The following is a 64,924-nucleotide window of genomic DNA, read 5'->3' as shown; positions in this document are numbered from 1 at the left end:
CAAGCAGGTCTCCTTCCCCGCGGTTTGCTGGCTGGCTCCGGGACCGAGAGAGCAAACCGCGGCGTTCCCGGTTTGCTCTCTCGGTCCCGGAACCCCGAGCAAGCAGGTCTCCTTCCCCGCGGGTGCTGGCTGGCTCCGGGACCGAGAGAGCAAACCGCGGCGTTCCCGGTTTGCTCTCTCGGTCCCGGAACCCGAGCAAGCAGGTCTTCCCTTCCCCGCGTTTGCTGCTGGTGGCTCCGGGACCGAGAGAGCAAACCGCGGCGTTCCCGGTTTGCTCTCTCGGTCCCGGAACCCCGAGCAAGCAGGTCTCCTTCCCCGCGGTTTGCTGGCTGGCTCCGGGACCGAGAGAGCAAACCGGGAAAGGAAACCAGCTTGATTACCAGAGCTTCCTCCTTCCACGGAGGTCAAGAAAAGCGCTGGTGAGTGTCTACATTGCATTACCAGCGCTGGATCACCAGCGCTGGATCCTCTACACCCGAGACAAAACGGGAGTACGGCCAGCGCTGCAAACAGGGAGTTGCAGCGCTGGTGATGCCCTGCAGATGTGGACACTCTCAAAGTTGCAGCGCTGTAACTCCCTCACCAGCGCTGCAACTTTCTGATGTAGACAAGCCCCTAGTGTGTCTTTCTTACTGCTCACATAAAATAGACTGCCAAGTATTGGGTGGTGCAATTCAACAAAATCAACTTTAAAAAAAACACTGCACTCTGATTAAAAATGAGCACTGTATACTTTAGATACAATAAATGACTTGAGAACTGGCTGCCAGATCTCAAAGTAGTTATCAGTAGGGATTTATCATTGAATGGATGTTTCTCTAATGAGGTTGCTATAGGGATCAGGGCTAGGTCAGATGCTATGCAGTAGCTTGTTAGTGATCTGGAAGTAAATACAAAATCACTGACAGGGAGCAGAGAAGAATAGCGTTCGGGGGGGAGGAGGGTGTTAGGCAGAGTGCTGATCAAGAAGACCAAAGGAGTCTAGTAGTGTGGAGATGAGAGAGGAATGGAGTAGAGTGAAAAGATGGTGGAGCAGAAGTTACAGTTCAACCAAGTATGAGTGAATGGGCAAAGGGAAGAGGGTGGGGGTGGAAATGACAATGATAAAAGGACAAAGGGCAGCGTTCAAGAGGCTGCAGTGCTGGCATGATGCTTTTGATCAGGTGGGTACTAGATTGTGACTTCTGGGTCACACCCTGCCTTGTAACAGACTCCTTCCTCTCTCAGGACTATCTTAAAATACTGATACTTTGAGCAGTGGGCCCCTGTGCAGCAAGCCAGGAAGACTGAACAGATTCCAGATGCATGCAGCCATAGCTACCAAGTTTTTGGCCACTCCATGCAGATCAAGCAAGCTATAGGTGCTGACTGAGTGCTCTGGGGCTGGAGCACCCACAGGGAAAAATTAGTGGGTGCTCTGCACCCACTGGCAGCCAAGCTCCCTGCCCTACCTCACTTCTGCCTCCTCCCCTGAGCACACACTCTGCTCCTCTGCCTACCTCCCAGTGCTTGCTGCCACCACACAGCTGTAGCAAGCTGAGGGAAGAGGAGGGGAACTGAGAGCTCAGTGGTTTGAGCATAGGCCTGCTAAACACAGGGTTGAGAAGTCAGTCCTTGAGGAGGCATTTAGGGATTGGGGGCAAAAATCTGTCTGGGGATTGGTCCTGCTTTGAGCAGAGGGTTGGACTAGATAACCTCCTGAGGTCCCTCCGAACAAGCACATGGTGCACTCAAGGGAGGAAGTAGGGAAGGGGTGGAGTTGGAGCAGAAAGGGGCAAGCACCCACCACCACCAGAAGTCTGCACCTGTGAAGCAAGCTAGTTTGCATAGAATTAAGCTTTACCCTTTACAAAGGCATTGGATTTAGTGCAGGTGAAAGGCATCAGCCTATTTGACCTCTAGCAAGTAAAGAGTACCTGCAACATGGTCCGTCCCCCCCCCACAGATGTGTAGTATCCTCTGAAACGGGGAGGGGGTAAGAAAGACTAGGTCAAATAAAGTGTGTGTGAATAGGCAGGCAGTCACTACAAGGCTGGATAGGAGTAGAGTAGAGCCCTAGAGACAATGAGCTGTGAAATTAGTTGGTGGACATCCTCCAGCAGAAAATCTACCTAGATACATAAACATACAAGTCCCAGGAAGATGGCATGAGGGTCAGAGCACCTCCCCTGGGGTAGTCTTCCTCCTCCTGGGTTGAGGAACTGCCCATTTTGCCTTTGCCATGATGGCATTCAGGAGGCCTCTGGACCTACCTAGGCTTCAAAGGGGGAGACTGTTCAGATTTTGGAAGAGGAAGAATTGACTTGCCAGTCCCAGATACAGCCAGGCTGGGGAGTCTGAACTGCACACAGATTAATCAAGTCTTATTTACCAGCAGGGCAAGTCCTCACCAACCTCACTGCCCTGCCAGCCTGCATCTAGGGAACACATCCCCTGGAAGAGTGTGGTACCACAGGCCCTGCTCTGCTGAGTTGGCCAAGTTGTGCAGACATGGGAGCTGGGACTAGGACAAAAGTCTTCTGAGGTGCTATTGGCCAGCCATTGGTTAGGAACAGCTTCTAATCCTTGCTGAGTTAGGCTACATTCCGATAGTGACAGGCTTTGTGGCTTACCAGCAACATACTGAACAACAGCTCTTGCTCCCATGATGCCCTCAAGAATGACACTTGCTTTCTAGCTTCTGCCAAGTTCTCCCCTTTTTGGAGCATGCCCAAGCAGAGTCTCCCACACTGGCAAACTCACCCTGCTCTGGCTCCTGCAAACTCTACCAGGGAGTGCTCCACGCTGTTCTGAATGGGACAGCTCCCTTAAACAAGCCCAATGTCAACACGACAGCCAACTTCACTTCTAAAGACATTGTGCACGAGCAAAGTTTTCAATAATTACAATGATTTCAGGATCCTATTACATTCTTTTAACATGGTTTGTTTTAATATTGTAGTCAAACCTCTCAGAGGTAGGAAGTGCTAAAAATAAAGTTCTCCTATGCAGACATCTGCCCTCTTGTGCATATGCATTCTATGATCACATACTCTTCCCCACACAGGTGATCAGCAAGGTTTTCACCCAGGCACTTCCACTCCACAGATGTCTTCCCATCCTGCTGAAGGAGCAACTGTAACTAAAAGTGGACAATTATCCACTGACACTCAGCCCCTAGAGGGAGACACAAGTCACTCTTTTCTAGTGGTTTTACATGCCCAGCCATAGGTGAGGAGGCAAGAGTGGCTAGTTTATAAGCTTGATGCTGCCATTTCTCAGCTTCTCTAGCATCAAAGGAACACAGGCCCCAATGCTGCTAGATGAAGCATGGAGGGGAGATATGGAGTCTATCAAATTTGAAGTAAATTAGCAGGTTTCTGGATTTTGACACAAAAGAAGCCCAATTTGAAAAATTACGTGCTTTACATTGTAGCAAAAACACAAATGGAAGAAATGAATCCAATAAACAATTGTCAAACCAATTAAGAGGAGCAAAGGTGTTTTTTGTTTTTAAATAAAATGGAAGAGACTGTAGTCCTTTCCCTCTAATGATCAATGGACAAAAGGAGAGCTTTTCCACTAACACTGTTAGGGACAAACAATTCACAAACCATGTTTTAATTTAGCTAGATCAAAGCTAGCTTGAGTAACAACAGAGTGACACCATGGCAGCATAGGCTAGCCCTGCTCAGCCGGACCTGGCTCTGGGTACATACTGCTACCTGCAAAGCTGCTAAATTATATGAGTAGCTATACCAGCCAGTTCCCTGTGTGTAGGCAAAGCTTATGTTTACCAGTGCATGAAGGTACAGTGGACAATGGTCAGCTATTCCTCCCCCTACACCACTCAACACCTCCCAGAAGAGAACTTGATTCCCACATGCCTCTGTGACCATTAGGCTCTAGCCACCCAAGAGAAGAACAGTAAGTTTAAGCCCCCAAAATGAGCAAGTTGAACCAACTGATATAGTACAACAGTATGCAAAGTGTTTTGAGGAAGGTCTTTTATGAAAGCTTGTAATGTTCTGAATAGGCTGGTCATTACAAGATATGCATGCAGACTGTGGTTATGGATCTAGGTATAAGTAGATCTAGAAAGTCAGGCTTATTTCAACCACCTCCCAGCAGCAAGGGGCACATTGCAAGCCAGGTATTTACATGAAACTAGCTCCAACTAACATTGTTCAGCACAGGAAGAGATAAGTAAGGGCCATAGGAGTTAATGGAAAGGCATTGAGTATCCCAGCTCGAGTTAAGAAGTTTCCACTCTGAACATGGATCATCATGATCTAAAAAAAGGCCTTTCAAAAGCAGGCTTGCATTTGAGGTTTTTTTTTTAATCCAGAATTTGAGGTAGGAGGCTGCCAGTGACTGCTGGATTCCTCCTATGGGTAAAGGGCATGCTAGGAAATAGTTTTAAGGAAATGGACAACTTATTAGAAAAAGGGATTTTATTTAAACTTGAAAGTGTAAAGCCTGAAATAGCATCTTTATTGTCATTTTCTGTGTAACTTGGCTATGTTTGCTTTCCCTTACTTGTGTCTTTGAAGCTGTGGTTTTTCTGTTAAACAAACTTTGTTTTTACCCCAAGCAGTTCTCCGGTGTGCAAACACTGTGGAGTGTGTGCGCCAAAGTGAACTGAGAACATGGGGGCTGGTTTCACACCTTTGGGGTAATGAACCAGATGGGAAAAGTCCAAGTGGCTAGTAGTTAAGAACTTGGGGTGCAGATCTGGGGAGGCCCAGGACTGAAGGGCTGCTGGTGTCACCCTGGAAAGAGTAACTAGGCTGATGGATGCCAGGGTGAGCTCTTATGCCTGTGGGCTGGCTACTGGTGTCAGGGCTTCACATCCCAAGGGCCCTGCAGTTACAGAGTAAGCCATAAAAGAACCCCTTACCAGTGTGGGTAAACCCCCACACATCATAACCTACTCAAAGAAAGAAAGGAGCAGCCCTGTTGCAGACCTCAGGCAGCAAGTGGCACTTCCATACTTGCTCTTCCTAGCCCTACAGTGGGATTCAAACCCTCTCTTCCCCCACAAAAACAAAAAAAACATGCACGTTAAGAAATTCTCAAGTTTGTGTCCAGGAACATGCAAGTCAGACTGAACACCAGACCTGGAGATCCTTATCTGATAATACCTTATCTCTGGCCTCCATACGTTGAAGTCTTGGGGCTCCTTCACAACCAATTTCAGCTGCCATCATGGCATATAGGGCTCCATACGTTTTAAGTCAGATGAGATAGGCTTACTTGGCGCTGAGGGAAGGTTGCTTTATTAAGGCACTAGAATGTCTTCCAGAGGTTTCACAACCCTGACCTGTTTCTGACACCTCCAAACTAAAAGACTCGTTGCACTGAATTATAGCACACGACAGTGGAAGCTTTCAATTATTCTTCCTAGCGGCAAGTGACAGAGCTTTTCCAAAGCACTGTCACTTTGTTGAGGGCAGCAGCAGATGATTCTTTTGTTAAGGTATCACACCTGACCTTGCTGCACCCAGCAACTAACTTCACTAACAAGAATGGGGGCTAGGGTAATTTAGGGTTGTATATTTTAGACTATCCATGGAGCAATGCTCCTTTTCAACAAATATGTATACATCTAAATAAGCCAGAGAATATCAACCTCCTTTTCTTTAATATGCCGTTTTAAAAGTGGGCAATACCAAAAGGCGCACTGTCGTTTATCATAAAGAGGAAACAAATATGGCACACTATTTACACTTACTAAATCTGTTTAATTAGCAGTAGCCAAGTAATGCATTTAAATATTAGCTATAGGTTGCTTGCCTGAAGTTGTCTGCAAATTGCTGACAGGGAGGCAGAAAAAAAAACCTGTAGGGATTTAAGACTATATGCAAGTTTCTTGTGCCCATTATGTCCAGTGTTAATGGAAATGAAATCACATCTTACTAGTATGTAGCAGAGCTTTACATAGCTCAGCGCTACTGTGCCCTTCAGCGTCCATAAGGTTTTACATATGACGGATTAGTTTGGAAAGTCTGTTTGAAGTTCAGCTCCAAGGTTTGGCTTTTATGTTGCTCTAGGAGACCAGAGAGCCATAAGAGAGTGACATTATGATAAAGGTATTACAAGATCCCAGATGAACTGAAGTATCATCTCCAGGTTAGTTTTTAGAAGTCTGCAGGGAAAGGGGTCCTAAGTTACCATTCTAACAGGCAGAATTTTCAGAGCAGACATGTCTTACTCAAAAGACTTTACACAGTATTATACACAAAAACAGCTCCCCTGGAATACAAAATTGATATTTCAACATTCAAAATGTTTATGACTGGTTTGTATATTAAATGACACTTGGTCCCGACTTGAGAAAATTCTGAGATTGTCTGGAATGTAACAATGAACATTACCACCATTTGTTTTTGTTTCATGTGCCCAAAACACTTAAACATTTCAAAAAAATCAAGTTGCCTCACCTGTTCAGAAGCATGTCTCAGAAAAAACCAGCAACTGCTTCCAACTGTCTGCTCTCAGTGTTGTCAGTTATTTGATATATTTTGAGTGTTTCATAGAAGACTAAAACCCATCTCCTATAAGCTGTTTTCATCCCATCTTTCCACTTCTCTATGGCACTTTCAACACATAGATTAGTAATTATTCATAGCACCTTGGCTCAAGCCCTAAGATATCAGGCAACATTCCAGGCTGCTGAGCCTAGGACAATGCAGAACTACCCAAAAAGCTGGCTACTGCACTTACACATGCAAGGACAGCAGATTATATTAAATGCAAAGCATAGGCCACAATGCAGCTCAACCAAAAGACTTCACAGTTGCTTCTGCTGTATGAAGGTCTTTTCATACTTCTAACTATTTGGTTATTAGACCATTCTTTTAGAGATTATATGCTGCGTCAGCTACAGCATGGGTTTGCCAACACATTGAAAACAAATTATACTTTGCATTGAAGCAAAAGTCAATCAGGCTTAGAGTAATCAAATCAATATCGCTTTACAATCTATAATTGTATCGAATGGATAAAAATACTAGTATTACATTTAAGTCTTATATTGTTACAAAATCTCAGTCTTGAATTACTTTATTATAGGAGAAGTTATAGAAAGGCACAGAGCAGAGGTAGGATAGACTTTTAAACAAAATGAATTCTGAAAGGAGAATGAGCATCTACTCATTAAGAAGTGCAAATAAGACTAAACTCCCTTCCCTCCTCCTCAGAATAATTAAAAAAAACTTACACAAGTTGAAAGAATTGCTGAGTAACAACTGTACAGGCACTTCAAGTGATACAGTTACGGCCTTGATGATCCAAGAAGTCGTCTTTTATTCATCTACCCTGATATTCCTGAATTGCTGCTATACCTTATGTAGGACCAAACTACCCCCTCTCCCCAACCCCAGTCCTGCCCTGCCGTCAGATTTAAAGCTTTACTTTATTTGGTGAAAAGGAGTAGGGCAGAAGGGCAAGACTGGTTCCTTGAGCTGTTCTTTGAAGCCATTGCATTACAAAGTGTCTGGCAAGTCAGACAACAGAAAAAGCAAAAATTTAAAATGGACTCCCAGACAATGCTGCACAGTCTGTTGAGCTGTGTTAGAATGTCTTGAGGTAAAGTCAGGTTCTTTCTGGTTCAGTCTTGCTGCTCATAATAGCTCATTGGGATAATAGTAGGCTCTGTCCCAAGTTAGCACAAAGCTTTCTACTGAAGCACATGACAGTCTTTGGCAATTTAAGGCTACTGCAGCATCTCAGTAATTTTATGTTTTTGGTGTTTGGAATGTAAAGTGTCTAAGCCTATACTGTAAAGCTCCAGTTGGCAACGGTATAGGAGCTTTGGTGTTGCGTGGCACTTCTAGGGAGACCAGTTAGTTTTCGAATTTGGCGTAAGGGTTCTCTTCCTTAAACAAGCCTGAAAAGAAAAAAGCTCCAGTCAGAGTAATACACTTCAGGATTGGAAGGGGAGGGGGGGGAGAAGAGTAGACAAGTTGAGTGCACTCTGATCTTAGAAATAAATCAAGCGTTTCTTCACTCAGTACCAAGTCTGCTTTTAGTCACTTCTGCAAGTGTTATGACTCAGTACAGTTTCCCTCCCATCTTTACAGGCTTAGAGCCCCCAAAGATATTTAGAAGCCTAACTCCCATTGATTTCAATGGAAATTGGGTGTGCAAATACCTCTGAGGCTCTGAGCATGACTGTATGGGCTTGATTTTCAAAAGGGACCCAATTATTTGCACTGCAAATGCTGTCATTTAGTTATACAATTGCGCTCGCAAATCAGGTAGACACTGAAGTGGTAGCACTTACACCCAAAACAATGGACACTGCATTTAAGAATTTCTGCCCTGCAAGTCTAACAGAACCCTATTCCACACTAAGATGTTTGCATAAAGCAGTGGCAAGTTTCTCCTTAAAACAAAAAAGAGAAAGGTCAGTCATGTATAGGCTCTTTCCTCTTTGAAGGATGTTTAAGAAAACTGGAAGTCCAAGCATAGGGCTGATCAAAGTGTTTTTTGGTAAAGGTTGAAATTAAAGGAAAAAGTGTGTTCTGAATGAGAGGTCTGGCTAAATGAAATCTGCAGTAATTCTCCTCACCCCACTTTCCTGAAAGATGCAAAAGGAAAAGCCTGCACACAAGCTCTGCATTGTTTCCTTCCAGCTGTCTATGAAAGGTTGTCACCAGCTCTACCACAGCCCCTTCCGAAAGGCTGAGATCAGGCTGCTGTGCCAACAAGGCTCCTTTCTCCAAAGCAGCCAGCACCAGCTCCCCACCATCCCTACTCATAGAAAGACAGAGTGCACGGATCACTGAGTGTAACAGGAGAGAGCTGCTCACATCTTGGAAGTTGTGCAGTAGGGCTTTGGACCAGGCCAGAGCACGAAGACAGCATAGATTTCCTCATGGCAACAGCTACTGGCTAAGCAGAGCCTTCCGGTTCCTCTTCTTCCTCAAAAGCACAAGGCCCAGCAGCCCCATCAACTCTTTCCTCACTCCACAAGAGGAATGGGGACAGCAGGCAAGAGGACTTTGTAGAAGACAGTTTAAGTCCTCAGATCCACAGAGTTCATCCTCTACAGCAGCCAACATCAGCTACAAGTAAGGGCAAGTCAAGGCTTTCCAGCCTTCTCTCTGTGGCTGCACTAAGAGGGACCCACCCAGGACCCAGTGGCTTTCCCTGCCCACCCCACCCCAGAAGGGTGCAGCTTGAACATCAGGCTGTGAAGGCAACTCTGAAACATGGACTCAAGGTATTTGTTTACCCTGCTGCCATTGGCTGCTGCTCCCTCAACTGTCCAACCTCACTCTCTCAGATTATGGCCCTCACCCTTCTCTCACCTCCTTTCACCCACTCCAGGATCTATTCCCTCACTTCAGCCCCAAGGAACCCCTCCAAGGAAGGAAGGAATAAGGGTTTACAGACACACGGCACAAGAGAATGAAAGGGATGAGAACCTGATGTCACCTGCTCCCTTTGGGCCAGGCTGTGAGCCACATACTCTCACATAAGCATTCTGCCTGGAGTCAATCAGCTGAAATCTCAGTATCTGCTAAACCCACTGCACACCTCACACAGTGGCCAAAGATGACCACTGAATAAATTCCCCACATGCAGCCAGTTCCCCCCAACAGCCCCCAACCTCACTGCACCTGAGGTGATGAATATGACCCTACAGGATTATTGTGGAGTAAGGTGCCACTTCTTGAAGAAAGAGTATCTGGCCCATTGGCTGGACAGGTTGTATCCTTTGGCTTGTATTATTTTTAATCATACATCCTGCCCATAATCTCAGAGATTCCGCCTCACCTTTGTTTTGGTGGATTTTAGTTAAACCCCAGGAAAGCAGAAAAAGCAACACACAGAACAAGCTGACCTGCATTCCCATCTGGCACTGTGGAAGGGCTGTGTCTGAAGTGTTCACTGTAACAGCATTGTTTTCAGTGTCTATTTGTGGCTTTCTTCTGCCTTTATTAAGTTTAAGTGAAATCTCATGAAAAATAATGATTTGATTTAACGTAATGAACAGGTGACTATTAAGCTGCATGACTTATTATGCATTTCTGCCCCCTTCCTACTCACTCGTAGGTCACCCAAACAGGTGGTACTGGGTGTCAGACCAAATACAAACTAGACACTAAAGTAATTGTTGTGTTCCTCCCTAAAATGCAACTAATCATTTGGTGGTAGGGAAGACAATGGTTGGTCTTAGTCTTCCCCACTAGTCAGGCAGTCAATGTTTTGTTTATAGCAAGTAAGTAGTTTAGTGCAATACACAGATTTGAAGAATCACTTGAAAAAGAAAGTCATTTGTGAACTTATGAATTTTTACCATATTTTTTCCGGATTTCATCATGTCGAGATTTCATCTCAGCTCTCCTACAAAAAAAATTAAATAAGATACTTTTTTTTAAAAGTGTAAGCTACTTAAGTTATCCGTCTCTTCCTATACTTTTTCCTCCAAAGTACCCGTTTCTGGAGCCAACATACATAGGGTTAGATGGTTACCAGTCTGCATACAGATTGTGTTTCCCTGCCCCCTAAAGGCCTTCATGAGGAAAAAAACGCATCAAATGCAGCAACCCAGGACTCAAGAGGAAACCTATCAGAAATAGTTACAGTACAAACAACAGATTATGAAAAACTGTCAAAGGAACTAAGTATGCAGTGTTGTTGCAGCCATTGGTCCCAGGAATTAGGAAGACAAGGTGGGTGAGGTAGTATCTTTTATTGGACCAACTTCTGTTTGTGAGACAGATCTGTGTAAGCTCAAAAGGTTCTCTCACAAACAGAAGTTAGTCCAATAAAAGTTATTACCTCATCTACCTTGTCTCTCTAAAAGGAATTAACAGTTTCACATTCCAATGAGTTAGTATGTCAAGTCAATGTTTTCAAATTTTCTCAGGTTTATGTATCTTGACAACATCCTTTTAATTTAATTTAACAAGTTTAACCAGTCACTTATGGAAACGGTAGTCTCCAGAGATGCTTGATAATATTACATTAAGATTAAAGCATTAGCCAGAAGAACAGGGCCTCACTAATGAAATTTACACACAAAATACACAGAATTTTTTTAATCCAGTTTTTAATCCAGTTGCATAGATTGCTGGTTGGAAGTAAAGTCATATGTCCCTTTGAGACCTGGCACTGGGAAGAATTTTTAGGTTCTCCAATGGCTAAGTACTCCCACTGCTGTCACCAAAGAAGCCCCTCATTTTATGTCCGTGGGGGTGTTGAGATTGAGTCTGGATGGGGATACCTAGGACTGTTTGTGATGGTACATTACCAACTACGCCATGTTATTAGGAGACTGGTAAATATACAGTAGATAAATATTTTACAATTTGAACAAGACTGAACTATAGCATCCTATTTCTCCAATATCAAGACAGAGGTATGATTGATCTGTTTACAGAAAGTTATTTTAAGCAGAAGATGATCCATTTCTGCCTTCCCCATCCCATTACCTCACATTGGGTACTCACCTCTCTTCTTGCCGTACTCTCCTCTGTTCCCTCTCTCTGGAAGCTCTTTCATCGTCTTTGTCTGGCCTGACAGGAATAATAGAGACTGTCTTAAACAACCATCAACAGGCTCTGTTTGGCATTCACCAGGGTTTGGGCATCTAATTAAGTTTTGTAAATTTCTAAAAGTGCTGTACAGTAGGGATTAGACTTTCAGATACTTGCTTTTTGCTCTTCTTTTTTCTGCAACAGCAGTAGCAGCAGATGCAGAGAGCAACAAGGACCACTCCTCCTACCACACACATTGTGATGATCAAGGCTTCGAAGTTCACTGAGAGTCAAACAAAACATTTATAAGTACAAAAGCATAGGAAGATGTTAAGAAAGTGAATTACAATCTTGAGGCCTTCGAGTTATGACACAGAAGCCATTGTTTTCTGGAAGCTTAGTTGCATTTAAAAGTCAGAAATATTAGCTTGACTCATTTATTTCAATTTTTTTTTGTTTGTTTTCTCCTGTAGAAAGCAGTACAGATATTACAGTCAACTACAATCATCCCAAGCTGGAAGGCTACCAGAGTACAGGGATGTTATACAATTAACTGATACATAACTTAGGGTTGCCAACCCTCCAGGATTGTCCTGGCATCTCCAGGAATTAAAAGATTAATCTTTAACTAAAGATTAAATTAGCCAACGAAACCTCCAGGAATACAGCCAACCAAAACTGGCAACCCTAGCCTAACTGTACACTGTAGATCAGGGGTTGGCAACCTTTCAGAAGTGGTGTGCCGAATCTTCATTTATTCACTCTAATTTAAGGTTTTGTGAGCCAGTAACAGATTTTAACATTTTTAGAAGATCTCTTTCTAGACGTCTATAATATATAACTAAATTGTAGTATATGTAAACCACCACCTTCTGTGGCTAGCACTGTTACCAATTCTTGAGCTGAGATAGACAGAACCCCCTCCCCCCATACAGATTTAATTTCTCAGAACTAAAATTAATAGAGCTACCTTCAGTAAAATGGAGAGTGATCATCTCTATATAGATTCCTATTCTTGGAGAGGCAAGAGGAAGGGAGAGGTGGCAATTAAAAAGAAAAGAAAGGCAAAGATTTCAAGTTTTGCCCACCAATCGGGCTGGAAATCTCAGGAATTTAACCAACCCCTTCAAAAACCCAGGAAGTCACTTTGTCCCCCTCCCAGTTTGGATTTCTCATCTCCTCTGCACCCTTATTTCTGCTGTCCTTTCCCCTAGTCTAGTCACTGCCTACATCCTGGTTTTTTGACAAGGCCTCTAATCTCCCCATTTCCTCACCTTTCTCCTACTACAGTCATCACATAGCAGCAATAGCAAACTGGCTGTGGAAGATTGCAGGTGTTCCCCTCACTTGTCAGTCAATGTTAATCCTGCAGTTGGCCAGTGTCAAGATTCCTTCCCCACTCTGAATTCTAGGGTACAGATGTAGGGACCTGCATGAGAACCTCTAAGCTTAATTACCAGATTAGATCTGGTTTTACTGCCACCACCCAAATCCTTTAAGAGTTATTTGGGAAACTCAGTCTGGGGGGAAGGTAGACAATCTCCCTCCCAGTAGCCTTGAGAGACTTCTCCACCAAGTTCCTGGTGAATACAGATCCAAACCCTTGGATCTTAAAACAAGGAGAAATTAACCATTCCCCCCCCCCAAATTCCTGGTGACTGCAGATCCCAGCCCCTTGGATCTTAAATCAAGAAAAAAAAATCAATCAGGTTCTTAAAAAGAGGGCTTACAATTAAAGAAAGAAAGGTAAAAATCATCTCTGTAAAATCAGGATGGAAAATAACTTTACAGGGGAATCAGATTCATAGAGCCCAGAGGAACCCCCTCTAGCCTTAGGTTCAAAGTTACAGCAAACAGAGGTAAATCCTCCTAGCAAAAGGAACATTTACAAGTTGAGAAAACAAAGATAAAACTAACACACCTTGCCTGGCTGTTACTTACAAGTTTGAAATATGAGAGACTGGTTCAGAAAGATTTGGAGAAGATGGATTGGATGTCTGGTCCCCTTAGTCCCAAGAGCGAACAACCCCAAAAAGAAAGAGCACACAAACAAAAGCCTTCTCCCCACCAAGGTTTGAAAGTATCTTGACCCTTATTAGTCCTTTCGGTCAGGTGTCAGCCAGGTTACCTGAACTTCTTAACCCTTTACAGGTAAAAGGATTTTGGTGTGTCTGGCCAGGAGGGATTTTATATTATTGTACACAGGAGGGCTGTTTCCTTCCCTTTATAGTTATGACAGCCAGGAAGTGGGAAGACCCTCCTCACTTCCACACGGAGCATTTATCAATTCACATTAGCTAACTTTCAGGCTATATAAATGGTCATAGCAGCAAACTTTCCAGTTTCCAAACTTTTTAGCAGCAAAGCAAGATTTCCCCCTCCCCTTTCATTCCTGATTTGCATGGCACTCCTTTAGTCAGCCTACAGTGTCCTTTTGAGATACTGCCTAGTCAGATCTGCTTGAACAGTTGCATTTGGGCGGTGGGGTCTTCCACAAATGGAAGTAGCAAATCTCGAGGAATTCATTGGTTCTGGTTGCAAGAAAGATTTTCCAGATCTCTATCATCCTGTCAGCTGCTCAAGGCAAATACACCTAGCTGAAAAGCTCAGACTAATTGTTTAGATATGGTTTTTAGAAACTGGAATTTCATCAGCAGACTAAATCATTTAATGCAGGGGTTCTCAATTTCTCTTTGAGTCTCCGCCAAACATGCTAAAAAAAATAACTCCATGATCCACCTGTGCCGCAACTGGTTTTCTGCTTATAAAAGCCAGGGTTGGCATTAAGGGCAAGCAGTGCAATTGCCACAGGGCCCCCCATGAAGCAAAGTTGCTCAGTCTTTGGCTTCAGCCTCCAGTGGCAGAGCTCAGGGCCATGGGCTTCAGCTCCATGCAGCGAGGCTACAGCTTTCTGCCCTGGGGCCCAGTGAGTCGAACACTGGCCCTGATTGGCAGACCCCCAGGGGCCCTTGGGCAGGTTTCAGGCGGACCCCGGACTGCTGGTTGAGAACCATTGATTTCATGTTTCAATTAAATATCCCTCAAGATGAATTTAGCAGAAATATCCTTTTAGTTTTTCTTCAGACTAATTTCTTATTGATAGTCTTCCCAAGAACTCTGGACAATGTAATTTCAGAGATGGGCCAAGGAGACAGTGTACCACAAGCTGGCATTGAGCTCCAACATGCAAGCCCAGATTGGAGGTCCATTCTCTCATCTTTAAGTGTATTACCTAACACAGGAGTAGATTTCAGTGGCAGCGCTTTTGGACCTAGCCGAAATTGAAACACCTGCATGAAATTCACCCCTGCTCAGAACTCCTCAAAAGTTAGTATCAGTCACTGTTTGTCAGGCTCTGCCCTCATCGCCTTTTTATTACCCTCAAAGTCTGTAAGCCAGTGCTCGAGATATTATGGTTGTGATTCCATATCTGTATCAGGCAGAAAAGAGCCAATTTGCCTTATTTTTCCACTCTATGCTGTAAGGTTTTACTGTTTAACTATCCCCACCAAGAGTAAATGGAATTGGATGTATCACACCTACTCTGAAACTGCCGAAGATCAGAGCTGTACAAATCAGACTCAGGAAGGGACACAATGTTTTGTCCCTTAATGCAGGTGATTAGAAGGTAGGGAACAGTCCTTGGAGAACACCCTCTTAGAATTTAGGAATATTGTGTGTACATTTCTTTATTAGGATTCCCTCTATGCTTAGCATTTTAGTCATGGCCAAGGCAGACCCCTCCCACAAGGCTGGTGACAACAGAAACCATTACACAACAAATGAGCACTATGTTCTAAAGGAGCAAACAACATCTAACAAGGCACTTCAGTTCCTTCAAGGAAGTTCAATGTAACAGCAAATAGCTCTTTATGTAACCACTACTAAAACTTTAATAAAGGCAAAGACTTATAAGACAAGAGAGACTCAGAGAGCAAACCTAGATCAGCCACAGGTTCACTGGGCAATGCATCTTTGTCTTTCTGCATGTGTGTAACTTCATTTATAGACTCAAGACCAGAAGGGACTATTATGATCATCTAGTCTGCCCAGCATAGCACAGGCCAGAGAATTTCACTCCATAATTCCTCCATCTAACTCAAGTTGAACTAGAGCATCTTTTAGACAGCTATCCAGGCTCATTTTAAAGAAGGAATTCTGCTATGACCTTTAATGAAGAGATCTCTACCATATACTATGACACAAAAGGGAGGAAAATCCATTCGTAAAGCTTGTACAGCTCTAAATACCCGCAGATGTGCCACATCATTCCCTTGGTTAAACAGGCCAGCCCAGTAAATAAAGGGCAGGAAGAAGGGCCTGCACCCACAGGAATGGGAGGCTGAAATACTGTGAATCCCATATCAGACATGTATAGTGGTTCAGGTAATATCTTTTATTGGACCAACTTCTGTTGGTGAAAGAGAACTTGTTCTAGAATATGGTCTTGTTCAGCCACAAGTTACTGGGCTAAATGGGCATGAAGTTCTATGACTAGTGCTATACAGGAGGTCAAACCAGATACTAGTAAATGTCTTTTCTGGCTTTAAAAAAAGAAAAAAAATGTAAGTATGAATGACATACCATCTATCTTGCAATATTAGCCGTATGTCACTTTTCTGCTCTTCACCATGCAAGAGGACAACGTGGCCCCTGTTCCCAGATTCTAGCCTGTGGACCACCCGTAGTATATCAAGCATTTGCTGATGTTCTACAGAGACCTGATTCGTCTCGTTTCCAGCCCCTAAACCACACGAAGACGCTATCATCACATTAAAGGCTTTCCAAATACTACTTTTAAATGTAGGTAAGTAGTCACAAGAGTTATTTTATTGACAGCAGAAAAGGGAGGTGGTCCAGAAGACACTGCATTAAGATGTAGTATTTGAGAACGCTTGATATAGCTAGGATTTCTGTTAAAACATAGTGGCATCATACTAGAGAAACATGAGGGAAAGTTCCTTCTCTTACATCTCGTAACAAGCAACGAAGGCTGTTGAATTGACAAGGTGCCACCCATTTTTAGTTACTGTACATTTTCCACAAAAATCATTGAAGTAAAATCCACTTACCCCAGCAGACTCCCCAGCGTGCAGAACTCAACTCACAGAGAGCACGAGGAGGGAGAAGGTTTTTAACTGGATAATCCATGCATTTCTTGTTGCTGGTGCACCAGAGACACTGAAAGAGAAGCAAAGCAAGTGAGATGGAAGGGCAAGATTATTTGAGTGCAATGATACTATTAGGTAGCAAAGGCTATTCAAGCTAAGAGCATTGTAAAGAGCCAGGCAAGTTTACAAACTACAATGGATGACATGCCTTACCATATTCCAATATATTCAAGGGCACAGGGCTGATGAGAGTAATCTGTATTTGACTACAGATAGTTATGTGTAAGGTTACGTTGTGCTGTGGGTATACAGAATAGCAGATTCCTGAGACATAGTGAAAGCTCAATATCTGCACTTTTGAAAAAGAAGAAGTTTGCAAGTCATGAATGTCATGCTTTGCTGCTGATATTTGTTGGTATGAAAGTGTGCCTCAACTAAGGCTGTCAAGAAACAAACTTTGTAAATAGCTATGGGTTTATAATAGTTACAGTACATCTTTGTAAGATAAAAGGCTAAAATATGCTTCCTATATGAAGGTTGTTGAATAAATGAGAGGAAACTTTGTAAACAAATGGAAATGTCACTCTAAGCCAGGACTTAAACTTAGTTTGGCAAGTCAACTTTTAATATTTAACATTTGTACTTTTCATCCCAAAGCCAATACAAGTGAAAGCAAGCCATTGATTTTCATACCAAACATAAGGGTGTTACAAAGCATTTTCCCTGGAGCCCATGGGGAATATTATCATTAGAAGCCTTAAAATGCAAATAATCACAGTCAACAGTAGACAGGTAAAGAAAGCAAAGGCTTTCTGGACTACAAGGCTAAATAGTTTCATGAGCAAAGCATTCAATAACTGTTACAGAACCAGGGAAATGTGAAAGGTTAGTGTCCACCCTAGCTAATTTTTCTTTGATCAGATTCAGTGTCTTCACATACAGTACTTCCCCTCAGCTATCAGAGGATTAGGGGGAAGTAGTTCTTGAATTTTCTGTGCCAGGACTGCTCTTTGAAGCAGAAGTTTGTGGTAGTTGCTGTTGGAGATGCTGAAGCAAAGTGGAAGATTTACAAGTTGTTTTTTAAAAGGACAAAAAAAGATGCCTCAGGGTCACTCACACCTCCTCATAAAATGGGAGCCATATGCTCAGGATTACAGCAGCTCTACACAAGAAAGGAATCGGGACTATGGGACAGAGCAATCATGGTACAGTGAACAAAGAGCACGCAGCAATGCATTCAGAAACCTGGAGATTAAGTAATGGGCTGTAATACTGGTCTAATTTCTGTTGTTGGGTTTAGTATGTGGGTGATGGTGGTTTGTGCTACACGTGAAGTCAGACTAAATGATCTGATAGTCCTTTTGGGCTTTAAACTCAATGACTAAGTGCTCCTTATTTATCTACAGCTGTGGGGGATTCTGTTAAGTAAGATGTGCACATACCTAGAGTAACTGTGTGATCTTAGTATAACATACTTCCCCTGCATCATTTACCCACCATTGTTGCATCTTGTCTTGTATTTAGATGAGCACTTTGGCAAAGGAACTTGCCTTTTTCATTTGCTGAGGTGAAGTCCTAAGTGTGCTAGGTTCTTAACATTTATAGTGCAAGATAGACCAAATGAGCCGATGTAGCTGTGCCACCTATGCTTCTGGCCTATGGTAGCACCAGTATACTAGCAAAAACAACTATAAGATTTGGTCTGAGCTAATGTGGTTATGCTGGTAGTTTGAACTCTCGTGAAACGGGAAGCATGTGAGTGGACAGTGTTTTACAGGTGCTTTGGGGAGGGAAGAGGATGTGTGACTGTCCTCTTTTCCCCTGATCCCAATGGAAAGCACAGCTCTGAAGAGTGACTAGAAGTGGCATCATGGAGTTCCATGTTTTCTGCAGTGTATACAAGCCTAAAATGACAGTTTCAAAGTCATCTGGAGCTGTAGCATAGCCAGATCCTTGTCTGAAACTTTTTTAGAACCAGTTCAGTTAAACCTTTAACTGAAGGTAGAATTTAGCCCTACAACTGGAACAAGTTTGATGACATTAAGACCAAGGTTTGAAAAGTTTCCTCGGCTACCACTCACACCAGTACCTCCACCACCTCTACCCAAGACTACACCTATTTATACTGTTTGATGGGGGAATGGAAGATATGGGAATCAAGTCTGTCCTGCCATTTACCTATCAAATCTAACCCAGATGTCATTCCAAAACAGCCAGTCAGTAAATTCTGGGCACCAACTGGTATCTCCTCATATAGGAGCTAGCCAGTTGTACAGTGCTTTCATCATTCCCCCTTAGAGAAAAAAATACTGTGTTCAAGATAAACAACTATCATGTGTTCATGTTCAGTCTTACAATCCTAGAACAATGGGCAATACAGTTGAAGACTTGAGCACACACAAGACTATCATCTGATTTGAGGCTGCTATCACATGAGAAGTCTATCACATGAGAAGTTTAAGGAGAAGCTTATCAAAGATTTGATTACTAATATCAGGAAATACTCAGGCACAGTGACCCAGGTTAGAATTACTGACCTCTCACATACACCAGTTAAAATGAAGGCTTTCTTGCTTTACCAGATATAATTAGTCATGGAAATTGATCATAGAGCTGCATTAGGACTGGACTGTGACAGCAGAGTGAATTTTTCCAGGAGTTAACTGGCATTGTAAGAAGCTCTAAAGCCAATTTCAGTGTAATCTAGAGGAGTTGATTTTTATTGTTCTTTTATGCAATGCAAGTATCAGCACTGTTATACCCAGTATTATCCTAGGCCTATTAGGATATAGTATTCTGAGGTTGATTTCCCACAACATCCTCAGCTCAGAAGGTGGGTTACATCAGAGATGCAGTTTATTAGGCAGAGCGCTGAGAAACAAACTGACCCATAACTTTTTTTTTGGGGGGGAGGGGCACGCGGCGGAGGAAGAGTCTCATCATTACTGTTTCAGTGACCTCTTAGGGTCTGTCTACAGTGCAACTGGGAGGCATGACGGCAGCATGTGTAGTCATACCTCCCTAGCGTCGATCGAGCTAGCTTGCTATGAGTCAAGCAGAACAGGTGGTGGTGTGGGCTAGTCACCTGACCACCCAAATATATAATCAGGGTCACAGGTGGGCTTGTGTCTAGTCTAAGCCACTGTGCCTTCACTGCTATTTTTTAGTGAATTAGCCTGATGAAACTTAGGATAGGTACACCTACAGGTGCTCTCATCACATCTCCTGACTGCAGTGTAGCCAGACCCTTAGCTGTTCATAAGGAAGCACAACTCCATCCAGAAAGAGGTAAAGGATTTAAATTCATCATATGATATTATATTCTTCAGAACATGGAAGCCACAGAATGGCAGAGTATTTCTGGTAAATCTCCTGTAACCCAGAGGTGGGGTTTAGAATAGTCTGCCTTTCATGAAAGCCCGGGGCAAACCCCAGAAGCAACTAGACTTTTTTTCTTAAAAGAAATTCAACATAATTGTCTCCCGAGCACAGCTGAGTGGAAACCTATACATGCTGACCCAGTCATGTGCTAGGGGTATTAACTTTTGTCACCTGGAGCCCAGGTGACTGGAGCCCAGAAATAGAATTGAGTTTCTTCTATCACTCTTCTGTCACCCCTTTATCAGAGGAGTTCTCTTCTGGTGGAGGACTTTCTCCTCTGTTTCCATCAATTACCTTAAGTCAACTAAAATGGTTCTGGGCAAAACATGCTACATGTTGCACACAACAAGGACTCTTCAGAGGTGTGACAAGCTTTCAACAGCAATTGAAGATGTTGAAGGACTTCACGGGCTAGGGACACTGCTGTTGCAGTCTCAATAAAAGTCTGGCTTGATCTAACTAAATAACCAGAGCCACACCAAAAACAAAGCCAAGACAGTGCAAAGAAGCCATGGTTACTTTCCATATCTCCACTGATGCCACAAAGTTCTAGGCTAAATCTATATTATGGAAGACACAAACAGGGCTGATGGATTGTAATCCTGAACTCCTTATTATGAAAGGATTAACAGATCTAGATTTCTATTCCTATTCAAAGTTTGTAAAAAAAAGATTGTGTCAGTTTATTGGATCAAAAAAGAGAGAAGATTGTATAAGTATGCGAACGACATAACAGCTTGAATTCAAAGCTATCCTTTTATTAAGACCTACAATTCTGCACAGCCAGCTCAGCATCAATTGAGCATATTTTGAATACATAGGCTTGGCTTGGCTGGAACTTTGTAATAGACTAGATGCTGGGGAAAAAATAAATAAAATCAAGCATTAGCGTTTCAAGAGAAGATACAAGAGAGCGGAAGGCCCAGTTAGACTAAGGACTCAACTGTATTCTACTCAGAAATGTCCCAAATGGAAAGCTTGCAATGTGCCTTCTAGACATGAGGAATTAACTTGTTTTGTGTTTACTGTTTCATTTCATAGAACCCTGGAGGCTCTCTCAATTTCTCACTTTCCCCCAGTTAGGGAAGGTTATAACTCTGAACTTGGCAGCTCAGAAACTGACTGACATAAGGGACAACTTCATACCTATAAATGTATGGTTTTCCCTAGCTTTCTCTCTTCGGGCCACTAAGTTTCACCTATCAGCACCAACATCCACCTTCATCGGACGAGCAGGTACAAATTCAGAGGCACGTTAACTCTGAGTTTCCCAGCAAGCCAATTTAAAAATCAGAGCCCTGACAGTAGGCAGTTAAGAGAAAAACCCACAATGTCATTAGAAGTCATTTTCAGGCAGAGGTCATCAAGGCCCACAGTCACTTTTAGGCCTTTCACAATCTTGTAAGGTTTGCTTCAGTAAGACTACCTCTATACTTGAATTAAAGAGCCAAACTTTGGATTCTTCCTACCTTTAGAGCCAAACCTCCAAAACTGAGGTGTTTGATAACTTCCCCTACCCCCCATCTGAATTCTATTTGGGTCTAGGAGAGCTAGAGGAGATACTCTATTTCCAGCACATCCTCAGATTGAGAGATCAGATCACAACAATTCACTCAGTCCACTGGAGAAGTGAGGCAATTTAGCCAGCACCCACACAGTGGCAAAAGGAAAGCAGAACTCCAAACAGTCCCCCAAAATACTGGAGGGAGCAGCAGGTCATCCAAACAAGGCATGTGGCAGAGATCATCAGAACCTGGAGAGGAAGGCCTTTCCAAAGGTTTGGAGTCAACATTTAAAACCAAACCACCACAGGTGCTTAGCACTTGCAGCTCCCTTTGTGGTCAGCTGGCACAGTGGCTGCTCCCCACTTTAAAATGCCAAGACAGATTTTTTTTTCAGATGCTTCACAAAACTCTGAACCTTTGGCAGGTTGAAACAGCAATTTCACTTACATAAGTAGATATGTTTTTCTACTACTTACTGAGACATTTTTCAGGCACTCTTCACAAGTTTTGTTTGTATATTGAAGACAAGCTGTGGAGAGGAAAAAGAGCACATCAATATTTAGCTGGGCCCATACAAACAACATTTTGAAAATAAACAATGCATGAACATTTAACTTTGCTGTGTCCTCGCAGCCAGGCCGTACATATATAGTTTCTAAAAAAAAACAAAAAAAAAGCCTCGCCAGACATTTTTGCTTGACTAATTACTATACTGTCAAGTGCAGCAACTTCTTGCCTTATTCCTGTGCATAGGCTTTGTCTCAGAAACGGGAGAAGAGAAGCAGCACCATCGGTATATTCCCACTCTATTTGTGTATATCATCTACTTGTAGAGGTTCCTTTCACATATCATCATATGTTGTGCACTTCTCTTGCCATTTGAGTAACACAATATAAATAGTTTGGGGAGACTCACACAGTCTTGAAATAGCTAGCAATTACTGCAAGCTTATTATGAAAAGTCTTTTCTATGCAGGCTTATTCTAGGCTGTTATGTTAACTATGAAAATATGCAAGCTACTACAGATTTAGTCCAAGTTTTCAGTAACGTTTTATTACTTAATTGTTGGGGAAGCAGGTTATTCAGGTTCCAATTATAGATTTGCGATTAAATAAAACGTTTTAAAAAGAACTCTACCAATTTTGCTCAGTCTCCCATTTTCAGTGACCCTCTTGATGAAAAAAGCAACAACTGAGCTGGTCTTCCTCTTGGTATGTGAGTAATCCAAGCAGGAGGCTCAGAAACATTCGTTGCAGTTTTAGTTTTCTTCAAATCCAAGCATGCAAAATCCTTCAAACGGCAACAGATCATGGTTTCTGACAAACACTCTTTACTGCACTCTTCTGTTAATATTAAAGCCCTGTTCACAATAATCATGTTCTGTTATCTATAAAGGACAAAACCAAACATAACTAAGGTGAAATATGGAGAGAGCATGAATTGTTTCCTGGCTATTATACACTCAGGGTATATTGTCCCTGAACTGAAGGGGCTTGTATACTTTATTGGTACAATACCTCAGTGGTTTTAGGAAGTTATAAAAAGGTTTATATGTTTTTGTCTTGTTTAGAAGCTTAAACATGCGATATCTGCAGATTTTAATTTACAGAATACATGCGCATCTTTGAAACACTGATTTTTCTTCCATATAACTTTGAGGAGCTTATGGACAAGTTAACACTACATAAATCCTTCCCTCACATTGTAAACATGAAAATGGATGCAGTGATATGCCAAAAGCAAGGAGGATCCAACAATGTCTAGTTTTTAAATATCACAAATTAAAATACAGACAGACAGTTTGGTACATAAAGTATACATAAGCCTACATTTTAAAATGCCCATTTAAATCAAAGAGGAGGAAGAAAAATAGCCCAGACATTAAAAACCATGTTTGCTCTGTTTACATATAATTTTGGTAGCCTTGCAACAAATGCTTGCTCTAGATCAGATTAATTTTAAAAAATCAAGTTCTGAATACTTGTTTAGAACTTTATGTATAAAGAAAAAAGTTAACGTTAAATATTTCACTTTGCTCAGTCAGAATTATGTCATCCCCTACAAATGTTACCATTAGTGGGCTGAGCAATAGGTGTTCTCCTTTACCATGTTAATTTTTTCTTATAAAACAAGTCATGTAGACATAGGACTCAAAAGGTGAAAGTGTGTCAGATGTTAGGATTCCTTGGACCTATGGGCTGGCTGGCCTCTGCCCCTGCCCCTCCATTTAGCCTCTCTGCACTCTTCTAGAAGTGAGGCACAGACTTCTATGCCCTAACTTAAACAATAATTCATGCCCTACTTTTTCAGTCTCCCTGAGAGCCCAGGTCCATTCCTTAGTGTGACAGCAAGTAGAGATGACCCATGCCTGTGATGACTGGGGGTGGGGAGAGAGAAAGAGTTGGGGCAGCCAGCTTCAGCAGTGTTACTGAGCATGCTCAGTACAAGCCAAGCAGCAAATCTGGAGGGGGCACGTGACCTCACATGCCCAACCCTCCACACATCGCCTCTGGTTCCCAGATGAAGTCCAGCTCAGTCTCAGTTGTAAACTGAAATTATCTGTCCAAGAGATTAGGACCCACAGCAGGACCCTTAAAACAGGACCACAGAAATGAGTACAAGATGCTGACTGTGGGAGGGGGGGTCAGGGCTCGGGTTTGGGGGCAGGAGCAGGCTCAGGGCTGGGGTGTGGCCCTACCTCCAGCAGCTCCCCGTCAGTGGTGCAGCTCGGCTGCGCTAAGGCAGGTCCCGCTATACCCCAGCCTCACATCGCTCCAAAAAGGGGCCCAGTGGCCCTGGGGGAGGGGAAGATGGGGCCCCATGCTCCGTGCGCTACCCCCTCTGCAAGCACTGTCCTTGCAGCTCCCATTGGCCACAGCTCCCTGTTCCCAGCCAATGGAAGCTGCAGGGCAGTGCTTTCAGGCAGGAGCCCCTGGAGCCATGCTGGCCACTTCTGGGAGCAGCCTGGGGCCAGGGCAGGCAGGAGCCCTGCCTTAGAGGCAGCCCCACTGCACCACCAGAGATCACAATTGACTGGGAGATCCTCTAGGTCGACCAGTGAATCGCTATTGACCAGTTGGTGACTGCTGTCCTAGAGGATGCCAATCCTCCATATTATGAGCCGCAAGAACTACTCTAGTGAAGGTTGATATACATTACATGCAGTGATGAGCTGCCAAAATATTAACAGTTTCCCTCCTCCATCTCACGAGGGGGTCATGCCCCCCCCCCAGGGGGTCATGCCCCAATCCAACCCCTCATGTTCCTTGACACCCCCTCGGGACCCTGACCCATCCTCTCCCTTCCCTGTCCCGACTGCCACTTGCCACCCCATCCAACCCCCTCCTCTCATTCTTGATGGCCCCCCGGGACCCCTGCTCCATCCAACCATTCCTTCTCTCTGTTTTTGACTGCCCCCACCACCTCATCCAACCCCTGCTCGTTCATGACTGCCCCCAGGACCCTTGCCCCCTTCAATCCCCCTGTTCCCTGCCCTCTGACTGTCCCCTGACCCCTATCCACCCCCCGACTCACTGAACACCCCCTCCCTGCTCCCTGCCTCCTTACACACTGTCTGGGGCTGGGACCAGCGACGCGGGGCTCCAAGCTGGGCCAGGTCGAGCCGCTCAGCTGGGACCAGCCTGAGCCAGGAGTGCTTAGCCGGGGACCAGTCTGGGGCGCTCAGCTGGGGCCAGGTGGAGCCGGGCTGGGCTGCGTGCGCCGTCCCCCACAGCCCAGCTTACCTGCCTGCTCCTTGTTTCAGGCTTACCCGCGAACATTTGATTCGTGGGAAGCAGGGGAGGAGAGGAGAAGGAGGGCGAAGCATTCAGGGGAGAGGGGGAGGCGAGCTGGGGCTGGGTGGACAGCTGCCCCAGCCTTTGTTAAATTTAAAAGCTTTTTAGAACCGGTTGTCCTGAAAACAACTGGTTCTAAAAGGCTTCTAAATTTAACAACTGGTTCCTGTGAACTGCTGCGAACCGGATGGAGCTCACACTGATTACGTGTATGTTTTTAGAATGTGAGCTCCTCATATGTCTGTAAAGACTATACTTTGGGGGCACAGAGAATTGAGAAGCCAGCATGAAGCCATGCTTGTGAAGGAACCTTTCATTCAAAATGTTCAGAAAACACATTGGAATCACTAACAGAAAGTCAGCACTCCTCCGACCTATAAGGTGAAAGACTCCTTACTGCCTTCTTCTGAGAATAAGACTTCTCTCAGTTGGAGGTTAGAGGAGTTTTAACTAATCTGTATGCACTGACAGACAAACCTCAAAGAGGGAACGGAGTACAGCAGTATGGCCAGCCTTGCAAAGATGAGGTGGCAGCTGGGGAACTAGCTAGGCAACAGCATCAGGAAGCGAGGTCACACTTAACTTCATACATGTGAGTCAATTGCTACCTCTAGGGCAGTGGTTCTCAACCTGCAGCCCAATCAGCACACAGCTGCAGCCCATGTGATATCCTCAGGGCCATACAGGCAGTATTGAATGTGGCCCACTATGGCAAATAGGTTGAGAACCCACTGCTCTAGACAGTATATCTACACTGCAGTAAAAGACCTAAAGTACATCCACAGCTGACTCAGGCTCCCAAGGCTCTGGCTGTAGGGGCTATAAAATTGCAATGTAGACATACAGGCTCAGGCTGAAAACCAGGCTGAAAGACCCTGTAAAGGAGTGGGCCTCAAAGCCCAGATTCCTGCCCAAGCCTGAATGCCTACATTGCTATTTTAAGCCCCACAACCCAAGCAGCTGACTCGGGTTCTGAGACTTCGTGCTGTGGGTTTTTTATTGCAGTATCGACATATCGTAGGCATCTGATCTTGGAATAACACTTATAGTTGAGTGAAGATACTTAATATACAAGTAGTGAGATACTACTAAGAGATTATAAAACACTGATATCAATACAAATTCACAATGATCATTATTTAGAGCAGACAGGTTTAAGCCATTCGCTTGACACTGTAAAATTCAGACAACTATTCTGTGACAAGTAGCATTTTAAACAAAAATCTGTTTTCCAAGAGGTTTCTGCAATAATGATCTAAAGCAGGGGAGTCAAACCTATGGTTGTGTAGGTGAGATTCAGCCCACTGGACACGTTATGCACCCCAGATAGTTGATTCAGATTGTGCAGAAAGGCAGAGTTTTAGCTTTCATTTACAATGAAGAGCAAGTTTCTAACTCTGACAGTAAGAAAGAAAAGTTTTCAAATGTAACCAAGTCTGAGATGGCAGGGAGCTTGAAATAACTGTCTCTGAACTGTGAACTCCTCCTCCTGCTATTAATCTCACTGGAATACCAACCAGAGAGTCTGCCATGACAAGCAAGCTATTGACAGCTGGAGGAACATGCAGAGAGGACGACAATCCTTCGAATGCTACTAAGAGGGAAAACTTACGGGACTTAACCTGTATAGATGAGGACAAAACAGCAGCCCAGGATAGACAGAAATGGTGGAGGCCTTGTGCATGCCATAAGTGATGTCTGACATCCAGGAAGGCATTCCGAAGGGTCAACTCTCAAGCCTAACCCTACCTTACACATTGTTAGCTATTTAATTTTAATCGTGGTATTAAATAGGATAGGTAAAAGAGAGTGAGCCCACAAATGGAATGGGAGGCTTCTGCAGGGAAGGAAATGCAGAAGAAAGTAGGAGACCAAAAAAAAAATAAATGGGAAGTGGGAAACATAACAGAAATAGCTACAGTTCTAAAAGAAAACACACTTTCCCCCCAAAGATGCTATGTGAAACTTAACAGGATCCTCAGATGGTAAGTCAGCATAGCTACACTGATGTCAGCGGAACAACCCTTATTAAACTGGTCCTCAGATAATATTCATTTATACAACAGGCTATATTCCACTTGACCTTTGTCCAAACTGCATGGGCATCAGGAGAGACCCTCTGTAGACTGCAGAAAAACTGGAGCTCATGTGCTATCTCCAGCCCCTGAGACCATGATTGCAAACAGAATTTGTCCCTTTCCAAAAGCGAGACAGCTGATTAACAGATTGCTCAGCAAGGGTACTGTTGATCTTCAGTGCCAGCATCCCACTTATGACATGGTGGACTGGATCCTCAGCTGATATCAGTCAGCGCTTCAGTTGAAATACACCAATTTACACCAATGGGGGATCTGGCCCTGTATCTTGGTTACCTCTGAATCCATGGGCCACCATCTTTTCTGATCAGTATAGTTGCTGCTGTGTGACAGAGCTCAGTAAATAAAATAAATCCTCTAAATGACAGGTCTCCCCAAAAGTCTCCATTAACATTCAATAGTCTCTTGGTTACCTTAGTGTGCTTTAGTGCCATGTTTCCTCCCTTCAACCAGAACAGAGCGTTACAAGTACAGGAGACAAGACCTCTTTAAGAACCCACTTCACTAGAATGCTATCTTCCAACTTATCTGCCTCCTCCATCTAGTAAACTTCAGAAAGATTATTTCCTTTTCAAACAGATTTTGAAGAGCGTTTTTAATTACTGAATGTTTGAGGAGTAGTTGAGAAGGGTGCCCTCTCCCAATTTTAAAATATCAACAGTACCCCATTTTGGGGGCACACTACTTTTCTTGATAAGATTTTAGTGAAATTATTGAGCATTTCATCAATGGTCTGTGGAAGATGCACTACACATTAAAATCCTTTAAAATATCTTTTGTAGACCAGAAAAGAGAAGGGTAGTTGTTCACAAGAACATTTTTAGTAATGGTTTTCCATTAGCTACAATGCAGCTGATCAGTTGTGTTTTCATTTACAGCAGAGATCAGTCATGTGATTAGGGAGCAGAGTTGTGGTTTCTTTTAGGTTTATATCCTCAGGGTACAGCCCTTGAAGACAGTCAGCATTCTTTAAACTTAGGTAAGATGTAGAGTGGTGTGTAAACATCTCTATTTTAGAAGTCAGACTCTGCATTCCTAAACTAAATCTGAAGCAGAGACTTTATAAACTACTAATATTCACTGTCATTACTATCCAAGTTGAAGGAGTCGAGGAACAGCCACTCTACACCCCTAAAAACAGTTACAAATGTTGGGAACAGAAGAGAAATCTCAGGGGACTTTTATGCTAACACTAATTATATAGTTTAAAAAGTACAGTAAATTTGTGATTCAGTCCAAGATCAGTTAATTCAAGCCACCATTATGTTCCTGCTGTTTAGGAAGTCCCAATTTCTAAGGTCTTCTGACTTTCCAGTCCTTGAATTGTTCAATTTTGATTCAACAATAATGCAGCTTTAGAACAGTTAATTCAAGCAACAAGCTGATGTGCAGCAAATATAAAATTGGTCAAGTTTAAAGTCTGAATTAAGCTACATTTGCTCTTCTGCTGCTTTCTACCAGCTTGTCAGATACTTTGTATGATACAGCTCATTGAATAAACAAAGATTCTGCTACATTTGTTAGCAGTATCACACAAATCTACTGGGAGCGCCCTAATACAAGATAAGACCTTTCTGCTTATGGTCTGTCTAGACTAGGGGTATGGCTACACTTGGAATTTCAAAGCGCTGCCCCGGCAGCGCTTTGAAGTGTGAGTGTAGTCAGAGTGGCAGCGCTGGGAGAGAGCTCTCCCAGCGCTGCATGTAAACCACATCCCTTACGGGTGTAGCGTGCAGCGCTGGGAGCCGTGCTCCCAGCGCTGCTGCCCTGATTACACTGACGCTTTACAGCGCTGTAAAAAAAAACTGAGGTAGCTAACATGATTTGAAGTGCCTCTTAACACCGATGACCTCTCTCTCTCTCACTAGGATACAAGGTGGATAAAAACTGATGGTTTTTTGGGGAGGAAATCAAATGATTGGATTTTTCCCCCTTTAAATAAGATTAATTTTAAATAAAATTAATAAGTTTTTCTTGTTAAAAATGAACCTGTTAAAATTAAATCTGAATTTAATGAAAAATGCACTAAGGCCTAATATTATAATAAATTAAAATATTTAAATAAAAATAAATATGCTGAATACATGAGCCACTACCAAATACTGAGTTAACAATTGCTTCTCTATGTAAAGAATCAGGAGAAAAAAATCTCACTTTGGAGGGCAAGCTTTATAAATACAGCACAACAGGTCATGTTCTGTATTAAGGGTTTGATCCTGTGGGGTTTCCAGGTGCTGTGCTACTGGGGGTAAGGGACTGAAATTCATCTCTCATCAATATCATCCACTGAGCCCACCTAGATAGTCTTATACTCCTATTTTATAGCTTCTCTCTCCCTGAGCTTTCATTGGCCCAGTTCTCATATTATGAATAAAGGGTAGAGTCATACATATTCATCATTTTCTAAACTACTAACACATACAGTTACAAAGCTGAAAATATTAAACTCATTAAATAAATGTATATATTTATAGTGTACCCTCTTAGGTAGCAAAAAGATGTACCAAAAATAGCATAAAGGCTCTATTTAGTTGTAAGTCAACATATTTTAATAAATATACCAACCAATGAGAATGCATCTTTCTTTAGAATTAACTGAAGTACAAATGGAAAAGCTGACTGAAATTGATTATTTAAATCTAGACTTTCCACTTGATTTAAAATAGACTTTATTTAAGTCAATCCACGCAGGTAGGATAAAAGAGGTACATTCTCAAAACACACCAGCTTAAGCATCTTAAAATTCTAGTGTAGTGATGGCAAGGTGTAGTTTTTAACATGTTAGATTGTCATTGTGAACCCTAGAGAGGAGCCTAGGGTTCATCTTGACTAAATAATAATGCATGTCCTAGTGTGGACAGACTCTTTCTTAGTGTAGACAATTTAATACTTGCAGTTCTATTATCCAGTTCAGTTTTCATTTTGTTTTGAAAAGCATCTACTTTCACCCCTAATCTAGGCAGGCCTTTAGTGAGTGCTAAGACACTCACTAATGACAATTTAATACTTGCAGTTCTATTATCCAGTTCAGTTTTCATTTTGTTTTGAAAAGACAATTTAATACTTGCAGTTCTATTATCCAGTTCAGTTTTCATTTTGTTTTGAAAAGCATCTACTTTCACCCCTAATCTAGGCAGGCCTTTAGTGAGTGCTAAGGACGGGGCCAGTGAAAGTGAGTCTTCACAGGCTAATCAGGAAGAGCCACCTCAATCCTTGGCCCAGCATTCACTGAACCCTTGAGAAAGGCCTACAATGTTTACAACTGGTGCTACCGCCTCATACTGCCCCCTCCCATCTTCTGCTTCTGTTCCTCCAGCTTGTGCAGCTGTTAAAATGCAGGGTGCAGGGCCAGATTCTTTGTTATGTCACTTTGCTGAAGAATGAAGAAAAGCCGGTGTGACATAAAGCAAGGTAGTTTGCTATTAGGAAGCTTGCTGCCAACCTGCTCTCTTTGCCTTCAGAAGAAACTCTGGGAAACAGTGACTATGAAAAGGACTTTAGAGGTCCTAGTAAATAATCAACTAAACATGAGCACCCAGTGCAACACTGTGGCCAAAACAGCTAATGAGATCCTTGGATGTAACAAACAGGAATCTTGTGTGAAGTAAAGAGATTATTTTACCTCTGTATTTGGCATTGGTGCAACTGCTGCTGGAATACTTTGTCCGGTTCTGGTGTTAAGAATTAAAGAAGGATGTTGATATATTGGAAAAGGTTCAGAGAAGAGGTACAAGAAATTAAAGGAGTGGCAAACCTGACTTCTAGTGACAGACTGAGCTCCTTGAGTCTATTTAGTTGAACAATGAGAAGGTTAACGGGCAACTTGATCACAGTCTATAAGTACCTACATGGGGAACAAATATCTAATAGGCTCTTCAGTCTAGCAGACAAAGGTATAACAAGATCCAAAGGCTAAAAGTTGAAAACAGACAGTCAGACCAGACATAAGGCATAAGTTGTTTTTGTTTTTTTGTTTTTTTTTTAAACAGTGAGGGTTGTCAAGGTTTCTTTCTCCACTCTGAACTTATGGGTACAAATGTGAGGACCTGCATGGACACTTCTAAGCTTAATTACTAGCTTAGATCTAGTAACACTGCCACCACCCAGAATTCCAGTGTCTGGGGCACTCTCTGTTCCACCAAAACTTCGTCCCCTCCCTGGGTTGCCTTGAGGGACTTCACCAATTTCCTGGTGAACACAGACCCAAACCCCTTGGATCTTAAAACAAGGAGAAATTAACCATACCCCTCCTTTCCCCCCCGCCCCAATCCCTGGTGAGTCCAGATCCAATCTCCCTGGATCTTAAAACAAGGAAAAATCAATCAAGTTCTTAAAAAGAAAAGCTTTTAATTAAAGAAAGAAAAAGATAAAAATCATCTCTGTAAAATCAGGATGGAAAATGCTTTACAGGGTAATCAGATTCCTATAGACCAGAGGGGCTCCCCAACCTTAGGTTCAAAGTTACAGCAAACAGAGGTAAAATCCTTCCAGCAAAAAAACATTTACAAGTTGAGAAAAACAAACATAAGACTAACATGCCTTGCCTGGCTAATTACTTACAAGTTTGAAACATGAAAGACTGATTCAGAAAGATCTGGAGAGCCTGGATTGATGTCCCGTCCCTCTCAGTCCCGAGAGTGAACAACAACAACAAACACAAAAAGCACAAAGACTTCCCTCCACCAAGATTTGAAAGTATCTCGTCCCCCTATTGGTCCTCTGGTCAGGTGTCAGCCAGGTTTACTAAGCTTCTTAACCCTTTACAGGTAAAAGACACATTAACCCTTATCTGTTTATGACACACCCCCCAAATCTCAGACAGTGTGGAACCACACTGGCGGTTATTTCTTCCTAGAACTTTAGAATAAATTAATAAAACAGATTAATAAAACACATGCACTTTTACATACACTATTAATTATGTAAAACTACAAGATTGTCCACATTTCAAGGACAATTTTTAACCAGTTGATTTTGGGAAACTTTCACAGGAGAGTGCATCAGCTACTTTGTTAGAAGCTCCTGAAATGTGTTGAATTTCAAAATCAAAATCTTGGAGAGCTAAACTCCATCGAAGCAGTTTTCTGTTGTTTCCCTTGGCAGTATGAAGCCACTTTAGCGCAACATGGTCGGTTTGTAGCTGGAAACACTGTCCCCAAACGTATGGGCGTAGCTTTTCCAGGGCATACACAATGGCGTAGCTTTCTTTTTCACTGATTGACCAGTGGCTTTCCCTCTCAGACAGTTTCTTGCTGAGAAACACGACAGGATGAAATTCTTGATCCAGTCCTTTCTGCATTAAAACTGCTCCTACACCACGCTCAGATGCATCTGTGGTTACTAGGAATGATTTGTCAAAATGTGGGGCCCTTAGCACAGGGTCAGACATGAGTGTCGCCTTAAGCTGGGTAAAGGCCTTCTGACACTCATCAGTCCACTTAACTGCATTTGGCTGGGTCTTTTTGGTCAGGTCTGTTAGTGGGGCAGCGATTTGGCTGTCATGTGGTACAAATCGCCTGTAATACCCAGCCAAGCCTAAGAAGGATTGGACCTGTTTCTTTGACTTTGGGACAGGCCACTTTTGGCTAGCATCCACCTTGGCCTGTAGGGGGTTTATTGTTCCTTGACCCACCTGGTGTCCAAGGTAAGTCACTCTGTTTTGGCCTATTTGACACTTTTTAGCCTTAACAGTTAGTCCTGCCTGCCTGATGCGCTCAGAGACTTGTTCCAGGTGTTCCAGGTATTCTGCCCATGAATCAGAAAAAATGGCCACATCGAGGTAGGCAACTGCAGATTCTCCCAATCCTGCTAGGAGACCATCTACAAGTCTTTGGAAGGTGGTGGGTGCATTTTGCAGCCCGAAGGGAAGCATATTAAATTCATACACTCCTGCATTGGTGATGAAGGCTGACCTTCCTTTGGAGGGTTCATCCAGCGGTACTTGCCAGTACCCCTTGGTTAAGTCTATCGTAGAGATGAACTGGGCACATCCCAGTTTCTCCAATAGCTCATCAGTGCATGGCACTGGATAGTTGTCGGGACGAGTTACAGCATTTAGCTTACGGTAGTCCATGCAAAAGCGTTATTTCCTCATCTGGTTTGGGTACTAGAACCACTGGAGATGCCCATGCACTGTTAGAGGGGCGGATTATACTCATCTGCAGCATGCTTTGGATCTCCCGTTCTATAGCAGCTTGGGCATGAGGAGACACCCAGTAGGGTGGGGTTCTAATAGGCTAAGCATTACCTGTGTCAATGGAATGGTATGCCCATTCAGTCCATCCTGGGGTGGCTGAGAACATTGGGGCGAAGCTAGTGCTCAGCTCCTTGATCTGTTGCCGCTGCAGATGTTCCAGGGTTGTGGAGAGGTTCACCTCTTCCGCGCCACCGTCACTTTTTCCTTCGCAGTAGACACCTTCTGGCCACTCAGCGTCATCTCCTCCCTGGGCTGTAAACTGACAAACTTTTACTTCTCTGGAATAAAAGGGCTTTAGAGAGTTAGTATGGTATACTTTAGGCTGGGAATGCTATGAGATAGTTAACAGCTCCCAGGTGCTCTTGGACCGTAAATGGCCTTTCCTATGACACTTCCATCTTATGGGCCTGTTGCGCCTTCAAGACCATAACTTGGTCTCCTACTTTGAAGGAACACTCTCTGGTATGTTTATCATACCAGACCTTTTGCTCTTCCTGAGCATCCTTTAGGTTTTCTTCAGCAAAGGCTAAAGAGTGTCGGAGGGTGCTTTGTAGATTGCTTACAAAGTCTAGAATGTTAGTTCCTGGAGAAGGCGTAAACCCCTCCCACTGTTGCTTCACCAACTGTAATGGCCCCTTAACCTCGGGGCCATACACAAGTTCAAATGGTGAAAACCCTAAACTAGGATGTGGTACAGCCCTGTAGGCAAAAAGCAACTGCTGCAACACTAGGTCCCAATCATTGGAGTGTTCATTTACGAATTTATGTACCATGGCCCCCAAAGTTCCATTAAACCTCTCCACCAGGCCATTTGGTTGCCACCCCTTACCACCATCAAACAAGTGATTCACCCCATGAGCTTCCCACAGTTCTTTCATGGTCCCTGCCAGGAAATAGTTCCCGAATCTGTAAGGATGTCAGAGGGCCAACCTACCCTGGCAAAAATGTCTGCTAAGGCCTGGCACACAGTTTTAGCCCTGGTGTTGCTTAGAGCTACTGCTTCCGGCCATCAGGTAGCAAAGTCCACAAATGTCAGTATGTACTGCTTTCCTCTGGGGGTCTTTTTTGGGAAAGGACCCAGAATATCCACAGCTACTCACTGAAATGGGACCTCAATTATGGTGAGCGGCTGGAGAGGGGCTATGACCTGGTCTTGGGGCTTCCCCACCCATTGGCACATCTCACAAGACCGGACATAATTAGAAACTTCGTTGCCCATTCCCTCCCAGTGGAAAGACCTCCCCAAACGGTCTTTGGTTCTATTCACCCCAGAATGACCACTGGGATGATCATGAACTAAGCTCAAGAGCTTTACCCGGTACTTAGTTGGAACCACCAACTGTCTTTGAGGACGCCAGTCTTCCTGGTGTCCACCAGAAAGAGTCTCCTTGTATAAAAGTCCTTGTTCTACAACAAACCAGGATCAGTTAGAAGGGCTGAGAGGCGGTTGGGTGCTCCGTGCCACCGCCCAAGCTTTCTGAAGGCGGTCATCTGCTTCCTGCTCAGCCTGGAACTGTTCCCTTGATGCTGGAGATGTCAGTTCCTCCTTAGACTGTGGACTTGGGGCTGGTCCCCCTGGAAGCGATGTAGGTGATGGGGTTGTTTTCGTTGATTGTGAACCGGTTTCTGCTGGTGCACTATGTGATATTTCAGGCTCTGGCTGAGCCTCTTGGGTAGGGTTGTCTGCTGCTTCTGCCAGTCCAGGCCCGCTGGTGCCCTCTGGCGCTGGGGTTGGAGACGGGTTTGCAAGCGCTGGCATCAGTGCTGGCAACGGTTCTGGTGCCGGTTGCTTTTCCAGTTCCGGTTCTAGGACTGGATGCACTATGGGTGTTGCAGTCATTGGCAGGGTATCCGGTTCCACCACCTCTGCCTGGGTCTCTGGTAACACAGATGGGGCCCTGGTGGACGGCTCAGGAACAGGGATGAGTGTGGAAGCTTGCTTGGCCTGGCTGCGGGTGACCATTCCCACCCTCTTGGCCAGCTTCACATGGTTGGCCAAGTCTTCCCCCGGTGGCATGGGGATGGGGTAATTGTCATAGACAGCAAAAGTCCACATTCCTGACCAGCCCTTGTACTGGACAGGCAATTCAACTGTAGGCATGTTTACCGATTTTGACATGAAGGGGTGAATTTTCACTTGGGCCTCTGGGTTGATGAATTTGGGGTTTATTAAGGATTGGTGGATAGCTGACACTTGTGCCCTGCTGTCTCTCCACACGATAACCTCCTTTCCGCCCACTCTCAAGGTTTCCCTTCGCTCTGAGGGTATTTGAGAGGCATCTGGGCCTGGGGATCTGTGGTGTGATGGTGGTGTAATGAACTGTACTCAGTTGGGGTTCTTGGGGCAGTTGGCCTTTATACGTCCCAGTTCATTACATTTAAAACATCGCCCACTGACTGGTCACTGGGCCGAGGTGGGTTGCTGGAGACTGGTGAGGTGGGACAATAGGGTATCTGGGGCTTTCCTTGGGTTGTAAGTGGGATCTTGGGTTGTCCCCGGTGACAGGGTTTATTTTCGGTTTGCCCCCACTGATATTCGCTCCCCTTGCTAGTAGCTTTTTTCTTTTCTGCCACTTCCACCCATCTGGCTCCAATCTCCCCCACCTCGGTTACAGTTTTGGGTTTCCCACCTAGGATGTACCTTTCTATTTCCTCTGGAACACCCTCTAAGAACTGCTCCATTTGCATTAGGAAGGACAGCTCTTCCAGAGATTTAGCATTTGCTCCTGATATCCAGGCATCCCAATTCTTTCCAATGTGGTAGGCGTGTCGGGTAAGTGACACATCTGGTTTCCACCTTAGGGCTCTGAACCGCCGGCGGGTATGCTCAGGTGTTAGCCCCATTCTGATTCTGGCCTTGGTTTGAAAAAAGATCATAATCATTCATGTATTCCTTAGGCATTTCAGCCGCCACCTCTGCTAAGGGTCCACTGAGCTGTGGCCTCAGTTCTATCATGTACTGGTCTGCAGAGATGTTGTACCCAAGGCAGGCCCTTTCAACATTTTTTAAGAAGGCCTCATCACCTGCCTTGTAGGTGGGGAATTTTCTGGGATGGGAAACAGTACCTGGAGAAGGGCTGTTAGGGTTGGCTGGTACATCCGGCCTAGCCTTTGCTAAGTCCAGTTCATGCTTTCTCTCTCTTTCCCTTTCATCTCCATCTCTTTTTGTTTCATCTCCATAGCTCTCCTGTGGTCAGCCTCTTTGGCTTTCTCTTCTGCGTCCAGCCTAGCCAGTTCCTGTTTAACTGCTTCCTTGGTACTAATTTTCCTGCTTTCCTGTGTTGACCACACACCCCTGCAGCTCACTGAAACTTGGGATGCACTCAGCAGGGCTGCCTGGTTAACAGAGACTTCCTAACTAGCTATACCCAAGGGGTAGAAAGAAAAAACAATTCAGCTTGTAAATTCCCTTTTCTGGCTGCTTGCTCACAGCTTGAAGCCTCCTCTTAACAAAGACCCTTGTTAAAAACTTAACACCTCTGCCCTCAGACTGCTTTCCAAGCAGCTAGAAAGGAGAGAAAAAAAATCCTACTGGCTTTTGGTTCCTAAAAAATCCCAAACTGCTGCTCACCATGTCAAGGTTTCTTTCCCCATTCTGAACTTATGGGTACAAATGTGGGGACCTGCATGGACACTTCTAAACTTAATTACTAGCTTAGATCTAGTAACACTGCCACCACCCAGAATTCCAGTGTCTGGGGCACTCTGTTTCCCCCAAAACTTCGTCCCCTCCCTGGGTTGCCTTGAGGGACTTTACCAATTCCCTGGTGAACAAAGATCCAAACCCCTTGGATCTTAAAACAAGGAGAAATCAATCCGGTTCTTAAAAAGAAAGCTTTTAATTAAAGAAAGAAAAGGTAAAAATTATCTCTGTAAAATCAGGATGGAAAATGCTTTACAGGGTAATCAGATTCCTATAGACCAGAGGCCCCCCCCAGCCTTAGGTTCAAAGTTACAGCAAACAGAGGTAAAATCCTTCTAGCAAAAAGAAACATTTACAAGTTGAGAAAAACAAACATAAGACTAACACGCCTCGCCTGGCTAATTACTTACAAGTTTGAAACATGAAAGACTGATTCAGAAAGATCTGGAGAGCCTGGATTGATGTCCCGTCCCTCTCAATCCCGAGAGCGAACATCACCACCACCACCACCTCAAAAAGCACAAAGACTTCCTTCCGCCAAGATTTGAAAGTATCTTGTCCCCCTATTGGTCCTCTGGTCAGGTGTCAGCCAGGTTTACTGAGCTTCTTAACCCTTTACAGGTAAGAGACATTAACCCTTAACCATCTGTTTATGACAGAGGGTAAATAACCATTGGAACAATTTAAGGGCCGGGTTCAGTATCCAGGCGTTCCGTTTTAATAACACTATGCATAACCGGCTCGAGCCCCCACCCAGTGACCTGGGACACTTACATACCACACCCTCCTGGGTGCCTCTAGGAGGCAATACTTCCCCTCTTGCAAGCACGGAGTCTGAGTGTAGCAAAATCCTTTTAATAAAGGAAGGGAACAATGCGGCATCCCATTGGAGAAACACCACAAACAGGATAACAACACAAACCATAAACAAAACCCACCTCCAAGTACATTTGTCCTTTCCCCTTTAGGGTCTTAAGTCCAATTACCCCGAAGTCCAACAACCCAAAAGTCTCTGGTCAGTACCACCCCAGAATTCAAGGGTTTATCTGCAGAGTTTTACCCCTCGCCAGCCTGAGCAGAAGGGGGGGTGTCCACACAGGGTGTTAAAGGGCACCTTACATGGGCCAGGGCCAACTGCTCCACCTCTCCATGAAGTTCTGCTGCAGCCTTCACCAAGACCCGCTCCACCACACCAGCTGTGCCACTCCTCCAGTTGTCCCTGCAAACCACTTCACTCTGCTCACTGTTCCATGGGCTGCTCCAACACACTGCAAACTGCTCCACTCTGCCAGCCGCTTAACAGTAGGTCTTCAGGCTCCCCCACAGGTTAACACAGTACTCAGTGATCTCAGCTCAGCCCCTTCAGTGATTTCAGCTTTTAGTAGGGGAGCCCTGGTGTTGGTGCACCATTGGCTCAACATGAATTCAGCTCAGCAGTCTCTAGATGGATTCCTAATGGAATCAAAATTAGCTCTACTCTTTAACAGTGGAGAGATGAAGATGTGCAATTGGTGTTCCAGGCCCTCAAAAGGGGCCTATACCATCAGGTACACACACCAGTCCCCAACCTCTCCCCCTTCATGGGGTTTTGGAACCCATGTCCCATGTTTAGCAAGTACCACCCAACTGAGGTTGGGTCATCTCTGTCAGAAAGCAGTCCCACAGCTCCCCATTCACACAATCAGGGTGTGAAACTTTTTTTTCCTCCTGCCCCAATAACAAAGAAATTGGGGATCCCAGAGCTGTTAAAATAACCATCCCAGTCTGCTGTGAGCTTATGCTAAGTGGGAGTGGATGCCAATGCAAATCTTTCCCCACACTTTGAAATTCTTTCCACACTCCCTACAATTCATCACCAGATGTCAGGGTAGCGCTCATCCTGACTCTGCTTACATATATACACATACATACACACACATATATTTTTAATCTAAAGACATGCTTTAGTTCAAACAAGATTTTCTTCAGGGAAGTCCTATGACCTATGCTATGCAGGAGGTCAGATCAGTAGATCACAGTGATCCCTTCTGGCCTTAGAATCTAGGCATTTGATAGTATTGCTAGATTCCCACTTACTCTTTGATGATCATACAGCAGCAGTCACCTGAACAGGTGCAATGAGGGGTGGAGGTGGTTATAGCCAGGCACTAGCCAAGAAGTTGTAACTTTTTCTTTTCGATTCAATCTTTCTGCCATGGCCTATGCCTTTATAACCTGAGGATTAAACTTCTGAAATGCGTGGGGGGGGATGCACTTTAAATCTACTCACAAACAGAAACTTGCAGCAAAGGTGGCAGCTTGCTTATTGAAGAAGTTTCTCATGCTGAACACATGACATCAGTGCTTCATGACCTGCACTGGCTGCACATTGCCTTGAGTGAATTGAAGGGGGTGGTTTTTGTTAGGGGGCTTATTCCTTCACCCTCTCACTTTCCTGGTCCTTCTCACATGAACAGAGAGCAACAATACCTGAAGTCCAAAGGTGCAAACAATTTGATGTTTATTGGGGTGAATTTCCAGCAAGCATGATTCCAGTTTCCTTCCTTAGTGTCCCCTTTCCCAGCTCTGATACCACAGAGCCTTTTCTGTGTCCCTGTTCCCGTTCCCATTTTCCCCTTTAGCAAGACATGATTTTAATTCCCCCATCCCCAGTCCCTGTTCCCATTTCCCCCCACCCCCTTATTGACTGCATACTATATAGTAAAACCTGAGTTTTGCTTAGCTATTCCTTAACCAATTATTTTACTGAAATTTAACTAACCAATCCTAACATATTGTAACATTGTTATTTAACCAATTATATTCCACCACCTTCACTGGTTTACACCCAACAAAATTAATTATACAGCAGACAGAAACAATTACAGAACCAGACAGAGACCATGCAAATAAACATACAAAACAATACAGAAGAAGTGAAGATTTCACAACTACATCTATACAGACATAAGGGTTTTCCAGCTGTGTCTATTGATAAGTGAATTCTTGCCAGACAGGATGCTATCAAACTAAGTTTCCTTTTACATCTTCTAGGCTCTACCCTTCCTCTGGAGGTGATAGGACAGGATTGTATTCCTGATACTCCTAATAGCCCAATAGCACCTTATTTCAATGTGACTAGTTTGGAATGTGAGGATGTGACCATACACTTCCCAGCTTATGGCTGCCCAACTACATCTTAGCTGAAGGCCTTAGCCTGTCACAGTAAGAGAAGGCCATTACACAGACAGTGATTTTGATTCTCTCTTTTATACCTCTGTAACTAGCTAAGTGATAAAGAATACACCTAAATTCTTAAAGGACAGGCCTTTGCAGACAGGTCTGAATATCTATATCCTAACAGTTTTGACCAAGAATCTTAAATGGCTTGCAACCTTCCTATGTGAGATACCTTTCTCCTTGTGTCATGTTATGGCAGCTGCAGTCAAAGCACTCAAGTTGGAGTCCTCTCAAGAAAAGAGGGAACTATTGGGCAGTGTCAGGGTGTTTTCTGTGATGGGCTGTAAATCTTTAAATTCATTCCTCACTTTAGTCAAAAGTCACATGACATCAGGGCACACTTCAAAACTCATCTTCTCACAAGCTTCTCCTCTTGTCTGGTGTGAGGAAGCTGCCTTGTTGGTCTGTAATTGTAAAGTATGTCCAAGGAATACATAGCTTTTTGGAAACCTTTTACAGTTTGTGAAAATCTGATCACAAGACCCAAAACCTCCACCCTAAGATTTTGAAATCTGTTAACTAGGAGGAAGAGGGTGGAAACACTGCCTTGGGATGAAGGCAGTTACATCAATGAAAAACAATGCATGAACCTCAAATATTTCTCACCATCCATCATGTTTAAGAGATGCATTCTATGCATTTGTAGTACCACACTCTGGCGGAGAAATCAGGTCGCCTGTTCAGACTTCTCTGGACCTTCCACACATGAACACGCCACCTCTCAAAGCCTGAAGCAGGAGCCCCCTTTATAGCAGTCAGCTATTACTAAGCAGTAAGCTATTACTTCATAGTTTCAGAGATACAATCTTATCAATACAGTGAAAAGTTAAAAACTAAAGTTATCAAAACTAATAAAAGACATAGCAATACACTGTCCTTGCTTTATTTGTTCGCTTACCCACCAAGTCACATAATTCAGCAACTGACATCCCTCCAGGAAAATTCGTAACAAAACTACAGGAGAACTTCAATATGTTCTGTAACTTAGACTATCAGTACAGTAGACAAACACAAACTGCCTATACCATGAATTGATTGCATTTCAAAGAACTATGTAGCTTTCTCCTTTTCAAAGAAGGATGTGGGTAAGTAGTATATTTTTAATTAGAGGGATACCACACCACCAACTTAAAATCTAGCCAATTTTAAGTCAGGAGTTAGAAATAGTTTCAGGCACCCCCTTCAGTTGCCATGGTATTTTTTGTGGTTCTATGATCCTGTTTCCAGTGCTGAAAGACTTAAAACATAAGAGAAATAGTATGTTGGGTCAGTTTCAGAGCACTATCTTCTCTAATCTCTCTCTTCAGTCTTGTTAGGTGTTACTTATAACACTAGCAGATAAACAAGTTTTCACACAAAAGGTGTGATTTTTAAATTGGTGTTCTACAAAACAGGAAAAAAGACAAGAGCCAAGACAATTAATGAAGCTTAAAATTGTAAGCTGACAGATTCAAAAGCCTTCTACCGCAATAAGCAGAAAGAACAGAAGTTTTGTTGTAGCATTACTAAGTCTTTAAATATATAAAAAAGCTAAGTCTTTAATGTTAATTTTATAGTCACAAGTAAATATCACAAAATGAAACCTATTTCACCAGAAAGACTGCTAAATCAATTCAGTGAGTCTTACAAGAGGGGCAACAAACAAGGCAAGTACTATCAGAAAACATAGTTTATGTATAGCTACTAACTTTCTTCAGTTATTTGTGATTCACCACAGCAACATTCAAATTTAATGCACATCTTCCAGAAGTTGAGATAGCCGTTAAAGCCACTACCACAATGGAGATCTACTTCCAAGACAGACCTCAGCTGACACAGTTCTAGTTTTAAGATTACATGCTGCCTAACCACGTTTTAATGACTTCCCTGATTAGCACACTCCAATCTTTGATAAAGCAAGGCTGCAACATGGCCCATTGTGTTTGGAAGACTAAATACCAAGACCAACTATTGCAAGGTCTTGTTTTCACGGTGAGAAAGGGGGGCGTTCTTCCTCTGTGTTTGCTGGCAGTAGGGAAAAACTTAACGAAGACCAGACACTAGTCAAGTTGCTGTGTTCAAACAAGTAAGCAAGTAGCAGTAAAACCTAGACTCGCAACTCCACCGGCTCCAGGGGAATCTACCAATTGCCTTCTCTCAGCTAGAGGCTAACGCGAGTTGTCAACAACAGCAGTCGCAGGGCAGGAGGGAGGGCTAGGCATCGGGGAGGAAGTGTGAGGCGGGGGTGGGGGCAGGGTACCAGGGACAGAAGAGACGGAGCCGGGACACTGAGGGATGTGTAGGGCAGGCTGTGGCGTGGGGAGGGAGGGGCGGGGCAGACACCCGTGGGCTGCGTGGGGAGCTAGGGGAGGTGCGGGGCATTGGGGGGGGGCAGACAGCCGTGGGCTGTGAGGGGCAGGCTGTGGCTTGGGGGGGAGGTGCGGGGCATTGGGGGGGGGGGCAGACAGCCGTGGGCTGTGAGGGGCAGGCTGTGGCTTGGGGGGGGAGGTGCGGGGCATGGGGGGGCAGACACCCGTGGGCTGTGAGGGGCAGGCTGTGGCGTGGGAGGAGGTGCGGGGCACTGGGGGGCAGACACCCGCGGGCTGTGAGGGGCTGGCTGTGGCTTGGGGGGGGAGGTGCGGGGCATTGGGGGGCAGACACCCGTGGGCTGTGAGGGGCAGGCTGTGGCGTGGGAGGAGGTGCGGGGCACTGGGGGGCAGACACCCGCGGGCTGTGAGGGGCAGGCTGTGGCGTGGGGGGAGGTGCGGGGCATTGGGGGGGGCAGACACCCGCGGGCTGTGAGGGGCAGGCTGTGGCGTGGGGGAGGTGCTGGCACGGGCTGCCTGTGCGTGGGGGAGGTGCGGGGCATTGGGGGGGCAGACACCCGCGGGCTGTGAGGGGCAGGCTGTGGCGTGGGGGGAGGTGCGGGGCATTGGGGGGGCAGACACCAGCGGGCTGTGAGGGGCAGGCTGTGGCGTGGGGGGAGGTGCGGGGCATTGGGGGGCAGACACCCGCGGGCTGTGAGGGGCAGGCTGTGATCGTGGGGGGGGGGGGTGCGGGGCATTGGGGGGCAGACACCCGCGGGCTGTGAGGGGCAGGCTGTGGCGTGGGGGGAGGTGCGGGGCACTGGGGGGGCAGACACCCGCGGGCTGTGAGGGGCAGGCTGTGGCGTAGGGGGAGGTGCGGGGCATTGGGGGGCAGACACCCGCGGGCTGTGAGGGGCAGGCTGTGGCGTGGGGGGAGGGGCGGGGCATTGGGGGGCAGACACCCGCGGGCTGTGAGGGGCAGGCTGTGGCGTGGGGGGAGGTGCGGGGCACTGGGGGGGCAGACACCCGCGGGCTGTGAGGGGCAGGCTGTGGCGTAGGGGGAGGTGCGGGGCATTGGGGGGCAGACACCCGCGGGCTGTGAGGGGCAGGCTGTGGCGTGGGGGGAGGTGCGGGGCACTGGGGGGGCAGACACCCGCGGGCTGTGAGGGTCAGGCTGTGGCGTGGGGGAGACACCCGAGGGCTGGCTGGGCAGGCCGGGCGGGCAGAGGTCTCTTACCTCCCTCGGGCGCAGCAGCAGGGGAGGCGCTGTCCGGGGCCATTGCCAGCAGCAGTAGCGTCAGAGGGCCGCAGAGAAGGAGCCCGCTGCCCGGAGCCATCGCGGGGCTCGCAGCTACCTCGTCCGCCCCGCGACCTTCCGCAGCCGCGCCCCGAGACCGGCTATTTGCTCGCGGGAGCGCGCGCGGCGGCACTCGAGACCCGCCCACACACGCCCCCTGCGGGGCAACAGAGTCCGCGCGGGCCGACCGGGTCTGGGGGGAGCCGCCCCGGCCCCGCCCCCCAACCGGTCCCGCCTCGAGCTCCGCCCCCCCCCAACCGCGCCCCCGGAGTCTCTCCCCGTCTCGGGTCCCCCCCCAACCTTCCAGCGCTCCCACGAGGTGCGATAGCGCCGCTGCCCCGCCTCAGGTCCTGCACTGAGTCCCAACCGCCCCTCAGCACAACCCGACACCCCCTCCCCACACCCGGCCATCTCCCGCCCCCTGGGCTCGATACCTTCTCAGCCCCACGTCGAATAATCCCCCGCAGGCCCCGCTGCCTGCCAGCCCCTGAGCACCCCCTCGCCCACAGTGCCCAAGCCCAAATCCTCCCCGGCCGGATCGCTTCCCGCCCCCTCTCTTTAATCTGCCCGCGCAGAGCTGAGGGCTGATTGCAGTGCGATGTGATTGCGCTGGTGTGAGCAGCCAGAGTGGGCTCTCCCCTGACATCTGGGGGTGAGCTGTGGTTTGCACGGGCACACCCACCCTGCCTAGCGACTCCCTGCCCAAATGGTCACGTTGGCTGCTGTGGGAACCCCAGCCTCTTTGTTATTGGGGCAGGCATAATAAAGGGTTGTTAGCCTGGTTATAAGAACAGGAGTATTTGTGGCACCTTAGGCCATGTCTACATCTAAAATTTTGCAGCGCTGGTAGTTACAGCTGTATTAGTACAGCTGTATAGGGCCAGCGCTGCAGAGTGGCCACACTTACAGCAACCAGCGCTGCAAGTGGTGTTAGATGTGGCCACACTGCAGCGCTGTTGGGCGGCTTCAAAGGGGGGTTCGGGGAACGGGAGAGCAAACCGGGAAAGGAGACCAGCTTCGCCGCGGTTTGCTCTCGCGTTCCCCGAACCCCCCTGCAAACCGCAGGGAAGGAGACCAGCTTGCTCGGGGTTCGGGGAACGAGAGAGCAAACCGGGAAAGGAGACCCGCTTCGCCGCGGTTTGCTCTCGCGTTCCCGAACCCCCTGCAAACCGCAGGGAAGGAGACCTGCTTGCTCGGGGAACGGGAGAGCAAACCGCGGCGAAGCGGGTCTCCTTTCCCGGTTTGCTCTCGCGTTCCCGGAGCCACCCAGCAAACCGCAGGGAAGGAGACCTGCTTGCTCGGGGTTCCGTGAACGAGAGAGCAAACCGGGAAAGGAGACCCGCTTTGCCGCGGTTTGCTCTCGCGTTCCCGAACCCCCTGCAAACCGCAGGGAAGGAGACCTGCTTGCTCGGGGAACGGGAGAGCAAACCGCGGCGAAGCTGGTCTCCTTTCCCGGTTTGCTCTCGCGTTCCCGGAGCCACCCAGCAAACCGCAGGAAAGGAGACCTGCTTGCTCGGGGCTCCGGGAACTAGAGAGCAAACCGGGAAAGGAGACCCGCTTTGCCGCGGTTTGCTCTCGCGTTCCCGAACCCCCTGCAAACCGCAGGGAAGGAGACCTGCTTGCTCGGGGAACGGGAGAGCAAACCGCGGCGAAGCTGGTCTCCTTTCCCGGTTTGCTCTCTCGTTCCCCGAACCGCCGAGCAAGCGGTTCTCCTTCCCTGCGGTTTGCAGGGTGGCTCCGGGAACGAGAGAGCAAACCGCGGCAAAGCTGGTCTCCTTTCCCGGTTTGCTCTCTCGTTCCCGGAACCCCGAGCAAGCAGGTCTCCTTCCCTGCGGTTTGCAGGGTGGCTCCGGGAACGCGAGAGCAAACCGCGGCAAAGCTGGTCTCCTTTCCCGGTTTGCTCTCTCGTTCCCCGAACCGCCGAGCAAGCGGTTCTCCTTACCTGCTTGCTCGGGGTTCCGGGAACGAGAGAGCAAACCGGGAAAGGAGACCAGCTTGATTACCAGAGGCTTCCTCCTTCCACGGAGGTCAAGAAAAGCGCTGGTAAGTGTTTACACTGGATTACCAGCGCTGGATCACCAGCGCTGGATCCTCTACACCCGAGACAAAACGGGAGTACGGCCAGCGCTGCAAACAGGGAGTTGCAGCGCTGGTGATGCCCTGCAGATGTGTACACCTTCAAAGTTGCAGCGCTGTAACTCCCTCACCAGCGCTGCAACTTTCTGATGTAGACAAGCCCTTAGAGACTAACAAATTTATTTGAGCATAAGCTTTCGTGGGCTAAAACCGACTTCATCGGATGCATGCAGTGGAAAATGCAGTAAGGGTATGGCTACACTTGAAACTTCAAAGCACTGCCATGGCCGCAGTGTAAGTGTGGTCGCAGCGTCAGCACTGGGAGAGAGCTCTCCCAGCGCTGCACGTACTCCACATCCTGATGGGGTTTAGCTTGCAGTTCTGCGCACTGTTTACACTGGCGCTTTACAGCGCTGTGTCTTGCAGCACTCGGGGGGTTTTTTTTCACACCCCTGAGCGAGAAAGTTGCAGCGCTGTAAAGCGCTAGTGTAGCCAAGGCCTAAGAAAATAGATATCTCTCTATATATACACAAACAACATGAAACAATGGGTGTTATCATACACACTATGGCTGTGGCGTGGGGAGGAGCTATGGCTGCCCCCACCCCAGCCCTGGGTTCCCCCCCCACACCCTCCTGCTGCCCCAGCCCTGGGCTCTCCCGCCTGACCCGCACCTGAGAGCTTCTCCCACCGACATAGCTACCGCCTCTCACGGAGGTGATTTTTTTATGCGCACAGGAGAATTCACTCCCGTCGGCAGTCTTCACCAGACACACTGCTGCACAATGGAGCCAGGAAGAGAGCACCAGAGTTGTGATCTCTAATATTTTAATCTGTCTAGTAAGCATTTGCAGACCTGCTGGCACAGTGTGTGTCAGGTCCCACTCTGGTGTTTGGCCTCAGAAACAATGGCAATTCCTCCTAAATTCAAGTGGTCGGGACGTGTGCTGGGGACTGGAGAGGCCATGCTACAAACCCTGCCGCTGTGGGAGTGGGGACGGAGTGGTTCTACTTGATCTATATTTAAGTTTTCTTTTTTTAATAGTTCATTTCACATGATAGTTAAAACTGTTATAATCTGTTGATTGTGGGGCGATGTGCCATAAAATCCTGCTGTTCCAAACTGTGAACATCTGCCACGCGCTGACAGGTTTGGGAATTGAGAAGTAAAGTGATCCAACCAGCTCTCTCCTCTTGAACAATTCCTGATGTGTATGTTTATATAAAACACATGACCCAGAGTGCAGGCTCGATAGCCTGGATCTTACTATAATATGTTGCTATCATCATAATGACATACACAGAGGTCCTCACTGGTATTGGGATTACCTCCCTCCCACCCCCAAAATCACTTATGTCAACACATCGGCTTCAAAGATCACAGCTGGAAAATTAAAGAGAAATGAGACATATAAAACATGTGTCTTGTTTATTTACCTTAAGTAAATGTCAGGTTAAAAGGAGCTAAGAAGGGATCTTCATAACCAGAATACATGGTAAAAACATCCACAAATTTGAGGAAGTGTTGTTCTGAAAGGTACCAAAGTGGACATACTGGCCCTGAACTATGGGGTTGAATTAATGTTACAGTCTCTCACTTTCAGAAATATTTTATAGATCTCGATCTCATGTTCTCTCGCCTCCCTTTTCTTGAATTTCATCTAGTTTTACACATCATTTTCTCTAGCACTCCTTTCCCATCCGTTTATTTCTCTGCATCTCCCCAACTCTTCTCTATTCCCTATCACAGATCATTCCACTCCAGGTTCCCAGTTCTCTCCTTCGAGTTTGTCCCTTCCGCTTTTGCTGCCTTCCCCAGAGCATTTCCCCTGTCATGACGATTTTGCTTTCACTCTTCATTTGAGTTTCCCACCACTTTCTCCAGGCTTCTGTCTTTACACCGGTTTTACTTTATTTTTTCTCTTTTATTCTTTCGTTTCTTTCCCCCGTTTTGGTTAAACCTACCCTGTACTTGACTCTCCACACCCTCTAACCGCTTCCCACTACAGCATCCCTTCTCTCATGACTTGTAGGTCACACGCTCCAGTTTCTGGGTCTCCCTCTCCCAGGCTCCCTGCTCCTGGAGAGCCTCCAGCTTCTCCCCAAAACCCCAAATCCTAATTAATTCTGTGTCCCTGCCACCCCCACATCTGCCTGTCCCCAGCCCGGCTATTACTTCTACTCCTCAACCCTCACATCACTTCTGCCCCCAGCCCCTCCCTCAGTTCTGCCCCTGCAGCCCCACATCAGCGCCCCAGGGCCCCTCTGCTCCTCCTCCAGCCCCCAAGGGTTCTTCCCCCCTCCCTGCCATCCCTGGTGCTGCAGGGAGGGGGAGGAGCTTTCAGGAGCCATAGAGATGAGCTATCAGGGGTCAGGTAGACAGTGGACCTCCAGGTCATAGAGGTCAAAGTTCAGCCCCGGGGAAGGCTGGAACCATTTCTCTCACTTTCCAGCAGCCCTATTCTGGCTGGGACAGTCCTGGATCCCAGGGAGCTGCCTCTGTCCTGAGCACCTGAGACTGAGCAGAGATGTCACTGCAGTTCTTCATTGTTTAATAGGAATCACTTCACTGGTTTTTCATTTGTTTGCAGAAGCTTCAGTTCCTCCTGCTTGGCAGGGACAGTGCAACCACTAGGCAAACTAGGCGGTCGCCTAGGGCACCAAGCGGTTGGGGGCACCCAGGGCTGTCCTCAGGCATAGGCAGCTGGGTAGGACACCTGAAAATTTGGAGCACCACTGGGTCTTAGTGTCCATCCACCTGCTTTTCCTATCCCTGTTCTGACCCTTCCTGCAGGCTCCAAGTCTTCCTGGGAAGGGGATCTAGTAGTTAAAAGAGAAAAAGCCTCCAGCCTGCCAGACCTATTAGCACAACACTGAAACTGTTAAAGAGCCATTTAAAGATGAAGACATTTAACAGGCATTTGCCAACTTCCAGGTATCTACTGTCAGTTTCTGAAGGTACTGACAAAAACAGTTATGCATGACTGTAATATTTACTCAGAACATGTCAGTCTACAGGATCTTAGTTTAAAATGTGCTTTAAAAATATTTCATTAGTGAGTTGGTGAAGATTATAAAATCACATCTCTAAAAAATCCTTGCATGGATTTTTAGATGCACAATCATCTTTAGTCTTAAATGCTTGGATCTTCAGACATATGTTTTTTTAAATCAATTCTTCAAAAGACCACCCTTATCTAAAATACAATTTTTTAATTACTATAGTAAAAAAGTTATTTCCAAAGTCTTCCTGTCCTTTCTGTCCATCCATTTCTCCCTTCACCGCTCCCCCCTCCCCCTGCACGAGTAGGGTGACCAGACAGCAAATGTGAAAAATCAAGATGGGGGTGGGGGGTAATAGGAGCCTAAAGAAGAAAAAGACCCAAAAATCGGGACTGCCCCTATAAAATCGGGACATCTGGTCACCCTACCCAAAAGAGCCCTTAAAGGGGCAACAGCCCTTTGCTTCCAGGTAGCTGCACAAAGAGTTTCCCTTTCTTTACTTCTGACTAGCTGATGAACTAGTTTTAAGCAAAATCAGTACCTTAGTAAGATATAAAATAATTTGTTATGCTAAAATCTTTGGAAACATATTTTTTAAAGTTGGTGGAATTTCATAAATGTGTATTGTTTTGGAGATCACACACAGTAAATTAGTGTTCCCGTTTTCTAAAAGCAATGAACATTGTTATGGACACACGAAACCTCTGTGACTGATTAATTTAAAATAATGTGAGTTAAATATGTAGTAATCTGGAATGATTACTTTATGAAGGCTTAAGAGTACATTCAAAATATAAAATAAGCTTAGAAATACTGATCAAGAAAATGTAAAAGAGAGAAGAGCTGCATCATGTATTCCATAATATTTAATGTTGTATTCAGCAAGCCAGCTGACATACCCTTACTACAAAGTTTTTGCAAATAAATGTCTGACAAATTTCAGGGCATATCAAAAAACCTGTGACTGACATTTTTTATTCTCAAGTTTAGTGCTTTTAATTAGGTACCTTCTGCACGTCTATTCTGCGTGAGAGAGAGGGTACATGGGTCTTCTGTGGGGAACTGTGACTCTCTGCCACCGTGAGGCAGGCCGGGCGTCTTGTTATTCTTTCTGCCTTGTCCCTCCGCCTGCCCTCGCCTCTCCCTCCCACCCTGCCCCGACTGCAAGCTCAGGCTGCCAAGGGGCATAGGGGCACCAGTTTAATAATACTGCATAGGACCCCATAAATCCTAAGGACGGCGCTGGGGGTGCCAAAAAGCGGTGCCCTTTCTCGGAAGGGAGGATCCGCCTTCCAGAGGCTTGGGAGAGCCAGAGCGTCGGCTTGCGGGGGCAGCGAGCCCCAGCCATGGAGGAGCCGGCACAGCGCAGGGGGGCAGGAGCATGCAAAGGCGATGGCACCACTAGTGGGAAGCAGCCATGCCCCCCTTCCCTCCTGCCCAGGCTGTGGCCTGGCGCGCCCCCAGGGGCTCCTGCAGGCTGCAGCAGATGCATGCGGGCGCCGGCCCCCATGCATCCCCCAGCTCCCCACTTGCCGCACTTGGGCTCTGCAGCTCCTGGGCATGTGAGCCACCACTGGGATGCAGGGCCATGAGCCTGCTCCAGGAGGGGCAGCGGTGGTGGCAGCTCACACTCCCAGGAGCAGCAGAGCCCGAGTGTGGCAAGAGGGGAACTGGGGGGACGCACAGGGGCCTCTGCCCACATGCATCTGCTGCAGGAGCCCCCAGGAGGGGGGGCGCTGGGCCATAGACTGGGCAGGAGGGGTGGGGGCATGGCTGTTCCCCAGTAGCGGTGCCACCGCTGCCTTTGCAGGGCTGCTGCTCCCCTTCGCTGCGCTGGCTCCTTCATGGCTGGGTCTCAACGCCCCCGCAAGCGAGTCAACAGTGTGTCAACAGTGTGATGCTGTTGCAAAAAAAGCAAACGTGATTCTAGGATGCATTAACAGGTGTGTTGTGAGCAAGATACGAGAAGTCATTCCTCCGCTCTACTCTGTGCTGGTCAGGCCTCAGCTGGAGTGTTGTGTCCAGTTCTGGGCACCGCATTTCAAGAAAGATGTGGAGAAATTGAAGAGGGTCCAGAGAAGACCAGCAAGAATGATTAAGTTCTAGAGAATGTGACCTATGAAGGAAGGCTGAAAGAACTGGGTTTGTTTAGTTTGGAAAAGAGAAGACCGAGAGGGGACTTGATAGCAGTTTTCAGGTATCTAAAAGAGTGTCATAAGGAGGTGGGAGAAAACTTGTTCATCTTAGCCTCTAAGGATAGAACAAGAAGCAATGGGCTTAAACTGCAGCAAGGGAGGTTTAGGTTGGACATTAGGAAAAAGTTCCTAACTGTCAGGAACATTGGAATAAACTGCCTAGGGAGATTGTGGAATCGCCATCTCTGGAGATATTTAAGAGTAGGTTAGATAAATGTCTATCAGGTATGGTCTAGACAGTATTTGGTCTTGCCATGAAGGCAGGGGACGACGCGATGACCTCTTGAGATCCCTTCCAGTCCTAGAGTCTATGAATCTATAAGTGCGACACTCTGGCTCTCCAGTGCCTCCAGAAGGCAGCTCCTACCCGCTGAGCTGCTGCAGCGGTCCAAGCCTGGCAAGCCAGTGAGTGGACTCAGAGCGGGAGCCGCTGGGGTGGGGGGTGGGGAGGGGAGGGGAGGGCTCATGGGGGAGCTGTGCGGCCTCCAGGGGAGTTCAGGGGGCAGGGAGGAGGAATCTGGTCTGGAGAGCAGCCCCTGGGCACAGCTGGCCCCTGGGCAGGCTGGCCTCTGGGGTTTATAAAGGCTTTTTGGGATTTGCCCCTCAATGAAACGATGTTTACGGGAGGGGTGTGGGGGGAAGGGCAAGGTGGAAGTTTTGCTAGGGCGCAAAATATCCTTGCACCGGCCCTGCAGCTTGGGCTGCTCCATCCCCGGTGTGTGAGAGTGTGTGTGTACGCGCGCAAGGTGAAAGTTTTGCCTAGGGCACAAAATATCCTTGCACTGGCCCTGCTGCTTGGGCTGCTCTATCCCAGCGGCAGAGACACAGCAATGAAGGCATCAGAAGCTTTTGGTGAGGAGGAATCAGAAGAGGCAGGTACCAGCTTTAAACCTCAGGGAGAAGCTCCCTCCCCTAATGCATCCTCAACTTCCAGGCCAGGAAACAGAGACTTATTGGTACTGTTTTGAAGATAGGATACTGGACTATATGGACCACCGAGCCGACCCACTATGGCCATTCTGATGTTCTTATATTTAACTGAGTTGTATCTGCCCCTCACTGTAACCCACTAGACCCCGTTCCCCTCCTAGAGCTGGGGTAGAACCCAGGAGTCCTGCAGAGTCTCTCTCTCTCTACAGAGTTAGTAACCAGTAAGAACAGACATTAACATGTTAACCAGTGTCCCTAAAGTGATTTTCCACAAGATGTCAGACCACGTATTAGAGGCTCAGTGGGTCTAATATTTATTTAATTTTCTTTCTTTTATAAAGGAATTAGATACAGGGCTCCTGTCAGCTAACTGCTAAGTTACCTGCCAAAACACTAGATTTTTTCAGGTGCCTAAGGAGCCCCTGGAATCATGGTTAAATTACCCTCCCCGCCACTACCAACATTTGAAATGGTGCCCCTGAGTGCACAGTACCCTACCGTGCTCCCCCATAAGAGCTGCATTAACAGGCAACTCTGCAAGTGACCCCCATGCCTCTCTAGTTCCTTGGCCACATGTATCCTGTCCCTATTCTGGTGGCTAATCCAGAAGAAGAGGAAAAGAGCTCCCCACTGCTCCCACCTGAGGGATGTGTTGGGCTGAGATCAGGTGGTGGAAGGAGGCAATGGTGACAGAATCTGAGACTTGAAGCTCCTAGAGTGAGTGACCTCTTCCCTTTATAGACCTGCCCTTCAGTCATACCCAGCAATATTAAAGTTTAATGTGATTGTAAATAGACCCATTTGAAACCCTTCGCCACACAAGACAAAGCCCGTAGGATTCATCATTCACTATTTATTTCTCCTCCCCAGGCTCCCTACAGCCATTAGCCATCTGCGAGCTTTCCCTCTTCTCTCCCAGGCTCTGCTCACTTGATTGCAGGAGCTCAGTGGATGGTCCAGCTTTGCTCTTTCGCTTCTATTCTTCACTTCTTTGGATGGCTGCATTTGCAACTGAGCAGCCTGATGGAAATACCTGAGTCCTCTGTCTCGGTAGGCAGGCCAAGCAGCTGGGGGAGGTTAGCCCCCAACCCATCCAACCCCCCACTGCTCCTTGTCCCCTGATTGCCTCCTCTCGGGACCCCTGCTCCTAACTGCCCTCTGGGACCTCACCCCCTATCTAAGCCTCCCTTCTCTTTGTTCCCCCTCTTTAGTCCCCCTCACCCTAACTGCTCCCCTAGAACTCCACCCCCACCTGTACCCTGACTTCTCTGACCCCTATCCATACCCCCACCCCCGACAGACCCCGGGTGCTCCCACACCTATCCAACCGCTCCCAGTCCCCTGACTGCCCCCCCCAGAACATTCAACCCATCTAATCCCCACCTGCTCCTTGCCCCTGACAGCCCCTCCTGAACCTCAGCCCCATCCAACCCCCTGCTCCTTGTTCCCTGATCGCCCCCTCCCAGGACCCCTGCTCCTCACCACCCCCCAGGACCGCACCTCCTATCTAAGCCTCCCTTCTCCTTGCCCCTGACTGACCCCTTCTTAGACCTGTCATAAACGATTGTTAAGGCGTTAATGTCTTCTGTACCTGTAAAGGGTTACAAGCAGGGAACTGGACACTTGACCAGAAGACCAATCAGAAGACAAGATACTTTTAAATTTGGGTGGGGGGAAGCTTTTGTGTGTGTTCTTTGTCTGTTGTGTGTTCTTCTCTCGGAGGGTCTGAGAGAGACCAGACATTACTACAGGCTCTCTAAGTTTCTTTTCAAATAGTAAGTAAAAACAGGCGATTTAGGCTTTTTGATTGTTTTACTCTATTTGCACTTGTGGATCTGGCTGGTTAACTTTTATATGTGTAGTTGCGGGAATATTTTGATTTGTATTGGTACTGGGGGGAAAGTCTCTTTCTGGTGTCTGTAAGCTATAGGACCCTGTAATATTTACATCTTGAAGTTACAGAGATAATTCTTTACTTTTTCCTTTCTTTTATTAAAAGGTTTCTTTTTAGAGAATCTGACTGATTTTTTTTTTTCTCCATTGTTTTATCCAGGGGATTGGATAAACTCACCAGGACGGGTGGGGGAGACGGGAGGGGAGAGATAGAATCTCTCTCTGTTTTCCTTGAATTCCGTTTGCCTCTTTGTGGAAGGGAAGGGAAGGGAGAATGCTTCTTCTGTATGGTGATTTAGAGGATTCAGCTGCTAGTATCTCATTTCTGAACTCTAAGGTCAGATCTGAGAAGGAATGCTATGACAAGATCCCCACCCTGCCACCCTAGAACTCCAACCCCTACCTGTCCCCTGACTGCCGCAAACCCTATCCACACCCCTGCCCTTAACAGAGGCCTAGGTCTCCCACACCTATCCAAATGCTCCCTGTCTCCTGCTGCCCCACCATAACTCCCAACCCATCTAACCCCACCTGCTCCTGGTCCCTTGACTGCCCTTCCCCCTCCTCCACACCCCTGCCCCCTGACAGGCTCCCCACAGAATCCCTGACCCATCCAAGCCCCCTGCCCTGTCCTATGACTGTCCCTTGGGACCCTGTGCCCCTTCTCCAACCCCCCGGCCCCTTACCATGCTGCTCAGAGCAGTGTGTCTGGTGTGTGGAGCCAGACACAGTGCTGCGCTCTCCCATGGAGCGCACAGCCCCTTCCCCCCAGTGCGCTACCGGCGCAGTGCACTGAGGCTGCGGGGGCGAGGGGTGGTGTCTGGCTGCTGGAGGCCCAGATAAGAGCACCTCAGTCCTACCCAGCCGCCATGTCAGCTGCACCGTGCTCTGCACTGGGAGGGAAATCCTGGACCTTTTTAGATTTTTACAGATTCCTCCCAGACGGCTATTTAAAAACTAAAAAGCCGGACATGTCCAGGAAAATTTGGATGCGTGGTAACCCTACCATAAGGACTCCAAGATCTGCAGCTGCTGCCACCTATATGGGGCTAAGTTTACAAAGGCTCAACTGGCTGCAGTTGGAGTTTTGCTGGTTCTGGTGACTCTCACATTCATCATTCAGGGGCTGACAGGTTTGTTGAGGGGATGGGGAAACCCCATTGCTGATCAGAAGGAGGTCAGAGTCAGGTCTCCAGGAGCTGAAGGCTCGTTTGTCCTGCTGCGGAAAGTGGAGCTGGAGAGCGGAGATGTTATGTGAATGAGACTGCATGATGGAGTTGGAGACTGAGGGATGGGAGCCTCCTCCCAGAAATGCTCCCAGGAGAACAGGTTTGAGAACATCTCTGGGGAGCCTCTTGATAGGAAAAAAACAAGAATGGCACATTGATGGAGATGTCTCTGTCCCAGGGACGGGGGAAGCTCCCAACCAGGCTATGCAGCAGAGATCCCATTTCTCCCCCATTAGACCCATATGCCCAAAGAAGTAAATGACTCTTACCTTCATGAGGGACGGAGGTCTTCCTTCTCAGCCTCTTTGAGAACCAGCACTGCTTGGTTTCATAGGACAAGGTGACCTGTCCCCACTGCTCCCTGAGGTGGCTCAGCTTCTGACTGCACCCATCTGGGAGGCTGTCACACATCCCAGGGCCTAGAAGACAGGTGGGGAGGAAGTTCCTATTCATGTTACCCTCGGAGAGCCCATAGAAGGGCCAAAGGAAGAATAAATAGTAGGAAGTGAAGCAGGCCCTGAGCCTCTGTCCCATCCTCACCTCCTCAAATGTGGAGCTTCCTGAGCTTCAGCTGGGCAGGCAGTCTGTAGCCCTGACACAAAGGTCCTTCTGCACCATATGGGGCAGGGAGATCTCTGCCTGGGAGCATGGGAAATGGGATGGGGGTCAGAGCAAGGAAAGAGGTGAGGGGTATGGGAGTGAGGGGAAGAGCTCATGCCCCAGATGAAGGAAGTTTGGGGTCAGAGGGAAGGACCCTGGTCCACAGAGGGGGAGAGAGTTTCTGTCAGTGACAGGGGCCCCTTTCCCCTCCACTAGCCCCGCATCTACAGTGAGACAGAGCAGTACCTGCAACAGGGAGCGGGAGTTGCTGAACATGGGAGGGGAACCTTTAAGGGCATCAGAAGAGGCGCAGCCCTTGCAGCACCTCGGGCACCTGGTGCAAGTGCCAGATGATGCGGAGCTGGCATATCACCTTGGCTGTGACATCCTCCAGCTGCAGGGGAATGAGAACATGTCAGAGACTGAGATACTGCCCAGGAATCAGGGAGGATTAAGGGCACCTGGAACCAGCACCATTTCCACCCAGCAGCTGCTCATGTCTGAGTGGTGGATTCACCTCCTGATCCCCAGAATGGAGGCTTGTTGTCCTCTGTAGTGATCTCCAGTGCCAACCACCCTCCTTCTAGGGTTAGCTCCTGCCACCGCCCCCTCAGTGCCCCTGACAACTGTTCCTCCAACCAACCTGGGGACACCACTCAAGTTTGTAGAACCCTCTCCTCCACCCCTACCTCCATCCCCACCCAGGTAGGGCAGGGAGGGGGGCAGGAGGGATTCTGGCAGCAGTGAAGTGGGATGGGGGGAGGTTGAGACCTTTCCCCAAGTCACGCCAGTGACAAATGCTGAAGCCATAGGATGGCTGCCCTGGTGAAGGGGTCGGGTCAGCAGCTCCTGCTGACTGAATTCTCCCTTTGTCTCTAGAGCGGGTCCAGCCCTGCCAGCAGTAGGACAAGCTTCCTCCATCCATGTGCCTCAGAACTGCCTGGCCAGTCACCATCACCCATCAGTCCTTGGCCTCCCAGGCTGCCAGTGATGGGAGCAATTCTGGGGAGTGGCTCGGGTGATATGGATAGTCGGCCATGGGGAAACGGGTGCAGCTTTGTGGGGCAGGAAAGGTTCACAGAGGGCACTTAGGGGACTCTCCTGCCATTCCCAGGAGTGATAGCAGAGCATCACATCCTAAGAACAGAAGTCCATGAAGTCCAGAAGTCCCCACTAGGCTCCTTGCTCCCAGGCCAGTGAATGGTGATAGGATGGGAATGAGGTCTGGGCCCCACCCCAATCTCTTGAGTCTAATGCAGCTGCTTACCTTGTCCCCAAAAGTTGCTGGGCTTCCCCCAGGATGGAGTATGTAAGGAGCAGCCCAGCCTGGCTGACACTCAGCAGGAGGTCGTGGATCACCAACATTGCTGTCTGGAGGAAGTATCTTCTCTGCCCTCAGAGAAGAATTTTCCAAAGACCTAAAATCAACAGGACAAGGCTTTAGCAGATTGCCCACAGCCAACCTCTAAGTCCTGGAGACAGAATGGCCTCACTGTCTAGTGCCCCAAGGAAGGGTAAGAGAGCTGCTGTAGCCAAGGCAGTTCATTCCCCAGGAGGCTTTCAGGGTCCCATGGCTCAGGAAAGTCCCTTTATTAAAAGGTGACAGATGCTTAGGGACCAAAGTCTCCAGTGGCTCTTTCTGGAGGGCAATTTATCGCAGGGGCCATGATGGGCTGGAAATAGATCTCTAATGTGGGTGAGCAGGGCCCACTCTGCTGCACAGCGCACAGAGATGATAGGGGACCCTGTATTGCTTCCAGCAGAGAGATCTCCTGCACCTCAGTGGCTAGAGGAGTGTGCGTGTGGGACAGGGGGTTGGAGCTGACAGACCAAAGGTCTATTCCCCCCAAATTAGTGATTTCTCTAGTAGCTGGGTAAGGCCTCTGCAACTCCTTGGTTTCTTCCAAAGGGAATCCAATCTGCAACCTGACAAGACAAGGAGACTCATGTCCCTGTCCCCATCACAGACACTGCTAGGAAACTTTTCTTCTGCTACAGCAATTCAGCTTGTGGGAGGCAGGACAAGCTCACACAGTACTCTCACGTGGCGTCTATAGAGCAGCATTCTGTAGATGCACTTGTAGATCCAGGAGCTATTCCAAGGTCTCCTCTGTGATGTTGTGGAAATCACCCACTTCACCTTTGACTCCAATCTGGGGCACTGTGTTATGGTGTGTTGCAAGGTTTGGATATTCTCACCACAGTTGTGAGACGGAGGATGGGGTGGGATGCCTTTGATTTTCTACTTGTGCAGTAAGTAGCCGCAACTTAGGTCAGTGACAATGTTTCTTTGGAACAGTGGCTGAGGTCCAGATACTCTGTCATTCCCTGGCCGGGTCTGGAGACATGAGGGGGTGCATGTGGTCCATATTGACTCTGGAGCTCACTGTGTCCCCTACCCAGTTCCCAGGTTGTGGCTTTCTGCTTCCTGACTGGCAATGGAATTGGGCAAACCCACCTCCTTTCTCTGCTTCGACAGGGTGAAGGGAATTAAACAAGGGTCTGATCAAGCAATAGTGACGACTGACCCAGTGCTCTCCTCTCAGACACTTGGGGATCAGCCAGGGGGACAAGGAGCAGAGAGACACCAGAGCCATAATTCTATATTAACTCACCCACCCAGGGATTCTCCTTACGCCACGTAGCAATGGCTCCATGTAAGACACTCAAATCATGGTAACTAGCGAGGTTCCAATGTGAGACCTTTAGCACCAGCCTGTCCCACTGGGTGCTGGATGAGGAACTCTGAGCTGGAAATAAGGAGCGGGCTCTTTTCCTGTCTCCAGGAGGCATCCACTGCAGGGACCCAGCCAGCCCCACTTCCTGAGCTGTGTCATGTCCTTACCTCCCTCATCCTGGCTGTGTTCTTACAGCCCAGGAGCCTGCTGTCCTGGTGCCAGTCGTGGCACCACAGATCTTCTGCCTCGTGTATGGTCAGCCCTGGAAGAGAGAGAGAGAGACTTTTATCATTCTGGTTGCAGTTTCTATGTCCTTCCAATCCTATTGGGGGCTGCACAGTGGAGTGGACAAGAACAGAGGCAGAGAGAGACTTGTCCTCCAGCTGGGGTCAGTCTGAGAGAAGTTGTCTGGGGTCCCATTATCCACCTGTGGTCACTCTCAGTCCCCTATTGGGTTCTGTATCCCAGCAGGTTCCTTACCCCTCTGTTGGAGCAGCAGCTGGTACAGCCGGTAAGTCCTCTCCTTGGCCTGCTGGCTGATGTCCTTGTCTGGGTCACTGACAAACAGAGCCAGCTGTGCCACGTGGTGACCCATCGTAGGGAACTCTGCTGAGATCTAATGGAAAGGAGAGGAGCGGAGACTCCATCAGCATTTTCCTGTCAGCTCCCTGTCCCCCCTGGGCCAGAAGGCTTCTTCCCCTTAGCCCCTCTGCAGGAGATGCTGAGGGAGAGGAGCCTGAGATAGACCCTTCATTTGCTCTGCTGCCAAGGGAGCCAGGAGCTGCTTTGGGATGCCAAGCAGGGGCTAGAGCACGGTCCCCTTAAAGGCCCAGGGACAACACTTGGCCAGGACAAGAAGAACTTGACTCAAGCCTATCTCATTCCCTGCTCTGATTCTGCCTCCCCAAGAGGAACACTCTGAACTCACAGCCCTGCAGCAGCAGATCCTACAGCCCTTGGAGCCAGCCTACCTATGCCTGGAGTCAGGAAGCTGGGTCAGATGTCACTTATGTCAAACTCAGGGAGGGTGACTGTGTATCTGAGCAGTGCGCGTGCTCCTAATGGCTCTAGCTCTCCTGGGACACCCTGAACACGATCCAGAGGTTGACATGCTGTGGGGAAAGGAGGCAGGTCAGGATCAATGGGCAGGTGGTGCTTTGCAAATGAGCGCTACCCCCCCCCCAGCCCCAGGGGCCCGAGACATTATGCGCAGCGGGGAACAGCTGAGTCATTGATCACAGAGCTTTAGAAGGGGATTCTTTCCCCCAGGACACAGCTTGTATCCTGCAGGTCACAACTTGTCAGGGTCTCTCTAGATTGGGACAAGGTTCAGCGTCGGGGCTGGTCCCATCCTCCCAGAACTCCTGATTCCTGAACAGTTCACCAGAAAGGAGAGTGAACCCTCGCCCTTCCCTGCTACTAAAATCCTTGGTGGGATGAAGGGAGTCACTGAGAGCACAATCCCCCCAGGAATTTCAGATCATATCAGAGAGAAGGGCTGATTCCCTGGGGTCCTCCTGTTTCCCTATTTCATGTGCCTCTTCTCTGAGAACCATCTCCGGAATCTCATGGGGTGTGTGTTGGGGGGTAGGGGCAGGGGAAGGGTGAGGTTTCAGACTCTCACTCCCTAAGACAACCAGGGGCCCTGTGGTTAGTGCTCAACAGAACCAGGCAGAGTTCTGGCTTGAAGTCCCAGCTCCTTCCTCTGTCCCTCAAGAAAGCAGGACCTGACACTGCATTGCACTGACATCCCCAACCAAGGACTCCCCACTGGGGACCCAGCTAGGAGGACAGAGTAGAAAATGAATCTTCCAGTCTCTCCTTACCAGTCCCCCAGAGAGTTAAGGTAAAATTGGTTCCCACCCCTCCTTATGGGGCTCACCTCCAAGATGTAGTGGAGCCTGTCTGCGTCTGGGGACTCTGCGAGCAGATTCCCCAGCATGGCATCCAGGAGCTCTGGCATGACTTTGTGCCGAGCCTGCAAAGCATGGGTCAGAGTTAGGGAAACTGCGCCTACACCTGCCACAGGATGGGAAGAGGGGTCTCTGGGAACCACTGGTGAGACTCCCAAACACATATCCTGGCCTCTCTCATTCACACCCCACTGCAGGCAATTAGCAAGGATTGATGAGACCTGGATCTTTGATCTATGAGCTTAGCAGGTCTCTGCAGAGGGTCTTGTAGGCAGAAGAGTATGAAACAGCCAAGTTGCTATGGATGGAAGCTGGGCTGCTGGGCAAAACACGGCATATGAAAGAAAGAAAGAAAGAAAGAAAGAAAGAAAGAAAGAAAGAAAGAAAGAAAGAAAGAGTCCCCCAGGGAGGGGTAATGCTCTGGAGGGAAGGATCCAACTCTGCAGCTTGTTCCATCTCTGCCTGCCCCACCCCTAAATCTGGAGCTCCAGCAAATCAAGGGAGCAGGGACCAAGGACCACTCTGGAAGAGGAGGAGGATGGAAGTGGAGGATGTATCTGGATGTTGATGGTGTCCTTCTCCATGCCCAGGGTGAAGATGGCGTGAAGGGCAGCTCGCAAGAGGTGGGTCTCTAGGTCTGGCTCAAGGGCAGGTTTCATGGTGCTGGCAAGAGAGAGGAGCTGGTATTAGACTGTGCAGTATGGGGGTGGAACTGTCGCCAACATGGACACGAAACCACAGGGATATAGGCACAGGCTGGAGAGAATGGAAATTGAGGCACAGAGCTAGAGAATGACAAGGCCAAGGCGTCACAGACAGACCGTGGCAGGATGGGAATAGCGCCTGTTCCCTGGAGCCTGCTGCCCCTCCTGTATCTGAGCCCGGGAGTGAGCCCCTCCCAAAAGCCCCTGTATTGTTAGTGGAGTGAAAAGAACAGCCCAGACAGGAGAGAGTGAATCTTCCCGCCCCACCATCTCTGCCAGAGGAGCCACTCCGGGAGGTGACCTGGGAGTGGGAGAGACAATGACTCCCAGCCTTGGGCCTGAACAGCACTGGGGTTAGGGGAGCCAGCTGGGGGAGGGGGCTGTCTCGGTTCCTGAGGTTGCCCACTGCAACCAGGGAGTTGGCGAGGATGGCGCTGGGTGGAGAGTCTTTAGGAAGTTCCTCAATGAGCTCCTGTGAGACACGAAGGAGACAAAGGAGCATGAGAGATTCGGGCCCTACTGACACCTCCCAATGAGGAAATTACACAGCCAGTGCCCCACATGGCCAGCAGGATCCCCCACTACCTCCTGCTCCTCCGATTTCTTCCTGCCCATCAAACATGCCCCCCTTCCAGGATTCCTGCCCAGCTCAGTCCCAATCCTCTTCTTTCCTCCTCCCTGTCAAACTGCCCCCATTCAGCACCATCCCAGCTACTGAGCTGGGACCATGTGATTCCTTGTCCCCCAGTCTCAGCTGCCCTCCAGCCCCATAATTCCCCCATTGCCCAATCTCAGAATTTCTCCCTTCTCTTCTCCCCAGCCTTCAGCCCCAGCAATCCCTGCCCTCTGCTGCCCCCTCCAACACCACTCAGCCCCCACGCATTAGCCAGGTGATACCCCTGCCAATCCCATGTCTCTCTCCTCCCTCCAGCTGCCATATGACGTGACTCACACACAATCCTCTCCACCACAGCCGCCTTGCAGTAGTGTGGCTCCAGCGTGTCTTGCCCTTCTCCTGTGCAGCAAGACACATGGGGTAGATGGCCTGCAGGAACACGAGCTGCTGCCCCTCATCCTGTACCCACTAGGAGTGAGGTATAGCGAGAGAGAACCTGTTAGCTAGGGACCTTCCTGCCCCACCCACACCAGCTCCAGGGCTCAGGCCTCAATGGGAGATTGTGGGGACCTGCCTATTGTCCAAATCTCCCATGACTCCTACATAAGCAGGATCAGGAACTGGGCAGTGGCTGTGGGGGAGGAGATCTCAGCTGTTGTGGGACAAACACTCCCATCTTGGAGGTCCCACATCATGGATGTAAAAGGATCCTATTGGGGGGGGTGGATCATCAGGACAAGACCCTCGGCAGGAGGTGGGGATGCTGGGAAGGAACAGAACAATCTTGGTTCCAGTCCAGGTGGGGAACATTTGCACCTTTTCTCTGCACCGGAGCTGCTCTCGGGTCATCAGAGACCCGAGAGCATGTCCATTCATCTGTGGACATGTCCACCCATTCCTCCTCCTCTGAATCCCTGGGGGTCCCTGCACCAGGGAGAGAAGGTAACAAGGCGATGCCTGCTGCCACTTGGGGGAAGGACAGGGGCGTGGTGGGAGAGCAGGATTAAAGACCCCCTTTCCCACCTCAGGCACCCAGGGCAGATTGGGCCCCACACCCCCCTCTCAGGGATGCCTTCAGCCCCGAACAGCTTCAGAAGCCTATAGCAGAGAGCCCCCCCTCCACTGTCCAGGACTCCATGGGAGGTGCCTACTCCTCCAGTCCCGGAGCATCAACGACCAAAGTGGCAGCAGCTCTTGATGCCCCCACCCCCAGTTCTCCTTGCTGCAGGGGCAGCTGTGTGCTGCTGGTGTCAGTGGGGTTCACGTGGCTCAGACCAGACATGTGGGCTGGAGATCCCCCCCACCATATCACTGGGAGAGTGTCTGAGCCCAGAGTGTTCAAATCCCGTCCTCACCCCTCCCTGAGCCCAGCCTGGCTCCTCACCTGGAACAAAGCAGCAGCGTCCATCGGTGTCGCTGCTGTTAGAGTCCCAGGCACTGCTGCTGTCCCATGCTAAGCTGCTGGTACTGGGACAGGGAGCTTCCATCCTGGCCTGAGGGGGCTGGAAGGTCCTCAGTGACCAGGCAGGGCAATGCCTCCTGCTGGGAATGAGGGCTGGGCTCCTGGGGCCGCTGCTGCCCACACAACAAGCCCCAGAGCCTCCCTGCCCGGTGCCACTCCTGGGCTGGGTCCTGTCTGCAAAACCACATCCTGAGCCCACTCCATATGGGCCTGGTCAGGGCCTCTCCCAGCTGGGCGCCTGCGCCAGGAGCTGGTTTTGCTCACCAGAAGGCTGGGCACTTCCACCTTCTGGCCTGGATGGGAGCTGCTTCCCCACCAGCTGGGATGGAGAGGTTGCTCTGCCCCTTGGGAAGATGGCAGCTGCTTCCCTCAGGCTCTGGGGCCACCTGCAGAGTCTTCTTCCTGAACATCTTCAGGAGCCTGGCCATCCTGGAATCGAGTAGGGAGCAGGTGTGAGTCTGGGGTCAAGGCAGCCTTTCACTAATGGGCCTTTTCGGTCCCTCCTTATCCCTGCTCCAACCAGAGCAGCCCCTTGTCCCCCCACAGGAGTGCAGGGAGTGCAAGCTACACACCCTGGTAGGAGTTCATTGCATGATCTGCTCCCAATGTTCCCCCTCCTAATCCCTGCTGCTGCTGCAATATCCAGGAAGTGTCATCCTTTTAGAGCAATGGGGTCAGTCCCAAAGACCATCGGTTACTCTGGACAAGCAACCCCTTCCTGTCATCCAAGGCCACACTCTCCCGCCCAAGCTAGAGAAGGAACAGAACCCAGGAGTCTGGACTTCTCCTGGGAAACCATTCCCCATGTTAAAGTTACAAAGACTCTAGGCACAGGAAGACCAGGGCCCTCCTCATCCCCATTGATTTCCATGCTCAGCAGCTCACAGGGTCTGGCCCATCTCAGAGACTCCCAGCCTGGGGAGCAGTGTTCCACAAGGGAAGGGCCAGGAGCCCCATTGCTGGGACCTTTCCAAACACACTGGAGATGGCTCTGGAGAAGCCCCTGCCCAGTCTGAGAGTGAGGGGCTCTAGGCGGCTGTTTGCAAATGAAATTCCCCTTTGGAGATGTTCTCTCCTCATTTCTGCCTCTCTCCAGACAGACAGGGGAAGCCACCAAGGAACCCTAATGCCACTCACTTTCTCTAGGTGATGGTATGATGGATGTTCAGGGTCAGCAGATGTCCCTCGCCCTTGTCCTCACTATCCAAGCCCAAGGCAGGCTGAAGAGTGTGGTGACCTGAGGAGTTACCCTGCCCAGCCAGCAGGCAGGGTGATGACTCTAGGGCGATCGACTGGCTGTGAAAACAAGAGTCTGTCTTATTGCCAGGGGACGGAGAAAGTCAGCCAGCAGCAGTGGGATGCAGAACACTGCCCTAGTGCGGAGATGACAGCGGCTCCAGGATCCTGACATCCCAGCACTTTACACACCTTCCTGGAGCCTCCCAACCCCCTGGGCTGTAGCGATGGGACCCCAACCCTACTGATGGCAAACGGGCCTCAGCTACCGGCTCAGGGTCACACCAAGTGTCAGAGCCATGGATAGACCCCTTCACTAACCACTGCTGCACACTCCTCTCCACAGCTGGCAATTGCAACCGGGCCCTAATGTCCAGTCCCCCTGCCTTT

At 47.7% G+C, this 64,924-nt stretch overlaps 1 protein-coding gene across 1 annotated transcript; it reads right to left on the bottom strand.

Annotated features, from left to right (window-relative positions):
- Window positions 1–6,931: 6,931 nt before the first annotated feature.
- On the bottom strand, window positions 6,932–44,138 carry PTTG1IP (PTTG1 interacting protein). The gene is made up of 7 exons (XM_030575830.1): window positions 43,940–44,138; window positions 21,945–21,997; window positions 16,544–16,652; window positions 11,649–11,754; window positions 11,445–11,510; window positions 10,289–10,335; window positions 6,932–7,870 (listed from the first exon to the last, which is right to left on the bottom strand). Exons 1-7 carry the CDS (start codon window positions 44,037–44,039, stop codon window positions 7,827–7,829), a joined length of 525 nt encoding a protein of 174 aa, XP_030431690.1. The 5' UTR covers window positions 44,040–44,138; the 3' UTR covers window positions 6,932–7,826.
- Between the last annotated feature and the right edge of the window lie 20,786 nt (window positions 44,139–64,924).

The sequence above is a fragment of the Gopherus evgoodei genome, chromosome 9 (assembly GCF_007399415.2).
Source record: "Gopherus evgoodei ecotype Sinaloan lineage chromosome 9, rGopEvg1_v1.p, whole genome shotgun sequence".
Lineage (NCBI taxonomy): Eukaryota > Metazoa > Chordata > Testudines > Testudinidae > Gopherus > Gopherus evgoodei.
The sequence above is the reverse complement of the archived record's forward strand: the minus strand, read 5'-3'. Positions and strand labels throughout refer to the sequence as shown.

What these genes read in the sequence shown, in the direction of transcription:
- PTTG1IP (XM_030575830.1), bottom strand. Translation starts at nt 44,039, where the DNA reads ATGGCTCCGGGCAGCGGGCTCCTTCTCTGCGGCCCTCTGACGCTACTG. An exon ending in AGAAAAAAGAAGAGCAAAAA is followed by an intron (nt 11,511 to 11,648) that starts GCAAGTATCTGA and finishes TATTCCTGTCAG; the next exon opens with GCCAGACAAAGACGATGAAA. An exon ending in TGAAATCCGGAAAAAATATG is followed by an intron (nt 7,871 to 10,288) that starts GTAAAAATTCAT and finishes TTTTCTTTTCAG; the next exon opens with GCTTGTTTAAGGAAGAGAAC.